This window comes from Phyllostomus discolor, chromosome 4 (genome assembly GCF_004126475.2).
Source record: "Phyllostomus discolor isolate MPI-MPIP mPhyDis1 chromosome 4, mPhyDis1.pri.v3, whole genome shotgun sequence".
NCBI lineage: Eukaryota > Metazoa > Chordata > Mammalia > Chiroptera > Phyllostomidae > Phyllostomus > Phyllostomus discolor.
In genome coordinates, this window is record NC_040906.2 from 71,499,325 (window position 1) to 71,571,413 (window position 72,089).

Consider the following 72,089-nt stretch of genomic DNA (forward strand, 5'->3'; position numbering starts at 1 on the left):
GGAAAAGTTGCATCTTATAATCCAAAAATATGATAAATGAAAGTTAAAATTCCATATACTTTCCCCATTTCAGATTTATGTAAAAACAAAAATGGTTAATATCAAATAACAAAGCTACAGAGAAAGTGGCACTCTTATAAACTACTGGTAAAAATGAAACTTGATAGAGATTTTTAGTAATTACTTTTTGATCCACCAATTCCATTTTTAAGAATACATCATAAACTAGTATTTTCCAAGATGTTAAATGGATGTTGTCAGATGTTATTTTGTATATGTGTGTGCAAGCCTAAATTCAATTTTAAATGTAAATGTATACAGAGGCACTTAAATTTTTTTCTCCTTAAAAATTTTTTCCTTTGCTTTTATTAAAATAGACTATTTTTTTCAGAGAAGTTTTGGACTCAGAAAAATTGAGCAGAAAGTACAAAAAATTTTCTTATACCCCCTCCCCATGCACATGTACAATTTCTCTCATGTTTAACATCCCACAGACAGATGTTATTTTAAGAAAGGATTCTATAATCAAGTTTGATTTCTAAGACCTTAGTACACTACACATTGTATTCTCTAAGATGGAGGACAACAGTGTTTCCTTACATTCTACATCATGGAACCCTTCCATCAGAGAGCATGCCTAGGAACCAAGGTTCTGCAATGCATACTTTTGGAAGTTGTCCTAAAGAAATCATGAGGCATGAATTCAATGAAGTATCTACAAGTACGTTCACTGAAGGCATGTTAACCACAGGAGAGAAGTTGCAAAAGATCCCAAATGCTCAGTAATTGGAAAGTGGTTACATGACTTATGTTATATCCTTAAATCAGAATACTATACTATACTTGCTAAGTGAAAGAAGCAGTCTAGCCAAAGAGCATATTTATCCTATTGTGTCTGTTCATAATCATAATAGTTATATAGACACATATGTTACACATAAACATGTATATCAATAAATTCAGAGAGACATACAATAAAATATAAAGAATAGTTGTCTCAAGGTGGTAGGATCACTGTACTTTTCTGTACCATCATATAGATAGTTTTTTAAATGAACATTTTAATTTTATAATAGAAATACGTTTTTAGAGGCAATGTATGTCTTACCTCTTTGGCATTTTACTCTATAGATGTCAGAAGATGTTTTCCATATTTAATAAAAGTTAAATTCACTGTCAAGAAAACCATAATTATATAAAATAATTTCAAGAGAGGAAAAAAAACCACAGTTCCTACCTTCTGGAGAGAAACTGATAAAAACATAACAAGTGCTGCGAGACCCAGCAGCGTAACGGAGGCAGTAAGTCTCTAGATGCTCTATGCCTTTATGAGTCCCTGTACGGGAGCACCTCTTCTCTCTGAAACAGAAGTGACAGAGACACACACATTCATTTTTAAGAGAGGCTGAATGGAAATAATTTTTAACCACAGACTGGAGCTATACAGGCAGCCTGTTTTCAAGTAGGGTCTCGGGTAAACAGTTGGAAATATTATCTCTTACTTATTGTGTAACTTTGGAAACATTATTTATCTTCTCTGTACCTCAGTTTTCCTCACCTGCAAGTGGGGATAATAATAGTACCCGACTAGAAGGGTTGCTACAAAGATTGATATTCATAGAATAGTCACAACATTGCCAGATACAGTAGTATATGTTATATATGTGGTTTTTAGAAATAAATACCTAGGAAGGGTTGGTTATTAATAGAGACCCTTCAAAGAGTATATTACTGTGACATTTTACTTCCATTCACATCTCAAGTAATTCTCACCTCAATGCTGTGAGATAGGTATTATTACCACCTGGCCCTTGGCTTTGTAATTAGAAACTTGATTTTATCAGCTCCCAAAACTGTTATGAACTCACAAGAAACTGATCAATTTAAAAGGAGAGTATTTTTGTTGTTCTAAATGATGTTCAATAGTTTGAATAAAATACTATTTACTGATCTATTTGAGTACCAAACCACTTACAAATGACCCATCAGTATAAAATTAAAGCAATGAGTACCAAAAACTCAAACTGGACCTTCTATCAAGTCAGAGTATTATGTGTGTCTTTTGTTTTACCATTTTTTTTCTTAATGCTTATATGGCATAGCATCTCCAATGGCACATTTTTGCCAAGAATATCAATCTAAATCTAATAATAAACTTTTTTCAGAAAAATCTAAAGGGATATCTTAAAAACAATTGGCCCAGATTTTTTTTTTAAAGAGGGGAAGAGGGGGAAACATCAGTGTGAGAGAGAAACATCAATTGGTTGCCTCTTGCATGCAGTTTGAACCTGAAACCCAGGCATGTGCCCTGATCGCGAGACAAACGGTGACCTTTCGCTTTGTGGGATGATGCCCAACCAATTGAGCCACGCTGGTCAGGGCAGGCCCAGACTTTTAAAAAAAAATGTCAATGTCATGACCTGAAAGGCTGGGAAATATTTTTTTTAGATTAAAGGAAATTAAATGGATAGGACTACTGAATACAATATATGATCCTTAATTGGCTTTTGGATCAGGGGAGAAAAGATAGCTATATTTAATCAACAGCTGGAAAATTTAAAATAGAGACTTTTAAAACTGCTATTAATACATTTAAAATTAACTTAGGTAGTTTATTCTTACAGATGAAATTATTCATGTATTACATTCATCATAATTTACTAAATACCTATTCAGTGTGGCAAGCCTGCAGATAACAAAAACTCTTACAAAAGACAGACTCTAAAATACAGCCTTGGCTTGCCCAAAGGGGTTAAGTGAAGGGCAATAAAGACCCCTCTGTCTCAGTCTGGCAAGTTAGCAAAGCAGCTAAACTATTGTCTGTTATACGTGGGACTCAGACCATCTTCCTATTAAAGTATTTTCCTTTATACTAGAAGGAAAAAATTCAGAATATGAGAATAGGTTGCTACTTCAGGTGGCCTTCAGTAAAGTTCTACAAGTAGTAGTGGAACGTCAGGAAGCAGAGAAGGAGGAAAAGACAGCTTCACCAAAAGGGCTACTTTGGTTAAGAATCAGATGAGCTGGAGCCTGGTAGGATTGAAGAAGACAAATTACAGATGTTTTATAATGATCTTTTATTTGTTTCTTGAATAAATTATTTCCATAATATAGAACTGAAAGATATTAAAAGGCAATGAAAACTTTCTTGTCCAGGTGTCTTGTTCCCCAGGCACCTGTTTTCCCTCCCTAAAGGCAACCACTGATACCAGATTCTTGTATCTTTTCAGAAACGTTTAATGCTTTGCCATATCTGCACTGGCATTTACAGAAATGGAGCTAGTTATACGCATTGTTCTATGCTTTCTTCACATAATGTTTTATCAATTGATCATATCAGTATATATAGAGCTGCTTTATACATTCTTATTATAAAGCTTATGGCATAAAACCTACAGAGTAGAGAAGAAAGCAAGAGGATATAATAGATGTTTTCCCATGCAGAGGAAATAAGAACTGGCCACCAGGTGGGGAAGAGCATCAGGTGTCTGAGCACAGAGTATGGAAGGCAATGACTGAGGAAGGTACCAGGGAGGGTTGTCTGAAGACATCTTGGGATTTAAGATGCCAAAGTGTTGTGTGTATTGTGGCAGAGTACCTGAAAAGTTACTGAAGCCTCTGCTAGGAGAGGGTTGCAAAAATGGCCAAGACTGATCTGGCAGACATAGAGGAGACTGAGGTTTAAAGAAATGCAGCAAAGGGAGCATGGTCTCCCCAGCTGGAGACCATGGCAAAAACTGTGGTAGTATGTCCAGTGCATGAAGTCCAGGGGCACAGCCAGGGGAACTACGTCACAGTAGATGCTGGCACGTGGTGCCAACATGCCAAGGGCCAAGCAGCATCTCAGCAGAGACCAGCAAGCAGACAGAAGAGTATGGAATTTCATACTTACCCACCGATGCCAGAATGATATGGGTCTCCCTAGGAACTTGAAGAAGAGTAGAAGGGAAGGAGAAAATAAGGGGTAGGGAAGAGTCTTAGTTGAAAGCCTAAAGTGACTCAATTTTATTTCAGAAATGACCAAGCAACTACCAATTGGTAAGATGGAGTTTTCCTTTTTCTGTGAAAATGGTGGTGGTGGTGACAGGGAGCTGAGGGTGGGAGGGGCAACTGGAAAAGGGATTTGTGAGATAAGTCAATTTTAGATATAGGCCAACAATTTTCTATACTTGAGATAAACAACTATAAAATTTAAATTTACACTGTCAGCTCATAGGGCTGTTAGAAGGATACAATGAAATTTTGTGTGAAAATGTACAACAATAAATGATTCTGATTTCTATTTCTGACATTAACCTTTCTTTGACTTTTTACCAAAGTTCTTGGGATATAACAGTCTCATAATTCCAGATTTTATTATGTGCACTCACTTCCAAAGAGTATTAGCTTTGAAGTAAGTGAAACCTCAATCCATATTCTACCTCTGTCACCCACTAGGTGTATGAGTTTGGGGAAGTAACTTCTCTGAGTTTCTTTATGGTCTTTATTTATAAAGCATGGTATGATAATAAAAAATTATTTCAGGCAATGCCTGGGTAGCTCAGTTGGCTAGAGTGTCATCCCAATATGCCAAGGTTTCAGGTTCAATTCTCAGCCAGAACACATACAAGAATCAACCAATGAATGCATAAATAAGTGAAATAAGAGAACAACAAATTGATGTCCCTCTCCCCCCACCCCATTCTTCTCTGTCTCTCTAAATCAGGGGTATCAGGCTCATTTTCACTGGGGACCACATTAGCCTCGAGGTTGCCTTCAAAGGGCCGAGTGTAATTTCAACTCCTTAACAGTTAAAGAGTAGCTACATTTATATAGTCCTAAAATTATTTTGGCCCTTTGAAGGCAACCACGAGGCTGATGTGGCCCCTGGTGAAAATGAGTTTGATACCCCTGCTCTAAATTAATAAATTGTGGGTTTCTGGTCAAGATGGCAGTGTAGGCAGACATGGCTCACCTCTTTGCACAACCACATCAAAATTACTTCGGAAATATAGAACAACTATCACTCAGAACTGTAAGAAACTGAGTTGAATGGAAGTCTGACAACTACAGAATTAAAGAAACCACATCCATCTAGACTGGTAGGAGGGGCGCAGATGTGAAAACAGGCTGGTCTCTCAAACACATGTGGCAGATAAAAATTTGGGAGGGATATCTTAGAAGTGAGCAGACCCACACCAGGGCCTTCAGCCTAGGATTCCAGTGCCAGGAAGATAAGTCCCCACAACTTCTGGCTGCAAAAACCAGTGGGGATTGAGTCAGTGGAAGAAAATTCTGGAGCCCCAAGCAGTTCCTTTTAAAGAACACACACATAGACTCACCTACTCAGACTTACTCCCTCTGAGCTCCAATGCTGGGGTGGCAGCTTGAAGGGAACCAGTGGCATACTGGGAGAGGCTGAAGTGTCTGGCATTGGGGTGAGCAGAGGCCACTGTCCCTTTTTTGAGCCTTCCCCCCAAGCGCCATGGAGCTGCCACGGTGCCATATCTGAGATTCCATCAACCTGGTTGACACTGTTTGCCTCACTTAGGAGATCCCCAGAGACTCTGCCCCACCCAACATATAGGCCCACCCAAGCTGTTTTTCCATATAAATGGCTGGTCTTGGCTCCTGCTTCACAGCTTCCTAAATCCTATCAAACAAGCAACAGCTGTTCTCAGTGCACTACCGGCCCCCGCCACCAGCAGCAGCTAGATTAGTTTCATAGCTTGCCTTTGTCTGGGAATCTCCAAACCCTGGACAAGTTGGAGCCTTTTAGATTGCTTTATATCTCAGGCAGAGCAGCCCTGGACAAAACCAGGTGGGGGCTGACCTTGCCTGCACCACCCAGGAACCAAGGCCAGTGCACCCAGTGGACAGCCACAGGCCACTTTGGAGCACCACCACCCTGCCTCTGCATAGCTGATCATCCACAGAGGGTGGAGGTTGGGGGTCAGTGGTCACAGACAATCCTTGTAGCTGACTGGCCTGAGTAAATCCCTCTCATTGACCTGCCAACAGTAATCAAGGATCAAGTACAAGAGGAAAACCTACTCAGCCCACACAAAGGGCACTCCTTGAGTACCCAGCTTGGGTGATAGAGGAGGCTGTGCAACTGGACCCTATAGGCCACCTACCATATCAGGCCACTCTACCAAGCCATGGAGTCAAAGCAGCTCTACTTAATACATAGAAACAAACACAGGCTGACAAAATGAGGAGACAAAGAAGCATGGTCCAAATGAAAGAACAGATCAGAACTCCAGAAAAGTGCTAAATGAAATGGAGATAAGCAATCTATCAGATACAGAGTTCAAAACACTGGTTATAAGGATGCTCAAGGAACTTAGTGAGGATCTCAGCAGCATAGAAAAGATCTAGTCAGAAACAAAGGATACACTAATTAAAATAAAGAACAATTTACAAAGAAATTAGAGTGAATGAAGTCAAGAATGAAATCAATAGTTTGGAACATAAGGGAGCAAAAACAACTAATCAGAAAAACGAGAGGAAAAAAGAATCCACAAAAATGAGTGTAGTATAAGCAGTCTCTGAGACAACTTCGAGAGGTCCAACATTCACATCATAGGGGTGCCAGAAGGAGAAGAGAAAGAGCAAGACATTGAAATGCATTTCACAAAATAATCAAAGAAAACTTCCCCATTTTGGCAAAGGAAATAGACATGCAAGTCCAGAAAGCACAGAGAGTGCCAATCAAGTTGGCTCTCAAGAAGACCAAACCAAGACACATAATTTAAATGCCAAGGGTTAAAGATAAAGAGGGAATCTTATAAGCAGCAAGAGAAAAGCAGAGAGTTACCTACAAAGGAGCTCCCATGAGACTGTCAGTTGATTTCTCAAAAGAAACTTTGCAGTCAAGAAATATTCAAAGTGATGAAAAGAAGGACCTGCACTGAAGATTACTCTATTCAGCAAAGATATCATTTAGAACTGAAGGGCAGATAAAGTGCTTCCCAGACAAGGTAAAGCTAAAGGAATTCATCATCAACAAGCCATTATCATATGAAATATTAAAAGGACTTACTTAAGAAAATGAACATTAAAATGACAACAAACTCATAACTACAAATAACTAAATCTAAAAAATAAAAACAGAAACAAAAACTAAGCAAACAACCAGAAGAGGAACAGAATCATAGGTATGTGAATCATTTGGAGGGTAATCAGCTGTGCAGGGGTGGGAGAGGAAGAGGGAAATGGTGCAGGGATGAAGAAGCATAATTGGTAGGAACAAAATAGACAAGGGTGGGTTAAGATAGTATAGGAAAGGGAGAAGCCAAAGAACTTGTATGTACAACCTGTGGACATGAACTAAGGAGGAGGCTTCTAGAGGGAGTGAGGAGTACTGGGTGGAGGGGGGCAAAGGGAAAAAATTGGGACATATTTTTGTCTCAATAATCAGCATAATCAATAAAATATTGTAACAGCATAATCAATAAAATATACTTAAAAATAAAATCAATCAAAAAACCTAAAAACTATGTTTCAAACATGTATTAGATAAGATAATGAAATATATATAGCATACTGGTCCAAGGTTAATGGATCTACTTACTTTCTTTAAAGTTTTTTAAACATATTTTATTGATTATGCTATTACAGTTGTCCCATTTCCCCCCCTTCATTCCCCTCCACCCTGTACACCCCCTCCCACCCACATTTCCCATCTTTAGTTCATGTCCATGGGTCATACATATAAGTTCTTTGGCTTCCACATTTCCCATACTATTCTTACCCTCCCCCTGTCTATTTTCTACCTACCATCTATGCTACTTATTCTCTGTACCATTTCCCCCCTCTTTCCTCCCACTTCCTTGTTGATAACCCTCCATGTGATCTCCATTTCTGTGGTGCTGTTCCTGTTCTAGTTGTTTGCTTAGTTTCTTTAGGTTTTGCTTTAGGTATGGTTGTTAATAATTGTGAGTTTGCTGTCCTTTTACTATACATGTTTTTTTTTAATCTTCTTTTCTTAGATAAGTCCCTTTAACATTTCATAAAATAAGGGCTTGGTGATGATGAACTCCTTTAACTTGACCTTATCTGAGAAGCACTTTATCTGCCCTTCCATTCTAAATGAAAGCTTTGCTGGATAGAGTAATCTGGGATATATATAGGTCCTTGTCTTTCATGACTTGGAATACTTCTTTCCAGCCGCTTCTTGCCTGTAAGGTCTCTTTTGAGAAATCAGCTGACACTCTGATGGGAACTCCTTTGTAGGTAACTCTCTTTTTCTCTTTCTGCTTCTAGGATTCTGTCCTTCATTTTAATGGATAATGTAATTATGATGTGCCTTGGTGTGTTTCTTCTTGGGCCCAACTTCTTTGGGGCTCTCTGAGCTTCCTGGATTTCCTGGAAGTCTATTTCCTTTGCCAGACTGGGGAAGTTCTCCTTCATCATTTGTTCAAATAAGTTTTCAATTTGTTGCTCTTCCTCTTCTCCTTCTGGTACCCCTGTAATTTGGATGTTGGAATGTTTAAAGATGTCCTGGAGGTTCCTAAGCCTCTCCTCATTTTTTGAGTTCTTGTTTCTTCATTCTTTTCTGGTTGGATGTTTCTTTCTTCCTTCTGGTCCACATTGTTGATTTGAGTCCCAGTTTCCTTCCCATCACTATAGGTTTCCTGTACATTTTCTTTTATTTCACTTAGCATAGCCTTCATTTTTCCATCTAATTTGCAACCAAATTCAACCAATTCTGTGAGCATCTTGATTATCTGTGTTTTGAACTGTGCATCTGATAGGCTGGCTATCTCTTTGCCACTTAGTTGTATTTTTTCTGGAGCTTTGATCTCTTCTTTCATTTTGTCCATTTTTTTTGTCTTGGTGTGCCTGTTTCATATTGAGGGGCAGAGCCTTAGGTGTTCTCCTGGGTGGGGCAATCCAGTTTCTGGGTTGTGACACTGTATGTGGGGCATGGGTCTGAGAGGGAAAAATGGCACTTGCTCCACTCCCTGTCAGATTTCAGTCACTTCCCCTGCTACCCACAAGCAAAATGGGCCCTTCTGGTGCTGATTCCCGTGTGGGTGGGCTTGTGTATGTTCTAACATCCTGTGGGTCTCTCCAACAAACTCTGCTGTTTGGCTGGGAGTCTCTCCCTGCTGCTGAACCCCCACAGGTGTTTTTAATCAGTGGTTTTGAGACTTTGTTTCCCTGTGCTGCGGCCCAGGGTTGCACAGTCTGTCCCGTTCCCCAGTGTTTCCTCCTGGTTTATCTGCATGCAAATGTGGGACTGCCTGCTCCACCAGCTGCCACCTCACTGGGTCTGCCAGCTGCCACCTTGCCTCGAGTCCTCTCTGCCCAACTGCCCGTCTCTGCTCCTCCTACGAGTCTGGATATTTCTTCTTTAACTCTTTGATTGTTGGACTTCCATACAGTTTGATTTTCTGTCAGTTCTGGTTATTTTTGGTTTTTAAATTGTTGTGTCCTTCTTTTGGTTGTGCAAGGAGGCACAGTGTATCCACCCAGGCATCCATCTTGGCCAGAAGTCCCTTTCTTTAAAGTTTAAACTATGTTGTCCAGTTTTTGATTTGGAAAATTTAATCATGTTGTCCTATGTCCTGATTATAGGAGACTGGGCTATACAATGTATGGTTCCTAGTTACTGCTCTCAGGCCAATGGAGTAATATACATCGCACATGCTGTGAAGGAAGCAGGTCTGTGTAATAATAAAACCATTTAAATGTAAAATATACAATATGCAAACAGCAATTTCCTCAAATCTTATTGTAAGACTCAGTATAGGAACTGAATATGGTAATTTCCCATAATCTCCAGATAGAAAATGTTTTGTTTTTAAAGAAACATATTTATCTAAAATCTAACAAATGTTAGATTAACTGTTAAGAAGAAGAAACTGGTGGTACTTCCAGCAAGATGGAGGCATAGGTGGATGCACCGTACCTCCACGCACAACCAAGATTGGAACAACAACAATTTAGAGGCAGAATAACACCCAGAACTGACAGGAAATTTATCTGAATGGAAGTTGGGACAACCAAGAAGTTGAAATAGACCCGTTCATCCAGACCGGTAGGAGGGGCGGAGAGGAGCAGCTGGGCGCAGGGTCATGGTGTGGAGAACAGTGAGGATTGGGCGCAAAAGGCAACCAGGAGCACATAAGGCATCTGGGGCGTGTAAGATCGCAGCGGATAGACCCTGAGTACGCAAGCGGCAGCTGGCAGACCCAGTGAGGTGGTGATTGTGGAGCAGGGCAGAGCTTGCAACCCAGGATCCCAGGGAAGGGACTGAGGTCCCACGGAGAATGGAACTACGGCCATTGTTCCCCCTCAACCCCGCCCCCACATACAACGTCATAATCTAATGACTGGGGTGCCCAGCCCTGGTGAACACCTAAGGCTCTGCCCCTCACCATAACGGGAGCGACCAGACCAAAAAAAAAAGAGAGACAGAGAGACTGAGAGAGAGAGAGATGGCTCAAACGGAAACACAAATCAGTGCCCCAGAACTCATCCTTTTGAGCGACCAAGAGATAGCTAACCTATCAGATGCACAGTTCAAAACACTGGTGATCAGGAAGCTCACAGAATTGGTTGATTTTGGTTGCAAATTAGATGAAAAAAATGCAGGTTACCATAAAAGAAATGAAGGAAAATGCAGAGGGAACCAACAGTGATGGGAAGGAAACTGGGACTCAAAACAATAGGGTGGAACAGAAGGAAGAAAGAAACAACCAACCAGGAAAGAATGGAGAAATAATAATTCAAAAAAATGAGGAGAAGCTTAGGAACCTCCAGGTCATCTTTAAACATTCCAACATCCAAATTATAGGGGTACCAGAAGGGGAAGAGGTAGAGCAACAGATTGAAAACGTATTTGAACAAAGAATAAAGGAGAACTTCCCCATTCTGGCAAAGGAAATAGACTTCCAGGAAATCCAGGAAGCTCAGAGAGCCCCAAAGAAGTTGGGCCCAAGAAGAAACACACCAAGGCACATCATAATTACATTATCCATTAAAATGAAGGACAGAATCCTAGAAGCAGAAGGAGAAAAGTAGAGTTACCTACAAAGGAGTTCCCATCAGAGTGTCAGCTGATTTCTCAAAAGAGACCTTACAGGCAAGAAGCGGCTGGAAAGAAGTATTCCAAGTCATGAAAGACAAGGACCTATATATATCCCAGATTACTCTATCCAGCAAAGCTTTCATTTAGAATGGAAGGGCAGATAAAGTGCTTCTCAGATAAGGTCAAGTTAAAGGAGTTCATCATCACCAAGCCCTTATTTTATGAAATGTTAAAGGGACTTATCTAAGAAAAGAAGATTAAAAAAAACATGTATAGTAAAAGGACAGCAAACTCACAATTATTAACAACCACACCTAAAGCAAAACCTAAAGAAACTAAGCAAACAACTAGAACAGGAACAGCACCACAGAAATGGAGATCACATGGAGGGTTAGCAACTGGGGAGTGGGAGGAGGAGAAAGGGGGAAAAGGTACAGAGAATAAGTCGCATACATTGTAGGTAGGAAATAGAGAGGGGGAGGATAAGAACAGTATGAGAAATGTAGAAGCTGAAGAATTTATAAGTATGACACATGGACATGAACTAAAGGGGGAAAGGTGGGTGGCAGAGGGTGTACAGGGTGGAGGGGAGTTAAGGGGGGAAATGGGACAACTGTAATAGCATAATCAATAAAATATATTAAAAAAAGAAGAAACTATAAAGTAGGTAATGAAATCAACAATATTGATTGATGGTTAAAAATGGCAGATTGAACATACACATATAACTTCATCCCCTTTCAAAACCACACTAAAATACAATATAATATCAAATATTTTATTAAAAATAAAAAATCTAGAAAGAAAAGTAGAATAGAGATTAATGATAATAACCAAAACTTGGAAGGTAGAAGGCATAAAAACTACAGCTAAGTGACCTAGCATACCCAAGCCAGTCGAATCCTAAAGCAGCATTAGGTAAAGCCCAGAAACAATTTTATTTGTACTACAGTTTCAAAAAAACATAGGAATTGGTGGCACTCAGACTTATGAAAGTTGGTTAAAGGTGGAAGTAAGAGGAAGGCTATTTGGAATTCAACCTGAAAATAGTCTTTTACATTCCCTTTCTAAACCTTCACAAGTAGACAAGAACCTCCTCCTCTCTCACCCAGCAGAAGAGTAAATGTTTATTCTTTGAAGTGGGTAAAACAAAAGGTTTCTTAACTGGGAAATTTTGCAGAATTCTGGAGGGCAGAATACTCTGTTGCAGGGGTCCCCAAACTCCGGGCCTGTCAGGAACTGGGTCACACAGCAGGAGGTGAGTTGAATGTAATGTGCTTGAATCATACAGAAACTATCCCCCCGCCCCCAACATGGTCCATGGAAAACCCGTCTTCTATAAAACTGGTTGCTGGTGACAAAAAGGTTGGGGATTGCTGCTCTACTGAAAACAGACTGAATGACATTTTACATGCTGAATATGGAGACTCCCAACACCTCTTCTACTTAGTTTGTAGAATGCCAGTAACCCATTATCTAACCTCTAGGCAAGAGGGTAAAAAATTCTTCTTTGGTGAAGCTAACTGGACTGGAATGGAAGGTATTAACTAAAGTGATATTGGGGTTTCCTGAACAAACAGCATAGTCAGATTTAGGGGATACACAGTTATTAAGCCCCAATTATCTAGGCATTCCCTTTTCTTACTACCATAAATGTGAGCTGACCACAGACAACAACCACTAGATATTTCAGATATCTAAAATGTGAGAGAAAAAGCCTAAAACAAATAAACAGGAAATAGAACTATTTAGAGAAATAAAATTCCCCCAAAATTTACCCTGAAAGACATAAAAGAACTGCATCCATGAAACAAGAACAAGTTAACATTTTTTAAAAAGAGAAACAAAGTATTATGGAAAAATAAAATTATATTAGAAATGAAAACCTCAATGAAATGGTTAGATTATATCCCAGTAAGTAAAGGAACTAAGAAAAAGAATGTAGGAGAGAAAGGGTGAAAAAATTAGAAAACCAATCTAGAGTTTTAACATCCAGATAACAGAAAGAAAAGAGAAAATGAAAAGAAAGAAATCAACAAAGAAGTAATTCATGAAAATTTTCTTGAATTAAAGAATATTAGCTCTGGCTGGTATAGCTCAGTGGATTGAGTGTGGGCTGTAAAACAAAAGGTCACCGGTTCAATTCCCAGTAAGGACACATGCCTGGGTTGCGGGCCAGGTCCCCAGTGGGAGCCACGTGAGAGGCAACCACACATTGATGTTTCTTTCCCTTTCTTTCTTCCTCCCTTCCCCTCTCTCTAAAAATAAATAAATAAAACATTTAAAAAAGAATATTAATTTCTAGATTAAAATAGCTCATTGAGTGTCAGGCCAAATGAATGAAAATCAAACTCCCACAAGGCACAATATAATAGTTTCAGAACTTTGGGACAAATAGAAAACAGTTAAAGTTCCCAGAAATAAAAAATACATAAAACAGAAATTTGATTGTCTTTCAACTTTTCAACACTGGAAGCTAAAGACAATAGAGACAGACCATAAAAACTGAGGTAATAAATTCCAAACCAGAATGTCTGTACTCAGCCACAATATCAATCAAATGTCAGTGAAGCATAAAGACATTTCAGACAGACAAGATCAAAGCTATTGTGAGAATGCTATATCAAAATGAGAGAGTAAAGGAAGAAGGAAAGACACTAAAAAGAGGAGATCCAGTTCAAAACAGGTACAGAAAGGAACCGCAAGGTGATAGTAGACAGAGATCTGTTTCATCTGGGACAGAGGCTACAGCTGAATCAGAAACAAGTGTATAGGAAACCAAGCAAATGAAAAATAAGGCGATTATTAATTTTAGGGAAAGCAGAGAATTAGATACATAATATGGTTAAGCTTAAGCCACAAAATGAATTTATGTAGTTATAAAAGAGAGTTATATAGTTATGTTGTAACTGAATGTTAAACATCAAAATCACGACAGAGCCATCTTGGGAAGATGGTGTGTGTGTGGTGACAGTGCAGGGGACTAAAAAGAGGACTAAGCCTGCGTCTCCCACAGTGCCACGTTCATAGAGTGTATGTGAAGCTGAAAACAGTCAATAGGTACAACCATGTTATTTACAGACATTCTTTTTCATAAACACCAAAGGAAAGAGCAAAAAGAAAAAAAGAAAAAGCGATTGTTTCTGGGAATTGGAAAAATGATGAAAGGAATTCAAAGCAGGGAACTGCTGTTCTTTTCTAAAAACAAGTTTTGTAGGACTACTTGACTTTTTAAAACTATGTACATGTGTAACTTTGATAAACATAAAACAAAACAAAAAAAGCAAAAAATCTATTATTAATGATCTGTGGAAACTTAGTAGGTGTTTATAAATTCTTAAATGTGGCTGTATGAATTACATTATATAACCTTACACGGAAAGTTTCCAGAAAACAGTTGTTGCAACAAACATCTGCTATGGCAGCCAGAATGTGGCAGGTGTCCAAATGTTGCTATTAATTGGTAACAATGAAAATAAAAAAAACCAACAGGCACTGCAGTGGGTTCTGGACTTTCTGGGTTTAAATCTTTAAGTCTAGTTACAAAATCTCGGGCAAGATAATTAAACCTCTTTTTGCTTAAGCTTCCTTATCTGTAAAAAATTTTATTTCATAAGGATTTGTATTAATTGATACATTACTGGAACAATGCTTAGCACAGTGCCTGACATAATGAAGGGCTAATAAATGTTAGCTTATTTTAATTGTTGTCCCAAATTACTAACTCTGGATTATGGTCCATTGTACCTCCTCCCACCTTCTTGCATAGACCTTGGTACATTTTATTTCCCTCAAATTTCTTGTTCAACCATTCTACAGAGATCAAACGTAATTACCACCCTAAAATCAATCATGCATGTTCACTTCAAAACATACACTAGAAATAAATATCATACCTAAAACCACCTCTCTTTTCTTATTCATTGCCGCTTCCCTTTTCCCTTTAAGGAGACTTGAGCAGGATTTCAAACCAGAGACCTATGTTTGGGTAGGTCATTTAGCTTCTTTGAATACCCATTTTCTCACCTATAAGGTGGAGATGATAACATCTGCTAGAGTGGACCTTTGAAGTTGGCCACCCACCATACTTCCCTGCTACTCAATATACAGTTGTATATGGACCTTCCTTTGGACAATCACCTATTTTCTGGCTCTAGAGGTGGGTCTAACTGCCAAAGCTAGTTGAAGGATCTAGTGATTCCACTGTCCACAGTGATGTATCCAAGGTTGGGCACTAAACCAAATAGTAACAGTGATACTAAGAAATAGCAGGGTCACCAAAGTGTGAAGCTGACTTCAGAGCCAATCCAGAGGGAAAGAGTTGGAGGCCTAAAATTGGCGTTTTTAAAAATGACTCCATCCTATGAACCAAAATATCCCTTTTTAGCCCAGCCTCTGTGTGTGTGAGTGACATGAGAATAGGAAAAGGAAGAGGAGGGTGGAAGAATGTTCTTCAACTGCAATCAGATGAGTCTTTTTTTCCTGATTTATTTATTTTTGTTTTTTTCAAGTACAGTTTTCTGCCTTTTCCCCCAGCCCTCCCCACCATCCCAGCCCTCTCCACCTTCCTCCCCCATTTCACCCCCCCCCTTGTTATTATTGTCCACATGTCCATATGTCCTTTAATTGTTCCTGTAAACCCTTCACCCTTTCCCCCTTTATCCCCTCCCCTCTCCCTTCTGATCACTGTCAGCCTGTTCTCAATTTCAAATGAGTCTTAACTCCTATCTACCTTATAAGTATTATCTCCACTGTTTCTAGAATCAGTCAACTATTTTGAGATAATATAAAAATATTTGGTAAACATAAATCAGTATGCAAATGTTAATTGTTGTCACAATTTTTAGTAACACGAATCAAAATTATTCAGAAAGCAAACTGTGCCCTGAAACAATTACTTATTTTTGCAAAAATCAAAGTACCCTGTTAAGAGTTTGGACATGGTAGATATTATTTATGAACATCTATTTTGTATAAAAATGTAAAAATGTACAACTGTTGTTCATTTCAGGTCATGTTTGTGACAACTGCTCAGATGGCTACCCCATCCATCAGACTTAAAAGGTTAGGCCAGTATCCCCCCCACCTCTATTTCACCCTTTGAAATTTATGCTTCATAAACCTGTTTAAATCCTTTTATAATATGTATTCTGTACTAATTACTTATGAGAGAATTTTATCAGACTTAATTAGTAAAATCTGGGGTAGTTCATTTTATTATTTATAAATAAAACACTAATTAAAGGGAAATTGAAAAAGTACCTAGTCTCTATAAGAGCTGATTTTATAAACTTGTAAAACAAAATACTTTGAAGTCAGAATAAAAACTGGAAGTAAATGGATATTCCAGATGAGCTCAAAGGCTTTAAAAAGGCATTTGTTTTCTTGAATGGATCTATCTCTTCCTGTCTATAGGATTAATTTGACTAGAAATTCATTTTTTTTTCTAGCTAAATGAGAAGTAAACTTTAGCTCCACTACTGTTTCATTTCTCAGAAACTGAATAAGTGCAGGTGAAATAAATGCTGCTTACAGTATTTGCTCCATCTGACATGTCCATGCTCGTATCTCTAGATTAGGCTCCTTTGGGTAAAAGATCAGATAATCAGGCAACGAGGATGATTTTTGGTCTCACACTTTATTATCATTACCGGTCAGCAACAATGAATATAATAATGAAAAAATCATGAACATCATTGCATACCATTTCTCATTATGAAAAATAACCAATAAAAATGAAAAAGCTAAGCTTTAGTTGCACTTTTTTAAAGAAATAAAATGAAATAAGAATGATATTCTCTAATAAAAAACAAGTTACCACATAGGGGTCATTAGTAAAAATTTAATACTAATTCAAAAAGTATTAGACTAATTATTTGTCAGGAAACATCATAAAATGCTTAAATTCCAGCCCAATAAAACAAACTCTCTAATAAACCACAGTTACAAACTGCGACTATGAAGAGTCTGGCGTTGGATGAGTTTTGTCCTTCAAAATGGTTGCCGCGGGAGGCCATCACCCAAGCCTAAAAATGCTAAAATTGTTCAATATATTTGGGAATTTCTCTTTTGTACTGGCTTTACAATGAGCCTTTGCACCTCACAAGACCCCCTGTTATTTTTGACCCTAAAAGGCCTACATAATTTTTGACCCACTAAGCTTAGTTTGATATGCCACTTAGTAGGTTTTTTCATTCAGATAAAACTAGTGTGTGTATATGCAAAACAGTGTATCAAGGAACAAAAACAATTCTATAAATATTTTGTGCAAAGGCAGTATACATAGAATAAGTCTACAGTTTTCAAAGTGATACTAAGAAAAAGTCAAATAAAATAAATTTTAAATTTTCTGCTTGCCACTTTCCCTACAATAAAATTTCAAATTAGGAATAAAATAGTAGTCTGAATATGCAGATCTAATATATTAAATTGCAGACTGTGAGGTTAAATTTTTAAAAAAGAGCAGCTCCTAGAAATTAATTCAATTTAACAAACATTTATTGAGTGTATTCTATGTATCCAGAGTAGTACTAGGAAAGAGAAAAAAACAATACACGGTCCAGGCCCTCAAGGCATTTATAAACTAGTAGACAAGGAAGTTATATACAATAACCACTACAGCATTCTACTTCAATTCTAGACTTGAATAGCTAAATGAAATCTTAGTTATATAAGTTAATTTACATCCAAACACTTTAATTTATATTTCCTTATGCCTGTCCTGTTACCACTAGCATTTTGTACCTTTAGAAACACACATCACATTAAACTGTACAAATTTGTTTATATACCTGCATCCTAGCCAGGCTATGAACTCCACTGCAGCAAGAAGTGCAGGTCATCAGCACAATGTCTAGGGTAGCATACATGCACAACAACTCTGTGAATCATAAGGACTGAAGCATAAGGCAGGAAGTTAAATGTAATATTGTTGAAAGAAATGCAAAGAGGTATGAGAAAACAGAGGATTACAGATAGAGAGAACAAGCCAGTATCATTACATTTCCAAATGTTCTGACCGACTGCTAGATGTACGAGCAGTGTGGGGAAGACTAGGGAGAAAAATACCTAGACAAGTTAGTAGCGATCTGAGTGGGTCTGCTTATCCAGACCTGTATAACTGGGGGACCAATACAGGTGCCGTTAGAGATTGCCCTTGGGAATCTGTCTGCATGACTGAACAAATTTCAAATCTCTATACCATTTTAGAAAAATGTAAAACACTGTTTACTGAATGGTGTTTCATGGAATAATATACTCTTAGAGAAATGTAATACATGCTGTCAAATCCCAAATAATCTGACCATGAAACCTTTTATTGATGAAATTCCTATTCATATGTAATCTGACCATGAAACCCTTTATTGATGAAATTCCTATTCACATGTCAGTTTGGAAGATAATATAATTTTCCTATGTTTAATATGTAAGGTAACACTATATTTTAACTTAAAATCTGAGCCACCAAATGGTTCTATTTCAAGTATTAAAATATATTATTATTGGGAACAACTAAATACCCATTATTTGGTAGCAAACAGAGGATATGAAATAAAATCATAATAAATAAGAAATTACTAATATAAGTTTACTTTTTTCTTTTGTTTTGAATTTATTGAAGTGACATTAGCTCATAAAATTATATAGGTTTCAGGTATACTATTCTATAATACATCATCTATACATTGTATTGTGTGTTCACTACCAAAACTCCTTCCTTCACCATTTATCCCCCTTATACCTTCTTATATCTCCCTCCACCTCCTTTCCCTCTAATAATCACCATATTGTCATCTGTGTTTTTGAGTTGGGTTTTTTTGTTTAGGCTTAATCCCTTCACCTTTTTACCCAGGCCTGCAACCCCCTCCCCTTGGAGAGATGTCAGTGTGTTCTCTGTCAATGAGTCTGTTTCTGTTTTGTTAGTTTAATGTGTTTATTAGATTCCACATATGAGTGAAACCATATGGTATTTGTCTTTCTCCAACTGGCTTGTTTCACTTAACACAATGCTCTCTAGGTCTATCTCTGCTGTTGCAAAGAATAAGATTTCTTTCTTTTTTTAATCCTCATCTGAGGATATGTCTTTATTGATTTTTGAGAGAGACAGGGTGACAGGAAGAGAAAAATATTGATGTGAGAAATAAACATGGATCAGTTGCCTCCCATATGTGCCCTTACTGGGGCTCATACCTGCAACCTAGGCATGTACGCCAACCAGGAATTGAACTTGCAACCTTTAGGAGTATAGGATGATGTTCCAACCAACTGAGCCACCTGATCAGGGCAAGATTTCCTTGTTTTTTATGCCTGCCTAGTATGCCATTGTGTCAATCTACCACAGTCTTTTTATCCACTGATGTGTCCTTGGATGGTGTCCTTTTATTTTATATACCCACAACTACAAGAAATATTTTATTGTTCTAAGTTGAATGATTTAGACTGCAGTGGGACTTAGTGAAATAAACATAAAGTTTGACTTAGATATAATACCTTAAAAACATCAAGAAACAGGAAACAAAATAAATGTCCATAAATATGGGAACAGCCAAATAAATTCTGGTATGTCCATAACACACACTATATTGCAGTTATTAAAAAATAAATCAGAGCTATCTCTGCAAAGCGTAACAGAGTGAGAAATACAAGCTGTAAGTATATATGTTTGTGCTAACATTTTTTAGGGCAATTAACAAAATTTCTCTCTCTCTCTCTACACTGGTGTGAGCGTGCACACACACACACACATACATACACACACACGGTCTGTCCAGGAGGTATCTAGCCATATAATATGAAAAAGAGAGATATTTACTGAAGAAGATAGAAGGGACAAGAAATACTGTACATAGGACAATGACAAGTAGGACCCTTCAAAGTAGGACCTGGGGACCTCACATAGTTCTCCCAATGGCTATCAACTGCCCCATTGTATTTTCCTGAATCTCATCAATGGTCTGAAATCTTTTACCTTTCAAAGGTGATTTTATTTTTGGGAAAAGCCAGAAGTTGCGGGACACCAAACCTGGGCCATAGGGGGCTGCGTCACCTGGGTGATTTGCTGTTTCGCCAAAAAACTCTGCATAAAATGTGATGCATGAGCAGGTCTTGCTGAAGCTGCCAGTCACCAGCTGTCGATAGTTGTGGCCTTTTGAATCATCTGTCTTCCACAGAGGAATGTTCAAGCTTAACGCAAAATCTGATGCAGATTCATTACTCTACTTGCTCAATCATTTTGAATGTAGTGGCCACACAGCACACATGCTCACTCAACGACATCTACCACCCCCACTGAGTACTACAGTGAAGTCATCATTGTTCATGAATGTGCAATCCAGTCCACGCTCCTTGGCTGCCAGTTTATGTTGATGTCATGTAAACTGTTCTCATTATATTAACAATGGCTAGACTTTTTCTGGACAGACCTTGTATGTACAGGGGTGGTTGTAGGTACTTGTTTTTCATCACTTTGATATTTCTTGCCAATCTCTTCTGGTCTGCAACCTGCAAAGTTTCTTTTGAGAAATCAGCCAATAGTCATATAGGAGCTCTCTTACAGATAACTAAGCACTTTTCTCTTGCTGCTTAAGATTCTCTCTGTCTTAAACCTTTTACATTTTAATTGTGTCTTGGTGTGGGCCTCTTTGGGTTCATCTTATTTGGGACTCTCTGCACTTCCTGGACTTTTATGTCTATTTCCTTCACCAGGGTTAGGAAGTTTTCAGTAATTATTTTTTCAAATAGGTTTTCAATTTCTAGCCCTCTCTCTTTCTGACACCCCTATGGTATGAATGTTGGTATGCATGAAGGTGTCCCAGTAGCCTCATTTTTTCTGGATTCCTTGTTTTCTTTTTGGCTTCTGATTGGGTATTTTTTGCTTCCTTATATTCCAAATTGCTGATTTGATTCTCAGCTTCATCCACTCTACTGTTGATTCCCTGTAAATTATTCATTTCAGTCAGTGTAGCCTTCGTTTCTGACTAGTTCTTTTTTTATGGTTTCCATGTCCTTTTTTATGCTGCTGAAGTTCTCACTAAATTCATCTACTCTTCTCCTAAGTTCCCTGAGCATTCTTACAACCAATGTTTTTAACTCTGCATCTAGTAGATTTCTTATCTCCATTTTGTTCAGTTCTTTTCCTGGAGTTTTGTTCTATTCTTCTATTTGGCACATTTTGGCAGCCTCTTTGTATTTGTTTCTATATATTATGTAGAGCTGCTACATCACGTGGGCTTGACAGAGTAGCCTAATGTAGTAGGTATCCTGTAGGGTTCAGTGGCACAACCTCCCTGTTCACTTGAGCTGGGCACTCTGGGTACAACTCCCTCTTCCACCCACCCTGTGAACTGGGTACACCATCCTGTTGTATTTGAGCCATGATTGCTGTTCACATGTGAGTTCCAGTCTGATCAGGTGCAAGGATTGACTGCAACCACCATGGAGGATCAGCTGTGCAGAGGCCCACTGCACAGAGACTTACTTCAGTGGGGTTCTAGTGCCTACTGAGTCTACCCCTTGAGTGTGTTACTTATAAATGTGGCTGGTTGGTGCTTCAACATGGTCTGAATCTGTCCACTGGTTGTAATGACTCAGGTCTTCTGGGAGGCGCTAGCCAAGTTGAGCCACTGCCTGTATTCTGCCTGAAGACACAAGGCATGAGCTATAGTGATCTGTGGATGGCTGCTATTTGTGCTGGGCTTGGAGGTGCCTAGGAGAGGCCAAGATGTGAATCAAGGTGGGTTGCTACTAATGCCAGGCCTGAAGACACTTAGTGAATAGTATCAGGCACTCATAGGCCAGGTGATGCTTTTTTTTGAGATTTTAGGCAAGTCTGAAGCATGAGTCAAGACAGGCCATGCATATGGAAAAATCACTGGAAACAGTTTGGGAGGGCCCACAGGTTGAGTGGGGTGGAATCTCAGGGAATCACTGGGGCACAGGGATTGACAGGGAACAGAGTGAGCCAGGTCTATGGAGACTTATATGGCACCTGCCTGACTAATCTGTGTGTTGGGGGAGGGCTCAGAAAAAAAAAGAATGACTTCTACTGGCACTTCTGTCTGGGAAAAAGCTGCATCTCCAGCTCTCATCCTAATGCCAGACAATTCAGTTCCATCCAGTATGCCCCTGATGCCTTTTGAGCTGCTGCCCTAGTATTAGAACTCAGAGTGAATGAGTCTGAGTAAGTCTGTAGGCAGGGTATTTTGTTTTTTAAAATTATATTTTATTATGTTATTACAGTTGTGCTGATCTTCCCTCTTTGCCCTCCTCCACCCAGCACCCCCTACTCCCTCAGGCAATTCCCCCACCATTGTTCGTGTGCAGGGGACATACGTATAAGGTCTTTGGCTACTCTATTTCCTTTACTGTATTTTTACATCCCCATGGCTATTCTGTAACTACCTGTTTGTACTTCTTAATCCCCTTACCTCTTCACTTATTCTCCCCCTCCCCACTCCCATCTGGCAACCTTGCGGCAACTTCTTTTTTCCTTCTTTTAAGAATCTCTCTGTATCTTTAACCCTTGACATTTAATAATAATGTTTTTTTTTTTTGGAATGGATCTCTTTGCATTAATCACAATTGGGTCCCTCTGTGCTTCCTGGACTTGCATGGACTTTCCTTCACCAAATCAGGGAAATATTTTTTTCACTATTTTTTTCAGATAGATTTCCAATTCCTTGCTTTTTCTTTTCTCCTTCTGGCCCCACTATGAGGCGAATGTTGGACCTATTAAAGTTATCCCAAAGGCTGTTTATACTATGCTCATTTTTTTGCATTCTTTTTTATTCTTCTTGTTCTGATTTTTTTTTGCTTCCTTAAGTTCCAAATCATTGATTTGATTCTCAGCTTCTACTGTTGCTTTCCTGTAGATTGTTCTTTATTTCAATTAGTATATCCTTCATTTCTGAATGGATCTTTTTCATGCTGCTGAGTTCTTCACTAAGTTCCTTGAGCATCCTTATAACCAGTGTTTTGAACTCTGCATCTGATAGATTGCTTATCTCAATTTCCTTTAGCTCTTTTTTCTGGAGTTTTGATCTCTCTTTCATTGGGCCGTGTTTCTTTGTCTCCTCCTTTTGGCAGCCTCCCTGTGTTTGTTTCTATGTACTAAGTAGAGCTGTTTTGACTCTGTATCTTGGTGGTGAGGCCTAATGTAGTAGGGTCCAGTGGCACAGCCTCCCCTATCACCCAAGCTGGGTACTCAAGGTATGCCATCCATGTGGGCTGAATATACCCTCCTCTTGTAGTTGATCCTTGATTGCTGTTGGTAGGTCAATGGGAGGGATTTACTTAGGCCTGTCAGCTGCAAGGACTGTCTGTGACCAGTGACGTCCAACCTCTACCCTCAGTGGAGGATCAGCTGTGCAGGGGCAAGGTGGTGGTGCTCTGAAGTGGTCTGTAGCTGTCTACTGGGTGCACCAGCCCTGGGACTTCCTGGGTGGTGCAGGCCAAGGTCAGCCCCTACCTGTGTTTTGCCTGGGGCACCCTGCCTGAGCTGTAAAACAATCTGAAATGGCTACAACTTATTCTGGACTTGGAGAGTTCCAGGCAAAGCCAAGTTGTGACTCTAATCTGGCTGCTGCTAGGGCTCACTAAAGCCAAGGTGGGCAGGCTATTTTAGAGGAATTCCCTGGGACTCGAACAGCACTCGGTCTTACCCAGCCACAATCCCTGATGGTTTTTACAGCCATAAATTATGGGGACTTGTATTCCTGGGACTGGAATCCTGGGCTGGAAGGACTGGTGTGGGGCTGGGACTCCTTTCTTCTCAAGGAAGACCTCCATAGCTGAGATATCCCTCTCCATCTTTATCCCCCCACACATGGATATCCCTTTCCAGTCTCCACCCTTCCTATCAGTCTCAATGGGGCTTGTATTTTATATCTTCAGGTGTAGGATTTCTGTTCAGCTATATTCCAGGCAGTTCTAAATGATGGTTGTTCTGTAGTTTAGTTGTAATTTTGATGTGGTTGTGGGAGGCTCTCTTGACCAGAAGCCTCATCACAATATTAAAAAGTCTCTTTGGACCCTCCCTTACCCTCTCTCTGGAATCAGTGGGCATGTTCTTGGGTGAAGATTAAAATAAAATAAGATAAAATAAAATAAAATAAAGTCTTGTTTGAGTTTGTTAATTTCTTTTTCAAATGTCCACAGAGTGTTTATGGCACCTAATAAAACTATATTTATTTGATAAAAGTAAATTTTTTGTTATAATTAATTTTTTATAATAAAAATAGAGAGAAATATATCTAAATCTACTCAGAATGAGCCAACTCAATGATATACTGTACATTATGGTATGTTACAGTGCACTAATAAGTTTTAACAGGGTGAACCAGAAGAAATTACTGGTTTTAATCATTTTTCATTTTAAAAAGTGGTATTTCCACATATGATCTCACCTGTAAGTGGAACCTAATCAACAAAACAAGCAAGCAAAATATAACCAGAGAGACAATGAAATTAAGAACAAACTGACAGTAATCAGAGGGGAGGTGGGAGGGGGTAAAGGAGGGAAAAGGGGGAAGGGTTGTCAAGGAACATGTATAAAGGACAGATGGACAAAGCCAAAGGGGGTAGGATTGAGGGTGGGAGGTCGGGATGGTCGGGGTGGGGGGGAGTAGTGGGGGGATGGAAAATGGAGACAACCGTACTTGAACAACAACAACAACAACAAAAGTGGTATTTTCATATGTTCCACCTAATATTTCCTTAAAGTAGTTTAGATAAAGAATATGCATTTTTATTAATGAAATTATCTACTTTGTTAGTCAAAATAACCAAGAAATACTGTGGAAAAATAAAGTCAAACAAAGTCACTCATGAAATAACACTCTGGAACCTGGAAAACTGTCTCTGCCTATAACCTCTGGTTTCTGTCCTTGCCCTTGCTGTGCTGTTGTGATGAGCAGGCTGGCCTGATGGGTGACCTTACAGGCTTCTCCCTACCGACTTTACATATATTAGCCACCACAGGCCTTGCCCTTCTTTGGAATATTGCTTTTTAAAGTATGATTGGAAAGGTTTTGTGGAAGGGTAAACTTATTCTCCAGAAACTTAAAGGCCTTTGACTCTGTAAATGAATGAAAAACCAAACTGTTATATTTACCAATGAATGCTGTTTGCAGTGACTTGGGGATCTGCTGAAATTTAGAAAGTGTACAAAATCAGTAGCAGCCCCAATTATTTGGCTGACCACCTGCAATCTGGCTATCTACGATCATCATTTCAGTCTCTCAAACAAAATACAAATAGTAGATTCAAACTTAGTTTTGACTAGCTCTTGAAATAAATACATATAATATGTAGTCATGTATAAAAATAATAAAATAAAAAGACTATTAGCATGTTTTACTGTGGTATATTCCTTTTTAGTTTTCATTTTTAGTTTTTAATGAGTAATATAAAAGGTACCCCAACTTGTCAAAGAAAACCAGAACTGCTTTAATACCTGAATATCAAAAAATCTGATAAAAATTATATGAAATTAAATGGACTTGATAAATTTAAGTCTCTTTATTAATATTAGTTATTAATAATAGCAAGAAACATGGAGAAAATATTGCCCTGCCCTGTTCTGCATCTTATTTAACTTCCAGAGTTAAAGGGTCATGTGGTGGGAGAAGGGAGGTCCTCACTTTGGATTGCTCCAAAGGGAAAAGTTTAGGGGTAGTAGGAAGACATGTCCAGGAAGCAATGATCACATCGGAGCTGTGTGGAACCTCTTAATTCTATAAGCAAAGCTCTCAAATCTGAGTAAAATCACAAGTATCTCCTCACCTTCAATTTGTTCTTCAGACTACTATAATTTTTTAGAATATACTAATCCAATCATCACATAGGACAACTGGAAACCTTCATTATCTTCACATTGTTCTTAAACTTAAATTAAAAATGTCTTCACATGACCTTGCAGCTCTAATATGATCCAGTTACTTCATTCCCCTAACAACTGTCTATCCAGTGACACTTTTCACTAACTAGTTCACTTTATCTTTTAGCTGTATTGTCCCTTCAGTCCCTGATATTCTCTATGTTCCTTCCAGCCACATGGCTTCCTGCCTAGAATATTCTTTCCTTCCCTCTTGACAGACTTAACCCATATTCTACCGGCAATTAACTATAAGACAGTATGATTTATTGCTATATTAGCCTGTGAATGAAGTGCTATCAGGGGTACTGAGAGGTGATTATTCTATTAGGCATCCCTATATCTTAGTTATCAGTAACAGAAACTAACCCAGTGTAATTTCAGCAGAAAATAAATGTATTAAAAGATATGAAGCTAGAGAATCAGCTTTGGAGGCTATGAGCCAGGAAAAGAAGCTGCAGTGTGCAGTGCTCCTACTTGGAAGTTGCAAGTTGGATGTGGTCACTAGAATAACTTTTCTCTTATATTTGCAACTGGAAGTAGCTGCTGCTACTACTACCTTTTCCAGAAATGGAATCTGTAGGTCTCTTTTTCCAAGACTAGCTTTTGCTTCAAAGCCTGTGGTGTGCATGCTTGATTGTCAGTCTTGCTTACTCATGCTCAATGTGTGAGGAAGGCTAGGATAATAAGTGGTTGGCATTCTGAACCTCTAATGTAGGAACTATATCTAATTTATAAGGCTGGAGACATCATAAGCACAAAAAGAGGGCCCTATACTTATTAGCCAAGAACAACAACATATATCCACTGGATTAAGAATGGAGACGGAATTGAGTAAAACTTTTAAGATATGGTAATATTTTAGTTTTAAGATCTCTCTCTGTCTCTCTCTGTAATGTAAAGTGAAAGCAAGAGAGAGAGGGAAAAAAACTGTAGGGAGAGAAAAAAGCACAGCAACGGTTCTTAAACAGCTTTACAATCAATTGAAGAGTTTTTAAAAAATAATTGCACATGAAGATTCTGATTCAATAGGAGTAGATTTGGGCCCTGGATTCTTACATTATTATTAGGACACTATTCCAATCACTTGGTTAAGCACCTCTGATAAAAGCATGGGCATGTGAAATAGATTATATGCTTGGAGAATGCAGCAAGTAGCTGGCCTAGTATAAATGGAGCACAGGCAGAGATGAGGGAAGACAGGTAAACTGTGGCCAAATAGGAAAGATTATGAATGACTTCTTAAATAGTTTGAAGTTTATTCTACAATAAACTTATTCTACAAAATATCTTCTTATTGAAGATATTTTTTAAAAATGAGAATGGTACAACACAAGGAATTACTAACCCTGCATGTGGGTGAAATATTACTGGGTTGGCCACAAAGTCTGTTTAGTTTTTTCCATAAAATAAAACATTTTCCTTTTCACCAATAACTTTATTGGTTTGGATATTGTGAGTGTGTCAGCTGTCTCTCATGTGGTAGAATACTGATTACTCTCAATGTCTCAATCTGATCGCTATCAACTTCAACTGGTTTACCTGATGGTGGAGCATCAGCAGCAAAAAATCTCCAGCAAAAAACTTTGCAAACCACTTTTGACATGTTCAATTGGTCACAGCACTTTCTCCATACACTGAACAATCTTTTTTTTTTTTTGCATTTCACTTACATTTTTACTTTTCTTGAAATAGTAAAGCATAATACACCAAAAATGTTGCATATTTTATTCCATCTTCAATATTAAAATGGCTACACAAAAATTCACCAACTTTGTAAGTTGTTTTAAAAATGCATGTTGATATGATAGTTATCACAATACAATCTAACAAAATTGTTTTGAGTGAAGTTAAAGATAACTGAGCACCTCTAGAGACATCTTACAGATAAAACAAAACAAAACAAACTTTTTGGCCAACCCAATATATAACACTTTAGTGGACAATATAAAATAACTTGATATCAATTATGAAATAAAACAGAAAAAAGATATCCCCAGGAAAATGGAATAAAACGGAGTCTTTTATCCTTTTATGTATCTTGTATGTAGGTGCCTAAAGGCTTAGACAAATGGTAGGTCCAAAGATCTTTTCCTTCCATTTTCTTGGGCAAATTGGAGTGGAGGATAGTAGTCAATGGAGATTGGGTGAAGTGAAGAGAAAATTCTTAAAATTCTTTAACTTCAGAATTAAGCTGAAAATTTAACTTTATAACTTTTAAAATTATAAATAACTTTAGAGAAAGCAACTTCAAACAAAGGACAGAGCAAAGGTCTTTTGCCAGTGGAGCTCTGGGAAGGGAATGGCTGTTGGGGAAGGAAGGAGGGCCTGGTCTGGCCTGGGTTAACTAGGGGATCATCTTTTCTCAGAAGAAGGGAAAAGTTTCCCAATCCCTCTTTTGTTACACTGGATGTAAAGAGAGGCAATGACATCACAAAAGAATGAGATAGGCTGTGATCCTGCATTGCTTATTCCTTTTCATTACTTATGACCTACAAAATGTCATCTATATAAACAGGTGACCGTAAGTGAGGTTGCATCTATTCATACATATTGGCTTTAATTCTATACATATATTATTGATATTTGGGGATGCTGTAATTCATAGCTTTGTAGTGTAGAAAGTGGTCTTTGGCAGGATGATGGTGACTTCTAGAACTATAACCAATATGTTAATAAATTATAAATCACAGAGTAATAAAGATTCTTCTGAGAACAAGTGAGAGTTTGATAGGATACCATCTGAAAGTTAACAGACCACATCACTTCCAGAATGGATGAGGAGCTCACCAGTGAAACAACTGTTAACTGGCAACATTATAAAAAAATGATCACTTAAAACTTCTGAAAATTGTCTTAAGGGCACAAAGCAAATGAAGAAACATTCATGCAAGACAATTTACTCAGTCATGGTAAGAACAGTGGTGGACAGTGGCACTTGAATCTTGACCCAGTCCCTCCATCACCCCTACCCTCCAGCTCAGCATGACATAGATTTCACTCCAGATAGATGTGTTAAGGGTACCCAGGTCCCAGTCAATGGCTCTGGTATGTCCCAGAGAAAAGCAAGCCATCAACATTTCTCATGACCCTAGCTATGTGTTACAGAGACTAAATTCCAGCAAGTACAGCTGTACCCAGGGGCTCCCTTCCTGTACCCAGTCTTCACTGTAAGTTTTATTCAAGGTGAGGCAGGCTGACAACAGTGGGTTCCGACATCCTTGCTCCAGCTGAGTCTAGGAACGCAAGTTCTACTCCAGCAGGGCAAGCCAAGATCAGAGACTACTGTCCTGCTGATTTCCCTGCACATAAAACACAGATGTTATTTCAAGAAAAGTGGGCCCTGTCTCTTCTCTAGATTTACAGTAAAGGCTTAACGATTGTGCTCATGGGGAAGAACAGGCCATAAAAGCAGAGCTCCCAAGCTTTCCCCCAAAGAACTGACTTTCTATAAAACTTGTGTGGGAAAGTTCAAGCACAAGGAGGGTCTTGAATCAATGGAAACTTCGCTGGTAAGCAAGTAAGAAGAAACAAGAAACTCTATGAGACAAATAAGCAAAATGGTAGGCCACATTGTGAACAACAGGCAATGACTAGATTTATCCGTTAGTAAACAAAATAAGAAATGCCCCAATAAAATGGAGGTACAAACAAGAAAAGGCACAACTAAGAAGAGTTCTCCTGGGGTCAGGACAAACTTCAAAGAGTGGCCTTGAACACTGTTCTAGCAAAGGTGCCATAACTTAATTTGATCAGCCTCTGGAGTAATTTTAGTCCTTGGGCTTATAAAAAAAATAGAGCATTCCACTTGAAATCACTGAAGCTTAACAGACATGTGAGATACCAACAGAAGCAGATAGCACATCCAAGTTCAGGGAAAAAGACAGTCAAAGGTAGCTCTGTTCTAACTACTGTCATTCAGGGATGACCGTGTGCATGGGCACATCTGAACACTGAGGAGTATTATCAGAAGCTTGATATCATGGAGGCAATAAACTGCATTAAAATACTTTAAAGACAAATAAAATAGTCACTAGACAAACAAAGAACAAAAAGTCCTAGGATCAGTATCTAGAATTATTATAATATGCTATACAAAATGTACAATTTTACAAAAATTTATGAGACATGCAAAAAATAATAATGACAAAAAAGGGGGGGAAAATGAACAAAAATTGCCTGTGAGAGTCCGGATGTCAGAAAACAAAGACTTCAAAGGGGCCATTATAAACATGTTCAAAGAACTAAAGCAAAATGTGATGACAATGTTTTAATACATATAGATTACTAAAGAGGTAAACATTGTATTAAAAAATGAAAATTCTGGACCTCAAAAGTCTAGTCTAATGATTTATATAAAAAAATCATTAGAGGGATTCAATAGTACATTTAAATTGGCAGAAGAATGAATCAATGAACTGGAAGATAGATCAACAGGGATAATGCATTCTGAAGAACAGAGAAAAAAAGTTAAAAAAATGGAATAGTCTTTAGAGAAATGTGGGACACTACTAAACACACCAACATATCCATAGCTGGGAGTACTAGAAGGACAGGAGAAAAAGGACTAGAGATATTATTCAAAGAAATTATTCATAGAAGCTAGAAACTTCTTAAATTTGATAAAAAGTAGAACTGATACATCTAAAAAGTTTAATGAACTCCAAATGGGACACACAGAAATCCACACTGAGACGCATCATAGTAAAATGTTTAAGACAGAGACAAAGACAAAGTTTGAAAGCAGTAAGAAAAAAAAACTCATCACATATCAGAAAAGCCCAATATCATCAGGTGATTCTTAAGAAATAATGAAGGCCAGAATGCAGCAGGATTATATAATCAAAGTGCTAACAGAAAAAAAGAAAAAATCCAAACGCCTGCCAACCAAAAACTTGTATCTGGCAAAACTAATTTTTGACAATGAAGATGGAATAAATATGTTCCAAAAATAAACAAAAACTGAGAGAAATCATTGTTAGCACACCTACATCACAAGAACTACTAAAGAAAGTTCTTCAAGCTGAAAGCAAGTGACTGCAGGTGGTGATATGACTCCAAACAAAAAGTTGAGCACTAGTAAATGAAATTATGGAATTATAAGAAAGCATAAATGTGATTTTTTTCTCCTACTTGATTTAAAAAGGAATTGTAGAAAAACAATACTGTAGGGTTACATATTGTTGGGTTCTAACATATACAAATGCAATATATTTGACAATAATAGCACCAAGGAGGTGTGGGTGGGAGCAAATCTGTATTGGAGAAAGAAATGACAACAGATTTTAACTCAAACCCACAGGAACAAATACAGAGCATTAGAAATGGTAAACAGGAAGGCTAAAACAACAAACTCTATACCTCTGTACTTGCTCTTCTTTCTTCTCTTATTTAAAATACATAAAGTTATTTAAACTAATAATCACATCAATGTTTTGTTAGGTTTGTAAATATACAGATGTTAGTGCAAAGCAATAATGGCACAAAAAAGAGAGAAAAGAAAATAGAGCTATATAAAAACACTATTTTTAGTTTCACTGGGAATAAGTTAGTATAAATGTGAAATAGAATGATAAGATAAGATGGTAATTCCTAGAGCAATCACTAATAACTAAAAAAATCATTACTTATTTCAAAACAAGAAGTAAATAGGAATAAAGAAACGAAAAAAGATGAGACATTAAAAACAAATAATGAAATGTCAGGTACAAATCTAAATATCTCAGTAACATTAAATATGAATGAATTAAATCTATCAAAAGGCGGAGATGGTCAAACTGGATTTAAAAATATTCAATATATGCTAAAATGAGACAATTTGCATTTTATTTATTTTCAATGTTTAAATATGCTGACATTCAATATTATTTTATATTAGTTTCAGGTATACAGCATACTGATTGGGCACCTATGTAACTTAGGAATTCATCACCCTGATAAGCCTAGTACCCACCTGGCACCATACATAGTTATTATATTATTACTGAGTATATTCCCTATGCTGTATTTTACATCCCTGAGACTATTTTACCATGCCAATCTGAACTTTTTAAACAAAAATTATTTATTTTTAGATGAAGGGGAAGGGAGGGAGAAAGAAAGGGAGAGAAACATCAATGTTTGGTTGCCTTTCTCAAGCCCCATACCAGGGGACCTGGCCTAAAACCCAGGCATGTGCACCAACTGGGAATTGAACTGGTGACCCTTTAGTTTGCAGCCTAGCGCTCAAACCACTGAGCCACACCAGCCGGGCCCCAATCTGAACTTCTTAATGCCGTCACCTATTTCACCTAAATCCTGTGCTGCCTTTCGATTTGTCAACCATCGATGTGTTCTTTGAATCTATGAGTCTGTTTCTGTTTTGTTTGTTCATGTACTTTGTTTTTTAGTTTTGACATGTAAATTAAATCATAAGGTATTGTCTTTCTTCATATAACTCATTTCACTTAGCATAATACCCTTTAGGTTTATCCACAGCATCACAAATAGTAAGATTTCATTCTTTTTTAAAGCCAAGTATTCCACTATATATATGTACCACTTATTCTTTACTCAACTGTCTATTGATGGACACATAGGTTGTTTCCATATCTTGACTAATGTAAATAATGCTGCAGTGAATAGAGGGACACATATGGGTTTTTGCTGTTGGGTTTTTTTTTTTTGAGTTAGTATGTTGGACTTTTTGGTAAATACTCAGAAGTGGAATTGCTGGGTCAAAAAGCTTTTTATTTCTCATTTTTTGAGGAGTTTTGATACTGTTTTATAGTGGCTGCATCCACCAACAGTCACCATGGTTCCCTTCTCTTCACATCTTCGCCAAGACTTGCTGTTTGTTAATTCATTGATGACAGTCATTCTTATATGTGTCAGGTGATGCCTAATTGTGTTTTTAATTTGCATTTCTTCAATGTTTAGTGGTGGTGAGCAACTGTTCATGTCTAGTGGCTATCTGCATGTTCTCTTTGGTGAAATGTCTATTCAGATCCTCTGTCCATTTTTTAATTGGGTGGTTTGTCTTTTTGGTGTTAAGTTGTATGTGTTCCTTACATATTTTGGATATTAATCCCTTATCAAATGTATCATTGGCAAAAATCTTCTCCCATTTGACAAGCTGTCTTTTCATTTTGTTGATAGTTTCTTTTGCTGTGCAAAACTTTTTAGTCTGATGTAGTACCATGTGCTTTTTTTTTTTTTTTTGTTTCCTTTCCTAAGGAGATATATTAAAAAATTATGAAGAGCAATAACAAAGAGTTTACTGCCTATGCAATCTTCTAGGAATTTTATAGTTTTGAGCCTTCAGTCAAGTCTTTAATCCATTTGAGTTTTTCCTTGTACATGCATAAGAAAGGGGTGTAGTTTCATATTGGGGGCACATATCTTTCCTGTTTTCCCAGCAGCATTTATTGAAGGTGCTGTCTCTACTCCACTGTAAATTCTTGCCTCTTTTGTTATAGATTAACTGGCTATATAGGTGTGGCTTTATCTCAGAGTTCTCTATTCTGTTCCATTGATCTATGTGTATGTTTTTATGCCAGAACCATGCTGTTTTGATTACCATAGTCTTGTTGTACAGTTTGATATTAGGTAGTGTGTGATATCTCCTACTTTGTTCTTCTATATCAAGATTGCTATAGCTATTTAAGGTCATTTGTGGTTTTATTTGAACTTTAGGATTATTTGTTCTAGTTATATGAAAAATGTCATTGGTATTTTGATAAGGATTGTACTGAATCTATAGATTGCTTTGGGGAGTATGGACATTTTAACAATATAATTTCTTCCTATCCATGAACATGATATATGCTTCCATTTATTTATATTTTCTTTCAATACTATGTTAAATAGAAGTAGAAGTGGGCATCCTTGTCTTGTTCCTGAACTTATGAAAACACTTTTAGCTTTTCACTGATGAATATGATATAAGCTGTGGTTTGTCCTTTATGCCTTGTTGAAGTATGGTTTCTTTTTTCTGAGTTAGCATTTTGGATTTATTTACACTTTGCTGAGTTTTTATAATAAATGGATGCTGGATTTTTTTCTGTATTTATTGAAATAATCATATGATTTTTCCCTTAAATTAATTTACATGGTGTATCACATTAACTGATTTGCAGATATTGATTTGTAATGAAACAACCTTGCATCCCAAGAATAAATCCCAATTGATCATGGTGTATGATATTTTTAATGTATTGTTGAATTCGACTTGCTACTATTTATTATGGATTTTTGCATCTATGTTCAACAGGAACATTGCCCTATAATTTTCTTTTATTGTAATGTTTTTGTCTGCGTTTGAAATCAGAGGAATGATGGTCTTTAAAATAAGCTTGGGAGTTTTCCATTGTCCTGAATTTTTTGTAATAATTTTAGAATGATAGGTGCTAATTCTTTAAGTGTTTGCTAAAAGTCAACTATGAAGCAATTTGGTGCAGGGCTTTTGTCTGTGGGGAACTTGTTTTCTTTTGATTACAGATCTATTTCCTTAGTCATTATTGGTTTGTTTAGATTTTCTGTTTCTTCTTGACTCAGTCTTAAAAGACTGAATGATCTAGTAAAATATCCATTATTTAGACTATCTAATTTGTTGGCATGTAATTGTTTAAATATTTTCTATAGTCCTTTGTATTTCTGTGGTGTCAGTTTCCCTTCTCTTTCATTTGTGATTTTACATATTTGGGTCCTTTCCCTTTTTCTCTTGAGATCTGGTTAAAGGTTTATCAATTTTATCTTTTCAAAGAACTACCTCTTGGTTTGACTGATCTTTTGTATTTTTTTAGACTTTTACTTATTTCCACTCTAATCTTTATTTCATTCCTCATACTCATTTTGGGCTTTTTTATTCCTTCTTTATCTAGTTCCTTGGATGTAAGATTACATTGTTTATTTAAGATTTCCCTGGCTTCTTGAGGTGGGCTTTTATTGCTATGAATTTTCCTCTTAAAACTGCTCTGGCTGCATCCAACAGATTTGGGGTTATTGTGTTCTCATTTTCACTTGTCTCAAGGTGTCCTTTGATTTATTCCCCAATCTTGCTGTTACCCCAAATTTTATATGGTAGTATGTTATTTAGCCTTCTTGTATTTGTATGTTTTTCAGTTTTCTTTTTGTAGTTGATTTCTATTTTAATGCCATTGTGGTTGATGAAGATGCTTGGTATGACTTTGATATTCTTAATTTTATTGAGACTGGTGGTCTAACATTGGGTCTACCCTGTAAATTATTCCATGTGGGCTTGAAGATAATGTATATTGAGCTGCTTTGGGATGAAATGTTAAAAAAATGTCAATTAAATCCATCTGGTCTAATGTATCATTTAAGGCCACTGTTTCCTTTGTGATTTTCTGTATGCATGGCACAGTTTACCATTGGTTTCAATGGGGTGTTAAAGTTCCCTGCAATTACCATATTACTGTTGATCTCACCCTTCGTGTCTGTCAATATTTGTTTTATATATTTAGGTGCTCTTACATTGGGCATGTAGATATTTACAAAGGTTATATCCTCTTGTTGGATTGATTCCTTTATCATTATGGAATGTACTTCTTTGTCTCTTGTAATAGCCTTCATTCTGAAACCTATCTTGTCTAATATTAAGTATTGCTAAACAGAATTTTTTTCATTTCCATTTACCTGAAATGTCTTTCTCCATCTTTTCATTTTCAGTCTGTGTCTTGCAATCTGAAGTGTCTCTTGTAACCAGCATTAGGTATGGTTCTTGTTTTCTTATCCATTCAGCCACCCTATGTGTTTTGATTGGAGTATTTCTTGTATTTGCATTTAAAGTGATTACTAATAGGTATGTAGCTATTGCCATTTTATTATCCAAATTTTTAATCCTTTTTTCCTTCTTCTTAAATAAGTCCCTTCAACATTTCTTGTAATACCGGTTTGGTGGTGTAAAATCCCTTCAGTTTTTTCTTATCTGGATAGGTCTTTATCTCTCCTTTGACTTTAAATGATAGCCTTGCTGGGCAGAGTAATCTTGGTTATAGGACCTTTTCATCACTTTGAATATTTTGTGCCTTCTTGCCTGCAAAGTTTCTGTTGAGAAATCAGCTGATAGTCTTATGGAAGCTCCTTTGTAGGTAACTAACTGGTTTTCTCCTGCTGCTTTTAAGATTCTCTTTGTATTTAACCCTAGGCATTTTAATTATAATGTGTCTTGGTGTGGGCCTCTTTGGGTTTATCTTATTTGGGACTCTTCATTTTTTGGACTTGTATGTTTACTTTCTTCACCATGTTATGAATGTTTTCAGTCATTTCTTCAAATAGTTTTTCAATCCTTGCCCTTTCTTCTCCTTCTGGTATCCCTGTGATGCAAATACTGGCATGCTTGATATTTTACCAGAGGTCCCTTAAACTGCCCTCATTTTTTGGTTTCTTTTTATCTTTGTTGTTATGACTGGATGTTTTCTGCTACCTTTTATTCCAAATCACTGTTTGAGTCCTGTTTTACCTACTCAGCTTTTAATTCCTTCCAATGTAGTCTTCATTGTAGAAATTGTACAGTCATCCCTCGCTATATCACAGTTCACTTATTGTGGCTTCACTGTACTGCGAGGGCCCACGATACAGTGAAGCCACAATAAGTGAACCACGATATAACGAGGGACAACTGTTACTTCACTGGTGGTACCCATACAAAATTTTGTATGTTGTTAAAATTACGTAGGTTTAAGAGTGTAGAAAGTGTTGAAGAGCATATGAAGTGTTTATAAGAGTGTGGGAAAGGTTAATAAGAGAGTGGGAAAGTTTATAGGAGTGTGGGAAGGGTTTATAAAGCCTTAAAATATATAAAAATAAAATATAACACCGCTACTTCGCAGATTTTCACCTATCATGGGGGTCTCTGGAATGTAACTCCTGCGATAGGTGAGGGATCACTGTATTCTTCATTTCTGACAGGTTCTTTTTTTTTTTTGGTTTTCTATCTCCTTTTGTATTTTCTATCACTTTGTTGAAGTTACCACTGAGATCTTCTATACTTCCCCCAGATCAATTAGCATCCCCATAAGAATGTTTTGAACTTTGTAGCTGGTAGATTCATTCTGTTTAGTCCCTTTTCTGTCATTTTGTCCTATTCTTTCATTTTGGTCACCTCCCTGTGTTTATTTCTATGGATTAAGGAGATCTGTTATGTCTCCCAGTCATGGAAGAGTATCCTAACATAGTAAGTGTTGTGTGGGGCCCAGTGTTGCAGTCTCCCTGTTTTCCTAAGCAGGGTGCTCCAAGTCTGTAGCCTGTGTGGTTGTGTGTGCTCACCTATTGTGGTTGAGTGTTGATTGCTGTTGGTACATCAGTGGTTGGGTTGACTCTTAGGCTGACTGGCTGTGAGGACTGGCCATGACTACAACAAACAAACTGCTGCAAAAGGGCTGACCCAATGAAGTAGGTCAGCTTCAGCAGGGCTTTGGTGCCTACTGAATCCACACTTTGGGTATGTTATTTGTGGAGCTAATTGGGTGGTGTTGGGCTGGTGTGGTCTCCAGGCAGTCTTTATGTGTGTTGCTTCTGGGGCATTTTGGGAGGAGCTCTGGTGCAGACAACGGTTAGCCGCTGCCTGTTTCTGGCCTAGGACCTTCTGGTAGGAGCTACAAAGTGATCTACAGTTGGTAGCTGACTATACTGGGCTTGGAGGTGCCTGTGTGTGGTTACAATGTGAAGAGAGGACGGCTTCCTCTAGTGTCAGGCTGAGGGCTGATTAGCAAGATGTACAGGGATCAATCAGGTCAGCTGTTATTTGTTTGGGATTTGTGGACCTTTGAGAGATTTTGGGAAAGTCTGCAGCATGGGCCCAGATCAACAGCTTCTGTGTATTAGCCTTTGAAATAGGTTTAGGCTGGGTAGGGAGTTCTTAGGGAATTACCAAGTTAGAGCGAGAGCTATATTAGCCTGCTTAATGGAGACTCAGACCTGTTGTCCACTTGCATTTACAGGCTGGGTGAGGGGAACAGTCAACAAAGGAACAATGGCACCTGCAGGTACTTAAGTATGGAGAGAGCTGCCGCTCCAGCCTTCAGTCTGAAGCCAGAACACTTCAGTCCCTCACACCACTCGAGTATATCCCAGGTACTTTTTGAGCTGCTACTCCTTTGCTGGAGCTTAGGGCAAGTGTTCCAGACTGAGTCTGTGCTCAGGCCCTTTTAGAGAGCACCTTGGTCTCCAGATGCCCTCCATTCCACCCAAACTGAGTCCCTACTGATTTTCTCAGCTACCTGTTGTGCAAACTCATCTTTTCAGCATTGGTGCTCTGGGCTTGGTGTGGAGCTGGGAACCCTTGATCCTCAAGGGGAACTACTGCAGCTGAGATGTCTCTTTCAATTCTTAACGGCCACATGTTGGAGTAGGACCAGTCCAACCTGCATCTCAACCTCCTGCAAGTCTCAATGTGGCTTCTTTCTTATATCCCTAGATATAGGACTACTGTTCAGTTAATCTTAAGGTGGTTCCCAAGGGTGGTTGTTTTACAATTTAGTTGTAATTTTGATGTGGTCATGGGAGGCAGTGAGCACAGCATTTACCTACTCCACCATCTTGACTAGCACTTTACAATATGTAAAGCCATATATGCACTTGATTTGTACTGATGACTTGATTATTTTTTAAAATCATAATCTTTATATTTTTTCTATTACCTTTCAGTAATACAAACCCCCTTCCCCCAGCAATCACCACAATATTGTCCATGACGTTGAGTCCTCTTTCCTCAATTCCTCCTCCCCCTAGTATACCACGCACCCCACCCCCGCCCAAGCTTTCATCTGTTTTCCATCTATGAATCTGAATCTATTTTTGCTTGTTAGTTCGGTTTGTTCTTTAGATTCCATATATGAGTGAAATCCTATGGTATTTGTCTTTAACTTTAGTTATTTCACTTAGCATCATGTTCTCCAGGTCCATCCATATCATTGCAAAGGGTAAATTTTTCTTCTTTTTTATGGCTGACTAGAATTCCATTGTATAAATGTTCCATAGTTGTTTTATCCATTCATCTGTTGATCAACACTGGGTCTACTTCCATATCTTGGTGATTGTAACACTTCTGTAATGCTGCAATGAACATAGAAGTGCTTATGTTATTTCGAATTAGTGTTTTGGGTTCCTTCAGATATATTCCCAGAAGTGGGTGTGCTGGATCAAAAGGCAGATCCATTTTTAATTTTCTGAGGTATCTCCATAGTGCTTCCCACAGTGGCTACACCAAAAGTGCTAAGAGCTGATCCTCGCCAGGACTTGTTGCTTTTTGACTTATTGAAGATAGCCATTCTGACAGGTGTGACATGATATCTCATTGTGGTTTATTTGCATTTTTCTGATGATTAGTGCTGTTGAGCATATTTCATGTCTATTGGCCATCTGTATGTGACCCTTGGAGAAGTGTCAAATCAGGTCCTTTGCTCATTTTTAATTGGGTTTTTTTTTTTTTTTTTTTTTGGTGCTAAGTTTTGTAAGAACGTTATAAATTTTGGATGTTAACCCCTATCAGACATATTAGTGAATATGTTCTCCCATCTGTGGGGTTGTCTTTTTATTGTTGATGGTTTCCTTCTCTGTTGAAAAACTTTTTAGTTTGATTAAGTACCATTTGTTTATTTCTTCTTTTGTTTCTGTTGCCTGGGGAGATATATCCAATAAAATATTGCTACAAGCAATTTCGAAGCTTTTGCCGCCTATGTTTTCTTCTATGACTTTTATGGTTTCAGGTCTAACATTTAAGTGTTGGATCCATTTTGAATTTATTCTTGTGTGTGGTGTAAGAAGATGGTCTAGTTTCATTCCTCTGCACATATCTGTTCAATTTTCCCATCACCATTTATTGAAAAAACTGTCTTTAGCTTATTGTATGTGCTTGCTTCCTCTGTCAAATATTAACTGACTATAAAGGTGTAGGTTTATTTCTAGGCTCTCTACTCTGTTCCATTGATCTATGTGTCTGTTTTTATATCAGTACCAGGCTGTTTTGATTACTATGGCCTTGTAGTATAGTTTGATTATTAGGTAGTATGATTCCTCCAACTTTGGTCTTTTTCAGGATTGCTGGTGCTAGGTGGGGCCCTTTTGTGGTTCCATATAGTTGCTTTGAATGATTGGTTCTAGTTCTGTGAAATGTATCACTAGAATCTTGTTAGGAATTGCACTGAATTTATAGAATGCTTTGGGTAGTATGGACATTTTAATGATGTTAATTTGTCCTAACCACGAACATGGTATGTGCCTCCACTTATTTGTATCTTGTTCAATTTCTTTCTTCAGTGTTTTGTAATTTTCTGAGGATAGGTCTTTTACATCTTTGGTTAGGTATATTGCTAGGTATTTTTACTCTTTTATTGAAGTAATTGTGAATGAGATTGTTTTCTTAATTTCCTTTTCCCTTAGTTCATTATTAGCATATAAAAATGCAACTGATTTCTGAATATTAACTTTGTATCCTGCTACTTTGATGAATTCATTTATCAGTTCTATTAGTTTCTTGGTGGAATCTTTGGGGTTCTCTATGTACACTATCATGTCATCTGCAAATAAGGTCAGTTTTATATCTTCCTTTCCAAGTTGGATGCCTTTTATTCTTCTTCTTGTCTGACTGCTATGGCTAGGACTTCCAGTACTATGTTGAATAAGAGAGATGAAAGCAGACATCCCTGTCTTGTGTTTGATCCTAAGGGTAAAACTTGTAGCTTTTGTTCATTGAGTATGATGCTGGAAGTGAGTGTGTCACATATGGTGTTTATTATGTTTAGGAATATTCCTTCTACTCCTGCTGTGCTGAGAGTTTTTATCATAAATGGTGCTGGATTTTATTAAAAGCTTTTCCTGTATCTATTGATATAATTGTGTGGTTTTTATCCTTCATTTTGTTTATGTGGTCAATCACATATATTGATTTGAGAATGTTGTACCATCCTTGCATTCCTGGAATAAATCCCACAGGATCATGGTGTATCATCTTTTTGATGAATTGCTGTATTCAATTTGCTAATACTTTGTTGAGGATTTTAGCATCTATGTTCATCAGAGATATTGGCCTACAATTTTCTTTTTTTGTAGTGTCTTTATCTGGTTTTGGAATTAGGATAATGCTGGCCTCATAAAATGAGTTTCGGAGCCTTCCCTCCTCTTAAATTTTATGAAATAGTTTGAGAAGGAGAGGTGTTAGTTTTTCTCAGAATGTTTGGTAAAGTTCACCTGTGAAGCTATCCAGGCTTTTGTTTGTTGGGAACTTTTTGATTACTGCTTCAGTTTCCTTAGGTGTAATCTATCTATCCAGATTCTCTGATACTTCCTGATGTAGTCTGGGAAGATTGTACATTTCTAAAAATTTATCCATCTCATCCAGGTTGTCCAGTTTGCTGACATATAATTGTTCATAATATTTTCTTACAATCCTTTGTATTTCTTTGGTGTCAGTTATTATTACTCTTCTTGCATTTCTGATTTTATTTATTTGGGTCCTTTCTCTTTTTTTCTTGATGAATGTGGTTAAAGGTTTGTCAATCTTGTTTATCTTTTCAAAGAACCAGACCTTGGATTCACTGATATGCTGGATCTCTTTTTTAGACTTTATTTCATTTATTTCTGTTCTGATCTTATTTCCTACCTTCTACTCACACTGGGCTTTGTTTGTTGTTCCTTTTCAAGTTCCTTTAAATGTGAAGTTAGATTGTTTATTTGAGCTTTTTCTTTTTCTTTCTCTCTCTCTTTCTTTCTTTCTTTTCTTTTTTTTTTAAGATAGGCCAGTAATGCTATGAATATCCCTTTTAGAATTGCTTTCTCTGTGTCCCACAGATTTTGGATTGCTGTGTACGAATTTTCATTTGTTTCAAGGTATTTTCTGATTTCTTTCTTGATCTCATATTGACCCATTCATTATTTAATAACATGTTATTTAGATTCCATATCTTTGTGTGTTTTTCAGTGTTCTTGTGATTGATTTCTAGTTCATAGCATTGTGGTCTGAGAAGATTCTTGATAAGATTTCAGTCTTAAATTTATTGAGATTTGTTTTGTGTCCTAGCATGTGGTCTCTCCTAGGAAGTGTTCCATGTGCACTTGAAAAGTGTGTATATTCTGCTGTTTTGGTGTGAAATGCTCTCAAGACATCAATTAAATCCATTTGATCTAGCATGCAGTTGTCTCTGTTGATTTTCTACCTGTAAGATCAATCCATTGGAGTCAGTGGGGTGTTAAAATCCCCAACTAAGCCTGTATTTTTGTCGATCTCTCCTTTTATGTCTATCGAGATTTGCTTCACATATTTAGGTGCTCCTATGTTGGGTGCATAAATGTTTATTAGGGTTATATCCTCTTGTTGGGCTGTTCTCTTTATCATTATGTAATGTCCTTCTTTGTTTCTTACTATAGCCTTTGTTTTAAAGTCTATTTTGTCAGATGTAAGTACTGCTACACCAGCTGTTTTTTCTTTTTCATTTGCATGAAATATCTTTTTCCAACCCTTTACTTTTAGTCTGTGTGTATCTTTTGATTTGAGATGGGTCTCTTGGAGGTGACATATATATGAGTCTTGTTTTGTTATCCATTCAGTGGCCCTCCATCTTTTGGATGGAACATTTAAGCCATTTACATTTAAGGCGATTTTTGATAGATATGTATGTAGTGCCATTTTATGATTAGACTGTTTTCCTATATCTTTTTTCCTTTCTTCTTGTTCTTCTTAAAGCAAGTCCTTTAACATTTGTTGCAGTATTTGTTGGGTGTTAACAAACTTCATTAGCTTTTACTTGTCTGGGAAGTTCCTTATTCCTCCTTTGATTTTAAATGATAGCTTTACCGGCAAAGCAGCCTTGGTTATAGGTCCTTGCTTTCTGCCACCTTGAATATTTCACACCACTCTCTTCTGGCCTGAAATGCTTCTAATGAGTATTTAGATGAGAGTCTAACTGGTGCTACCTTGTAGGTAACTATTTGTTTTTTCTCTTGCGGCTGTTAGGATTCTCTTCTTGTCTTTAAACCTTGTTATTTTAATGATGATGTGTCTTGGTATATGACTCTTTGGGACTCTGTGAGCTTCCTGGACTTGTGCATATTTTTCCTTCTCTAGATTAGCGAAGTTTTTGGTCATTATTTCTTCACATAGGTCCTCAATTTCTCATTCACTCTCTTCTCTTTTTGGTATTTCATTTTTTTAAATTCATTTTTTTTCTGCTCTGCCTGAACGTGTATTTCTACCTTGTCTTCCAAATACTGATTTAATCCTCTGCTTCATCTAACCTACTGTTTATTCCTTACAGTATATTATTTTAAGATAATAAAGATAAAATAAAGATATTACATTCTTTACATCCGACTGATCCATTTTTAATAGTTTGTATGTCTTTTTTGATGCTGTTGAGTATCTTTAAAGTTATTACTCTAAACCCTCTATTTGATAAATTGCTTACTTCATTTCATCTAGTTCTTCCATAAAATTCTCTTGTTCTTTCATTTGGAGTCTCTTTCTTTATTTTATTTTATTTTTTTAATATATTTTATTGATTATGCTATTACAGTTGTCCCATTTTCCCCCTTCATTCCCCTCCACCCTGTACACCCTCTGCCACCCATATCCCCCCATTAGTCATGTCCATGTGTCATACTTATAAGTTCTTTAGCTTCTAGATTTCCCATACTATTCTTACCCTCCCCCTATCTATTTTCAACCTACATTCTATGCTACTTATTCTCTGTACCTTTTCCCCCTCTCTCCTCCTCCCACTCCCCTGTTGCTAACCCTTCATGTGACCTCCATTTCTGTGATTCTGTTCCTGTTCTAAATGTTTGTTTAGTTTCTTTTGGTTTTGCTTTAGGTGTGGTTGTTAATAATTGTGAGTTTGCTGTCCTTTTACTATACATGTTTTTTTTTAATCTTCTTTTCTTAGATAAGTCCCTTTAACATTTCATAAAATAAGGGCTTGGTGATGATGAACTCCTTTAACTTGACCTTATCTGAGAAGCACTTTATCTGCCCTTCCATTCTAAATGACAGCTTTGCTGGATAGAGTAGTCTGGGATATAGGTCCTTGTCTTTCATGACTTGGACTACTTCTTTCCAGCCCCTTCTGGCCTGTGAGGTCTCTTTTGAGAAATCAGCTGACAGTCTGATGGGAACTCCTTTGTAGGTGACTGTCCCCTTATCTCTTGCTGCTTCTAGGATTCTCTCCTTCATTTTTACCTTGGCTAATGTAATTATGATGTGCCTTGGTGTGTTCCTTCCTGGGTCCAACTTCTTTGGGACTCTCTGAGCTTCCTGGACTTCCTGGAAGTCTATTTCCTTTGCCAGAATGGGGAAGTTCTCCTTTATTCTTTGTTCAAATACGTGTTCAATCTGTTGCTTTTCCTCTTCTCCTTCTGGTACCCCTATAATTTGGATGTTGGAATGTTTAAAGATGTCCTGGAGGTTACTAAGCTTCTCCTCGTTTTTTTTTTGAATTCTTATTTCTCCATTCTTTCCTGTTTGGTTGTTTCTTTCTTCCTTCTGCTCCACTCTATTGTTTTGAGTCCCAGTTTCCTTCCCATCATTGTTGGTTCTCCGTGAATCTTCCTTCATCTCTTTTATGGTAACCTGCATTTGTTCATCTAATTTGCACCTAAAATCAACCAATTCTGTGAGCTTCCTGATCACTAGTGTTTTGAACTGTGCATCTGATAGATTGGCTATCTCTTGGTCGCTCAAAAGGATGAGTCCTGGGGCATTGATCTGTTCTTCTGTTTGAGACATGTCTCTTTCTCTTCTCTTTTTTGGACTGGTTGCTCCTGTTACAGTGAGGGGCGGGAGCCTTAGGTGTTCACCGGGCCTGGGCACCCCCGTTGCTAGATTGTGATGTTGTATGTGGGGGTGGGGGTGGGGGGAACAATGGCAGTATTTCTGTTCTCCTGGGATGTCAGTCCCTTCTCTGGGATTCTGGGTTTGCATTCTGCCTTGGTCCACAATCGCTGCCTCACTGGGTCTGCCAGCTGCCACTTGCGTACTCAGGGTCCACCTGCTGCGATCTTGTGTGCCACAGATGCCTATGCGCGCAGTTCTCCCTGTTCTCCGAGCGCTGCGCCCCGCGCCCACCCGACTGCTCCTCTCTGCCCCTCCTACCGGTCTGGATGAATGGGTCTACTTCAACTTCTTGGCTGTCCGACTTCTATTCAGATAAATTCTGTCAGTTCTGGGTGTTATTCTGACTCTAAATTGTTGTTCTAATCTTCGTTGTGCGTGGAGGTACGGTGCGTCCACCTATGCCTCCATCTTGCCAGAAGTCTCTGGAGTCTATTTTTTTATCTTCCCATTTTGGGTGCTTCTGTATATTTTCTGCCTTAGATGTTAATCCAATCAGCCACTAACCCAATCAGTTGCTAATCTAATCGACATATGATCAGCAGGCAGACTTAAACACCACAGGGAAGGGCAGAGTGATTCCTGTGGGTGGGGCTATTGCTTCCTCTCAGGCTGATTCCTTTCAGAAAGGAGTGCTCTGCCTGATAGAGATGGTTCCTACCTTGTGGGGAATGACTCAGCACATGACTCCTGGCAGCCCTCCCTTTTCCTGCACCCAAGGTTAAATAACTGCAAACAAAAATTTCTGTTTTGGCCTTTTAAAAGGCCCTTCATCTTCTGCTGTCTCTCCCTGGCTGACTGGACCCCTGCTGCCTTTCACAGCTGTATATTATCTGAGTTCCTTTCTGGCTTTGGTGCTGAAGGCTGGGGGGCCCAGCTTGAGGTCTGAACCCACACTTCTCAGGGGGATCCTCTGGCCACTGAAATATCCCTCTGGCACTTCAGCTTCCACCTATGGGAGCCCAGCCAGCCCTGTCACATGTCCTCCACACTCCCTACCAGTCACATTGTGCTAAAATGTTTTCTTCTGTCTGTCCATGGTTGTAAGGCTTATCTCTAGCTGGTGTTCAGTAGGTTATTCAAGATGATTTCGCTACAATTTTGTTGTAATTCCATACTGGCTCTGAGAGGAGGTTACTCTAGCTTTCACTTACTCCTCTGCCATCTAGAGTCTTTAAAGCTATATAGTTATAACAAAAAGTTTATGTTTTAACAGTTTGTTTGCAAACATTATATATAATATCTTCATATTATTGAACTAAAGTTTCCTTATTACTGTTATTATTTATCATTTGGTTTTGTCCAAATTTAATTATTATAAATAATGTCACAAAATTTCCTTGGGATAATGCTTTTTCTACACTTCTTTAGAATAGATTTTTAGAAACCAGGTGAAAGAATAACCGATATATTTAGGTTACAATATACATATGTATCTTAATTACTTTCCAAAAATGTATCAGTTCATATCCACTAGCAATGTAAGAAAATACCTGTTTCAGCATATTTCATCAATATGTCATCATGTTTCCCTCATAAGGGAATAAGAACTCATTGTAAGTTTAGTAATGGTAGTAATGGTTAATGTTTGCTATAAAGGCTTTGCCCAGTTTTGTGACAGCAATGTACCAACCATTAAATAGGAGTCAAGTTAAATTTTCTTATTCTGGAAGACAGTGTGTTTATCAATCAAATGAAATAAATTTTTGGCCATGTCTACTATTAGTAAGGCACTATAGTAAAAAGTGAAGAATATGATGGATTACAAGAGGCTTATGGTTTGGTTGGAAAAGTTTAAGCATGAAAGGAGTTCAATAACAATATAAGATTTAAATAAGTTTCTGAAAACAGGAGACCAAGAGCTGTCCTCACCACCACCAACATGGAGACTTTGTACTGAGTCTTATTTTTAGTGTTGGGATGCTCCAACCTGAGGCTGAAGAAGCTGCCCTGAGTGCATGTGCCCTTCGCCATGATAGCATACCCTCTGATGGTGGTGTCTTAATTTCTTATCATCACAGAAATAATTTATGATGTTATTGCTGAGCCTCCAAGTGTTGGCTCTATAACTGATGAATATGGGTATCAGAGACCAGTAAGCTTTCTTGGCCTACAGAGTAAATGGACAGTATGTTATAGATATACTTGCATCCAGCTTCCTGTTTATAATGGGAGTTTTAGGTTTCATAATCCTAGACTGATCTGATGCTCCAAACATTCCAAAACTCAATAGATTTCTTCTTCTGTTCATTGGATTGATCTGTGTCCTACTGAGTTTTATTATGGCTAGAGTATTTATGAGAATGAAACTGCCAGGCTATCCTATGGGTTAGAGTCCCTTTTGAGAAGAAATCTGTGGATACTGGATTTGTTCTTCTCACTGAAGCTTTAAAGGATGAACCAATCCTCTGCTATGATATATGGAAAAGGATGAAGAGCAATAGAAAAATAAACATCTAGTAGAAAACATGAGAACCATATTAAAGCTTGGACTAGAATATCTTCTTAGTATTAAAGACACAAGTTTATGACACTTTTTCCTGCTTACCTAAACTGACAAATGATGTTACGTGGCATTTTTTTCTGTTTTTCATTTCTTAAAGGAAATATACTCCATTTATAAAACTATAATATTGAATAGAGTGATTAGTTTTTACAACCCTCTTAACAATTTTTGGGGTTGACATTTCTGACTTTCAGAAATTAATATAAAATTAGGAAGCAAGTTCTCAATTTAAAATCCCATAAGCTGGGAACTCTGGACAGCTTCACCTATGGTGCTTTGCCTTTAAACAGAGTGTATGGCAGAACATTATTTCAGATATGTATATAAGACTGTTTCCTGAGCAATAAGGTATATGAAAGGAGCAGAAATAAAGAACTTTTCTAATAAGAAAGTTTCTGAAAATAGCTGAGAAGTTTATCAAAGTTGGTACAAAATTATTTGTCAAGGAAGCAATATGGAAAATGAGGCTTCTACAAGTTCACAAGGGAGAACAATCACTTCTGGTTAGAATGAAATTTATTTCCTAATTACAGAACTTACTAGATACATATACGGGAAACCCAGAAGAGTCTTTTCTTTTTTTTTTTTTAAGATTTTATTTATTTATTTTTAGAGAGGGAAGGGAGGAAGATAGAGAGAGAGAGAGAGAAACATCAATGTGCGGTTGCTGGGGGTTATGGCCTGCAACCCAGGAATGTACCCTGGCTGGGAATCGAACCTGCGACACTTTGGTTCCCAGCCCACGCTCAATCCACTGAGCTATGCCAGCCAGGGCTGAGTCTTTTCTTAGCATTACTCAAAAGTCTTTGAACAATAAATGTCAGAATTTTAAAAATTCTGACATTTAACCAGTGTTTATATCATTTGACCATTAATATGATCATTAAACTGTTTTTTCTTTTTATTATTTTTACTTCAAAACTCACTTCTAAAAAATTAACTTGTGACTGATTGCACTAAATACATCCTGCAGTGAGTGGTTAACGACACCTATGGTTTATCTCGTCCTGTCACTGGGGCTTTGTCTTCCCAGCTACAGATCTGTGGTTGGGGCATCTACTGTAATGCAATAAAGGGTCAATGGGTACTCCATTCTTTTGTCTAATATCTATCACATAGAAAAATATATATTTTTGGGTAGTAGAATAGTATTCATGGTAAATAAATACCACTATCAACACTGGCCACCCAGTTCAGTCAATGCTATGAATGAATTTCCATCTTATTAAAGCAATCAATTCAGCTTTTTTCAAAGTCTGAAGTTTATACACATACAAATTTATGACTTGTAATAAAATATTATAGTTGATGAGTTTATGAGAGATGGGGGAGCTATCATGTTAAACTCAAAAAACCTCAGAATCTGCCACCCAGAAAGCCACAGTTCCATATCCAGAAGGCTAAAGATAAAACAGGAAGTTGCCATTATCTAAATATTTGTCATCTACGCAAAACTTCTCACAGCATAAAACACTGATGTATGCATCACTCACTAATTGTTCCCTACTCATATAAGTGTATCCTTCTTGGTTCAATACCAAACCCTATATTGACCCATTGTGACCAAAGTTTTGTTGGTTGGTCTCTTCTTAATCACTGGATTCTGTAAATGTATCTGTTCCTTTGGGAAGCTATTTATGGCATAAATAGTACAATTCAAATTGCCTCAAAGTCCATATTCAAAAAATGCAGAATTTCATAAGGTTACTGAAAGTAGTATTTAAATACTTCTCAAATCACACAAAAAGCCGGTTAGACAAATTGAAAGTGAAATAGGGAAAAATCTGTGAAGATACTGTTTCAATGGGTGCACCAAAGGACAGTAATTTAAATATCAAATAATTATAGAAACCACTGAAAAAATTTTCTGAATATTTAAAAAAAATTATTTATTTTTTGGGTGCACCAAGGAAAGTGATTTAAATATCAAATAATTAGAGAGGACACTGGAAAAATTGAAAAAAATTCTTGGATATTTTAAAAAAGATTTTATTTATTTATTTTTAGAGAGAGGGGAAGGGAAGAAGAAAGGGAGGGAGAGAAACATCGATGTGAGAGAGAAACATTAATCAGTTGTCTCTTGAGTGTGACCTGACCAGAGACTGAACCTGCAACCCAGGCACGTAACCCTGACTAGGATTCAAACAGGTGGCCTTTTGATTTGCCGAATGACGCCCAGCCAACTGAACCACACCAGTCAGGGTTCTCCCCCCCGAAAACGGCACCTCTTTAAAATCATGCTAGAAAATGAAACATTAAGGGTAACATTCATACTGTGTTGTCAACTGTGTTAGAAATTACAAAAAAGAAAACAGAAATGTCATTCATTCTTTGTTGATTGTCATTATTCCCACGGTTAAAATTGTAACATTTAAATAGCTTTCAGTTTAATACTTCCAATGATAAAGTCCTATTAAAACTTCCCTTTCCACTCCCATGTCCCACTATCTCCCATAAGTCTTCAGTTAGACTCCTTGCCCTGGTGCCAATTATTCTCACATAACAACAATAACAATATAGAAAAATGATAAAAGTCTTTTTATGCTAAAAATGAGTAGAACCATATTCACTGAATGCTTTTTCAACACAGATGGAAGCCTTAATTAAACATGCTCATAACAAAGCATTCCATAGTTCTGCATCAGTGTTAACAGGCAAAGCAGTGTCCATCATCTTCAATATTGAAGAGAGATTTTACACCATGAGAGATTTTAATGCAGAGAATGTACAGTGCTGGATGAATAAGCGATTAACACTTATCTAAATAAACAGTGGTCTACAAAGTTTGGAAGATGAAAATCAATGGGAAGTTTATGTGGTCAGTCAGCTTAGGGACTGAAGTGCAGAGGAAATATGATCATGACTCTGATTAACCTTGGTGTAACATTTCTCAGCAACTGAAGGTGTTTTTTCCCCTTATAGCATTTTTAGGGACCTTAATGACCTCCAGGTCTTTAAAGATAACGTGGCTTTACTATAGCCAACATTCTCTGAATTTCTGCAGGTACACATTCAGGTAAGCAGACTCATTAGCTGGCTTTGCAACTGAAAATTTTTAAAGATATATATTAGAAATCAAATGACATAAATATGGAATCAATTTATTACATGAAGAAATCAGGAATCATTTGGAAAGTGATAAAAGTCAATGATAGTTTTCCAAGACAGTAAGAAAATATGTTCATTATTAAAAGGAAAAAAAAAATCTCTATGTTAACTAGTTCAAGCATTAAATTAAATGTCAGATTCCATTTTCTGCCCCCACCCCTCAATGGGAGATGCAGTTTATTTACACCAGCAGCCATGGGGGCAGGGGAAATACACAGTGTTTACAAAGTTAGCTACTTGTACAAGATGGATTACATATGCAAAAATAAAAATCTCAAGACCACAGGACAGCGTGAGCCCCACCCCCCTCCCCCAATGACCCCAGAAGGCGGTAATGCCAGGCGGTGGTCCCTGGGCATGTGGGGGCCAGGTGAGGGAAGTGATACATGGAAGGAAAAGCCACCTGCCAAGATTCCATGTTTTTTAAGAACACTTTTATCATGATAATTGTACATTTTTTACTGAAATATTATTGCTAAATACTATGTGTAAATCTGAAAACACTGGTAATAAAAACAAGTGTTTGTACCCTGGCTGGGTGGCTTGGCTGGTTGGAGCATTGTCCTGTACACCAAAAGGCTGCATGTTCTGTCCCTGGTCTGGGTGTGTCGGGGAGGCACAGATCAGTGTGCCTCTGCCTCTCTCTCTCTCTCTCTCTCTCTCTCTCTCTCTCATCAATACATGTATCCCTGAGTGAGGATTAAAACAAAAGTTTAAAAAACAAGTGTTCACTGATGTTAAGGCTTATTAAAACTTTAATCAAATTATATAGTATTCTGAAGCATAAGTAAAAACAAAACGAGTGGAGAGGCCAGGTATAAGAATGTAGTAAATTAGAGTGATACCCCATCAATAGGATACTATGGACATTTGTGGACAGATACTCTGTTATTCAAGTGAAGCCAAAATTTGGATTTTAATGTAAAATCTCCTAATTTGGAAAGATTATGTGAGACACATGATACAAGCCTGCTGATTGAATCAGGCTGGCAGGCCAGTGGTTGCCAAACCTTGTAAAAGGCAATGCTATTTAGGTTATGTATGGGTAATGTATATTTACAGTAAAGAAAGAAAATGTTCAAACACTTTAGTTCAATTTTCTTATGTCAATACTATATTAACACCATTCTTTCTTTTATTAAGTTTACAAACGAAAATACAAAATTGTAAGATCTTCTTAATCATGCTTTCATTTCTAAATGCTTTTACATGGGTAAGAGGCAGAAAAGAGAAGTTATATGTGTATCTGAACTTGTGAACATTTAGTGAAGAACAGTTAATATCTCAAAGGTATACAACCGCAATATAGACTACTCTCTGCTTTCCTTCCATTATTCCTTAGTTATTCAAAATGACAGAATGCTATACACTGAGCTATTTGTTTCAGGAGCAGATGGGAAAAGTAGCTGCTTTAAATTGTGATTAAAATACGAAGCCTTTGTTTAATATTATTTTTCTTTTTAAGCTTCAGATTTTAGGCTTAAGCAACTTTAATCAAGAGAAGGAGGACCAGACAGCTGGGACAGCACTAGCCCACTGCCTAAGTCCCTGCACGGGGAATACTACAACAAACAAACAACCACGGCACACAAACCACCAACTCTATCTTTTGCCAAGGCTGTGAGAGAAAAATCACTCACACAGTGCTGCGGAGAGTTCAGTGAGGCTGTACAAAAAATTAAAAGTGCATTTACTATTTGGCATCCAGATTATGGTGATAGTTACACAAATCTATGCATGTGTTAAAATTTATAGAAAGCTACATTAAAGGAAAGAAAAAGCCAGTTTTACTGAATGGTAATTTAAAAAAATAAAAGCAAGTGAGACTAGCATGTGAGAATCAGGATTGTGGTCATTATCAGGTTAATAATCACAGCACCTTAACGGTCAGCGGTGCTGATAATTCCCATCCATTTCTCATGTAACCTGATCATTACCCAACTGAGACAGAGACTGTTCTCCTATTTTTTAATATGTATTTTTATTTTTTAAAGATTTTATTTATTTACTTTTAGAGAGGGGAAGGGAGAGAGGGCTAGAGGGAGAGAAACATCAATGTGTGGTTGCCTATCCTGAGCCCACTGCTAGGGACGAGGCTGCAACCCAGGCACGTGCTCTAGACTTAGAATTGAACTGGTGACCCTTTGGTTTGCAGGCCGGCACTCAATCCACAGAGCCACACCAGCCAGGTGTTCTCCCATTTTTGCGGAGGAGGACACCAGTACAGTCCTCAAGAGGGGAACTGACCCACCCAAAGACACAAGACACGGGACTGAGGAAGCCGGGACCAAATGCAGAACTGTGCACAGTTCCACCAACAGGCTCCACCCCTGTGCCCCAACTCTGTTGTTCTGAGGTGGTTAAAATAATAAAGACATGTTTTTAAAAACGCATTTTCTCTTTTACTCAGCAATCCTACACTTAAAAATATATCCTATAGATACCCTCACATGTCCTAAATGACAACATGCAAAGTTTTTCACTGTAGCAGTGTTTGTATCAGGGAAAGAGTGAAAACAACTCAAGTGTTTCTCCTTCAGACACTGATTAAATAAACAACTGTGCATACTTTCTATGGAATACCACACAACTCTAAACAGAAATAAAGATGTTCTCTATGTATTGACATTCAAGCAAAAACAAAGGGAAACTCCAAGAGAAACTATTCAATAAAATAAGAAGAGTGGAAACAATATATATATAGTATGCTATATATATAGTGTGTATATATGTACTATTCTATATACTATATATCTTATACTAATATATACTATATACTATATAGTATGCCATATATATACTGTGCTATATATAAATTAATATAGCATTATATAGTATGCTATTATTTGGGTAAGAAAGGTGAGAATATATCTCTATATCCATCTACATTTTTTTAAGATTTTATTTCTTTATTAAAGAAATAAAGAGGGAAGGGAGGAAGAAAGAGAGAGAAACATCAATTTGCGGTTGCTGGGGGCTGTGGTCTGCAACCCAGGCATGTACCCTGACTGGGAATCAAACCTGAGACACTTTGGTTCGTAGCCCGCGTTCAATCCACTGAGCTACGCCAGCCAGGTCCATCTACATTTTTAAATTTGTGTGTATGAAGAAACACCAGAAGGATACACGAGAAACTAGTAATAGCTTTGACTAGAGGGGAATAGTGGTGGGTGGAGACGGGGACATGGGCAGAATCAAGATATTCAGTGAATACTTTTTAAATATTGTTTGAGTTTTAAACCCTATGTGGAAAATTAAGAAGATAGTTAAGAAGGAAAGATGTTAAAAAGCAGCTGAGTAAAACTGTAAGCTTACATCATAACCTTTTACTTGGCTTCCAGAAGCAGCAATTTTACTTTATTTTTTAATAGTTTGTTTTTTATTGTATTTTTTCCATTAACATTTATCGCTCTTATTTCCACCTGCACCCACTCCCTTCTTCCCTACCTGACCTCGGTCCCCAGCAATACCCACACTGTTATCTTACCCATGAGTCCTTTTTCTCTTTTGCTTGATCCCTCCACCCTCCAACAACCCCTCGCCCCCAGAGCTGTCAGCCTGCTCTCTGTCTAAGAGTCTGTCTCTATTTTGCTTGTTAGTTCACTTTGTTCATTAGATTCCACATATGAGTGAAATCATATGGTATTTGTCTTTCTTGGTCTGGCTTATTTCACTTAGCATAATATTCTCCAGGTCCATCCATGCTGTTGCAAAGGGTAAAATTTTCTTATTTTTAAGGCAGAATAGTATTGCAGTGTGTAAATGTAACATAGTTGTTTTGTCCACTCATCTACTGATGGAAACTTGGGCTACTTCCAAATCTTGGCTATTGTAAATAACACTGCAATAAACACAGGGGTGCTTATATTCTTTCTAATTTGTGTTTTGGCTTTCTTTGGATAAATTCCCAGCAGTGGAATCCCTGGGTTATAAGGCAGTTCCACTTTTAATTTTTTAAGGAAACTCCATACTGCTTTCAACAGTGGCTGCACCAATCTGAATTCCCACCAACAGTGCAAAAGGGTTCCCCCTTCTCTGCATCCTTGCCAGAACTTGTTTATTTATTGATGGTAGCTGTTCTCACAAGTGTGAGATGAATCTCACTGTGGTTTTAATTTGTATTTCTCTGATGATTAGTGACACTGAGCAATTTTCATATGTCTATTGGCCATTTGTGTGTCCATTTTGGAGAAGTGTCTATTCAGGTTCTCTGCCCACATTTTTAATTAGATTGTAAGTTTTTTTTGTATTGAGTTTTATAAGTTCTTTATAAATTTTGGATATTAACCCTTTATCAGATATATTGGCAAATATGTTCTCTCATTTAGTGGGTTGTCTTTTTATTTTGTTGATGGTTTCCTTTGCTGTGCAAAAACTTTACTTTGATGCAAGGTTGGTACAACATTCATAAATCATTAAATATGGTACTCCATATAAACAAAATGAAGGATAGAAACCACATGATCACATCATTCAATAGATGCAGAAAAAGCATGTGATAAAATCCAGCACCCATTTATGATAAAAACTCTCAGCAAAGTGGGAATTAGAGGGAACATACCTAAACATAAGAAAGACCATATGTGACAGACTTACTTCCAGCATCATACTCAATGGACCAAAGCTACAAGTTTTCCCCCTTAAGATCAGGCACAAGACAGGGATGTCTGCTTTCACCTCTTTTATTCAACATAGTACTGGAAGTCCTAGCCACAGCAGTCAGACAAGAAGAAGAAACAGAAAGCATTCAAATTGGAATGGAAGAAGTAAAACTGTCATTATTTGCAGATCATGTGATACCATACATAGAGAACCCCAAAGATTCCACCAAGAAACTACTAGCACTGATAAATGAATTCAGTAAAATAGGAGGATACAAAAGCAATTTTACTTTAAATGTATTCTGTTCTAGCAAGAATGAAGTAAAACTTATGTTCCACTCATAGGAATTTCTGCTGCATTTGAGTCTGCAGGAGGAAGGGAAAAACTGTATTGCAGATTTAGGTGAGGAACACCTTTCTTGTGACTCAAAATAGGGGAATCGACTAAGGAGACACAGCTTGGCTCTTAGGTTTGTTCAGCAGAGTCCATTAATGGTATGTAATATCTATCTGATCAGGAAGAAAATGCCAGCTCAACTGCCTTCAGAACTAAAATTAGGATTCTTTACTTATACATTAAATTGCTAAGACCTAAATGTTGTATGCTGTGTTTGAGAAAGCAAAGGAGTCCAAAACTTTGGTCTCAACAGTTAAACTGTCATACACAAACACTAGATAATGTGTATTTACTTCACTGCCATCACCTAAGAATCACATAATGATTCTACATAGAATCCTCACTGGGAGTTTTTCGTTATTACAAAACGTGCAGGAGGACTGCAACTGAAAAAATCTTTACAGGCACAGGACTACCTGTTTCCATATAATCTCCCTACAACCTCTAATGAAGACAAGCAATCACAGTTTATTTTGTAGAACTGTTTACAGTTTACAGATTATATTTTCACACTTTATTTCATTTAATCTTGATAAACATCCAGTGTGTGGACATTATTATCTCTGTTTTACAAATTAAGAGACTGAGGTTCAGAGGTGAGGCAACTGGATAAAAATCCCAACCTCCAGAGACTGGCAGAGGTCAGACCTGAATCCAGATCTTCTGATTCTCAGATGAAATGATTTTCTATTATTGCAATGTTATATATAATTATCAATGCCTGTCATAAATGCACACATGAATAGAGATAACTAATGATCATTATATCTGATGAGAAGATTAAGTCTTAAAGTTGGTCTGTAAGGAAAAATATATAGTAGTCAAAATTGACTGTAAAGATAATTACATCACCCATCAAATGGTAATAAATACACAGTACAGAGGATTTAACAACCTTGGTAATAACTTCAAAGTACAATGAATGCATCACATATAATAGGTATATACCTAAAATATTTTATCCTACATGTATTTCATAAAAGAAAATGACTATGGGTGAATTTATATAATTGAATGGGCATATCATGCAACTCCACTATATAAATAACAACTAACATTCACTGAGGGCTTATTTTAAGTCACATATTATGCTAGTGTTTTATATATTTCCATATTTAATCCTTTACAGATGTCTATGAGGTAGATACAAACTCATAAATACAGATGAAGAAATAAAAGCCTTAGAAAAGTTCAGTCCCACGGGAAGCAAATACCAACGTCATAAGTTGAACCCATTCAAGTGGAGTCCAGAAGTCACATCCCTGAAATATGAGTTGGCGTTCATATTCTTGTTTTGATAGCAGATCTGTGCATTACCAAGCAGAAGAATGAATCTACATACATATACCAAATATGATGGATTTGACAAGGATTCATATCCTAATTTCCAAATACTTATGGGAAAACTATATTGCTAGGACTTCTAGGTCAGAGAACATGGGGAGTATACATTTTAGTCTTCTCTATTTCAGATATTTAGTAATTATAGATAAGACATAGAGGGAAAAATGGAAAGATATACTGGTTCTAAAAATAAAAATCCCCATGTAACTGAACACAAAGTAGTAAGCAAGCTGATAGTTAGACTTGTTTGGTTCCAGGTTTGGTAACACTCAGAGGCACCAGGGTTAGTTTAAATTAAACTGGCAAAAGCCTTCAGCTAGTCTTAGTGGGTAAAATCTGCACCGAGGAGTGATTCCTTAAACTATCAAAAGAGACTGAAAATGCTCTTAGAGCTAAAGGTTACAGCATATAAGCCCAAGTCAGAGGATGCAGACAGAGTCTGCCTCCTAAACCACAGGCTGAGCAATCCACTGCCTCCGTGATTAGCATACCCAGAGGACAGTAATGGAGATAAAAAGTTTCATGTCATTAAAACCACAATGAGATACCACTTCACACCAGTCAGAATGGCCATCATAAACAAAGCAACAAACAACAAGTGTTGGAAAGGTTGTGGTGAAAAGGGGTCCCTAGTGCACTGTTGGTGGGACTGCAGACTGGTACAACCACTATGGAAAGCAGTATGGAACTTCCTCACAAAACTAAAAATGGATCTGCCTTTTGACCCTGCAATTCCACTGCTGGGACTCTATCCTAAGAACACTACAACACCAATACAAAAGAATCTTTGCACCCTGATGTTCATAGCAGCACAATTTACAATAGCTAGGTGCTGGAAGCAACCTAGATGCCCATCAGTAAATGAATGGATCAAAAAACTATGGTACATTTACACAACGGAATTCTATGCAACAGAAAGAAAGAAGGAGCTCCTACCCTTTGCAACAGCATGGATGGAGCTGGAAAGCATGCTAAGCAAAAGAAGCCAGGCAGTGAAAGACAAATACCATATGATCTCACCTTTAACAGGAACCTAAACAACAAAACAAAGAAACAAGCAAAATATAACCAAAGACACTGAAATAGAGGACAGACTGACAGTGACCAGAGGGGAGAGAAGAGGGAATTTCAGGGGAGAATGGGAAGGGTTTACAGGAACAAATTTAAAGGGCACATGGACAAAAACTAGGGGGAGGGTGGTAATAGGAGGGAAGTGGGGAGGGTTGGGTGGGTGGGCTGGAATGGGAGTAAACGGGAGAAAACTGTACTTGAACAATATTTAAAATAAAATAAAATTAAAAAATTTAAAAAAAAGTTTCCCTTCAAGATGAGCCTACAAAATAATTTACAAAGCACATGAGGAAAATTAAAGCGAAGAAAGGAAGTAAAAGAATCTCAACAATTAGAAGGGTATGTAAAATTAAAAAAGAAAAAATAAATATCAGGAACAAATACATACACAGGGCAGTCAGACAACGCCTTAAAAATAAGTTTATGATTGACAAAATAATCAAAGGAATAAATACCATCCATAACAAAGAACTAGAAAGTATGAAACAATTTCAAAAGGAAAGAACATAATAGATGTATATAAAAAATACACCAAAAATTCTTGGAATTGAAAATATACTAATTGAACAAGAAAACCTGAAATATATTTAAATATATTAATAGAGAAAACCCAAAGGATTCAGTGGTATGGAAGTAAAGAAGAATGAAAAGGCAAGTACTAGCCAAAAGAAAATAAGATTATAGATGATTTGAACAACACAATTAATAAGCTTTACTAACAACTATACAACCCTGCACCAAAAAAATCGAGAATTCTTTTCAAGCACACATTAGACCATTCATGAAAAATGATGACATACTAAACCTCAAAAACTGTCAGAGATTCAGTATCATATAGACTAGACCTCTGATTTATAATGGACTCACTGATTCATGTAACAATACAGATGAATCTCAAATGCAATGGGTTAAGTGAAAGAAAACAAAATCAAAAGGCTACACCTGATGTGATTATACCTGTATGACATTCTGGAAAAGCATGGAAAACAAACCATTGGTTGCCAGGACTGGAGATGAGGAAAGAGTTAACTACAAAGAGGTACAAGGAGTTTTTTTTGTGAGTAATGGAGGTTCTACACCTTGACCATGATGGTGGTTAAATAACGTGTACATTTGCCAAAGCTGTACACTAAACAGGTGATTTTAGTTTATGCAAATTCTACAACCAACCTGAATTCAAACACCTTACTCAATTACTTAAAACTGTAATAAAGGCATTGCCCAAAATTCTTTCACTGAATTATGCAACAGATTAAAAATCAATTACTTCAATAAAAAATAGTAAATATAATAAAGAAGAGAAATACTGAAAATAATGTATGCTAATTTCTAGCAAGACTGATGAAGAAAACAAAGAAAAGACATTCTGAAGGTAAAGGGGGCATAATTACAGATATAGTAGCTATAAAAATAACAATATTAAAAACAACTTTAGGACAGAATTAATAGCCTGAATAACCTGAACAGTTTACACATATATATGCCTTTTTGGGGGTAGAATTCAAGTAAAGAAATGAGTTTTATGAAATTATTCATAGTGTCATACTATAGTCAAATTTTAATAATGTGTTAGCCCTCAATCTCAGTAACACTATTTTTCCTATTTTTGAAATTTATCCATCTTTTCAGTCTCAAGGCTTTGAACTTGCTCTAAGTTCTTACCATGTCTCATAACTGCTCTCTAATTTCCTTACTTACATAGTTATTGTCCATTCAATCTGACCTTATACTTACTTTGTATTCTTTTTTTCATTCATATAGTTTAATTTTCCAACTTTTTCTTATAAAAACTTCCAAACATATAGAATATAGTACAGATTTCACTCTAATTCAACCTAATACCCAGACTCAACAATTTAGTAATTAACGTCTTGCCATATGTGCTTTACCTGCATATAAGTGTTTGTAAAAACATTATTTTTAAATTATTTTTATCTTTTTATTTTAATCATTGTTCAAGTACAGTTTTCTCCCTTTTACTCCCAATCCAGCCCACCCACCCAACCGTCCCCACTTCCCTCCCATTACCACCCTTCCCCTAATTTTTGTCCATGTGTCCTTTAAATTTGTTCCTGTAAACCCTCCCCATTCTCCCCTGAAATTCCTCAACTGGGCTTAACATAATGCTCTACAAATACTGGGAATGACAACTGAAAATCATTCCTAAGAGTGGTGTTGAAGAAAGGAAGACACAATTGTTTTCTGAACTACAAAGCCCACAGTACCTCAACTGAGTATATTCAAAATAGACAAAAGACAAACTTTCCCTTTCCTTTCACTGGGTTTAATTTTTTTGAAAGGAATAACGCAATCTTTATCAAAAATTTTGAACTCCTGATAATGGATATATATGGAATTGCTCTTTATGATGAGAACACAAAGAACATTCATCACATATGAAAAGAAGAGGCTTAGATTCAGGAGTCATATAAAATATTTCCATATAAAACAGATTCACATCAAGAAAGAGCAAAAAACACTTCAACAAACTTCTTACATGGTAACTAAAAGTCATGTATAATTCTTGACTGAATTATGGACTGAAGAAAAAATTATAAAATGGAAATAATTGGTAAAATTTGAATATAGACTGCATATTAGATGACAACATTATGCCAATATTGCATTTTTTGAATTCAATACCTCTTTAAAGTGCTGTCAAAGAACGTCCTGCTCTTAGAAAATACCTGCTGAAGTATTTAGATAACAATCATAAGGTCTGCAGCTTACTCTCAAATAGTTTAGCCAAATAATAACAAGTAATGCATATATATGTGAGAAATAAACCAAATATGGCAAATGGTAAAAATTGATCAGCCTAGGTGAAAGGTATAATAATATTAAACTGTTCTTCAATCTTGCAACCATGAAAATATGAAATCAAAAGTATTGCTTTTAAATGAAAAATATGATTACCAAATTTATAAAAAACAATAAATGCTTCAAGCAGCAAACAGGTGTTTTTAGGATGGCTATTTTGAGAAACCATCCTAGAACTAAACTAAAAGGAAGGAGAAATAAATGACAAAGAGAAAGTGATTCAGGGAATGTGATTCAATTTAGCTAGACTGCAGTACACAGCTGTTTGGTCAAACACCAGTCTAGATGTTCCCATGGAGGTAATTTTAGCTCAACAGACTTTGTGTAAAGCAAAAAACTGGTAGTGTGAACAGATCCTCATACAATCACTTGAAGGCCTTTGGAGGAAAGACTAAGGTCCCAAGGAGAAAAAAAAATTCTGTCTCTAGATTGCCTTGGAATGCAAGACTACAATATCAACTCCTGCAGGAATTTTCAGCCTGCTGGCCTGGCTTACAATTGCCAGCTGCTACAACAGCATGAGCCTGTTCTCCAAATATACATACATGTATCCATCCCATTGGTCCTCTGGAAAACCCTGACTAATACAGAGGACATGCCCAGGAGGTGCAACCTAGTAAGAATGTGAGTAGGTAAGAAGATGGTAAATGGAAGGGGAACAATAATCAAGGAAATAATACTGTAAATTTTCCTGATATAAAAGAAAATATGAATTTTCAGGCTGATAGGATTTACTGAAGCTTAGGCAAAAAAAGACACACAATATCCTTGTGACACTAATAACTTAAAGAAATTAAAATAAAAGGAAAAACAGAACCCTATATAGGTCTCAGCAGAAAAAAGTATCATGCAAAATGAAAAAAAATCAGGTTGACATCAGACTTCTTTCACACACCATATGTAATAGAAGACAATGGAACATACTCAATTAATTTTTAAAAGTAAAAGATTTTTACCAAGAATTGTTAAACTAGCCTAGTTCTAAAATTCATTTCCAAAGACATTAAAGAATTTCATAATCATGAAAGGACCTAGAAACTTTACCATCCATCATGAAAAAAATGACTTTGTGAAATGCAAAATATTTTAACTACAAGGAAGCATGAGCAATAAAACCACTAAAACTTCAGGTTATATGCCTAAATTAACATGGTTTGAGGCAATGCACATATTAAATAATCATTGAACAAAATTAAGCAATGTAACAATGAGAGAAAGTAAAACCATGTTACATCTTTCATTCTACATGGGGAAACTACTACATAAGTTTATTCATAATGCTGAAAGAACTTAAAGAGTAAAAACAATGTAAAACTCCCAAATGGGAACTAAAATAAAGGAAGATCAGGGAAAACTGGGCAGGCATTGCATATCTAAATATAGGAAGAAAAAAAGAAAAGGAAAGAGCACAGAAAGTATTGAAAAAAGAGTTCATCTTTGATCAGAACAGATGATGAAAGTGAACCTCCCATCTCTATAAGGAATACGGGCAAATTTAAGTCTTCTCACTTCCCAGAGCACATGTGAGATGAGACAAAGACAAAAAGAGAAATGTTTTCTAAAAAGAAGTGTGAAACATAGAGAGCATAAAATAAGAACAGAATTCTTTTCACAATAACAGTGAGATCGTTCAGTTTTTTCTCTAGAAAAATAAGACCTGTGGGCTTTTCAAACAACAAAACAAAACAAAACAAAACAAAACAAAATCCAATTCTTTGTTGCTTCCTATGCTATAAGAAAGCAATTCTGTGCTTTAAGACTCTCATTTTAAACATTTCTGAGCAAAGGTTAAAATTAAAGGAATAGGTAAAGACATATTAGGCCAACACAAACAAAAAAAGGCCAAAGTGGCAACATTCAAGTATCCTTGTACAAATCAAAGCAAAATGTATTATACAGGCAAAGGGAATTATTTCAAACTGATTTACAAGTACAGATTCACAATAGGGATATATATTTTGTAAACTTTTGTGCTAAAAATAGCACATGAAACATCCTTTTCATGTTCAAGGAGAACATGAAAAGATGGACATAATTGTTGGTTTGGGGAAAGTAACTTCTCTCATACAGTCATTTACAAATCAAGAATCCAGAAGTAAATTAAAGAATTAACCTTATAGTAGCCCTGGCTGGCGTAGCTCAGTGGATTGAGTGCGGGCTGGGAACTAAAGTGTCCCAGGTTCGATTCCCAGCCAGGGTACATTCCTGGGTTGCTGGCCATAACCCCCAGCAACCGCACATTGCACATTGATGTTTCTCTCTCTCTCTCTCTCCCCCCCCCTCCCCCTCTCTCTCCCCCCCCCCCTCTCTCTCCCCCTCTCTCTCTCCCCCTCTCTCTCTCTCCCTCTCTCTCTCTCTTGCCCCCACTCCCTTCCCTCCCTAAAAATGGATGAATAAAATCTTAAAAAAAAAAGAATTAACCTTATAGTGAATGTTTATATATTCTATATAACAGAGAACATAATTTTCTTTGAATGTCCATTTAATGTTCATCAAATTGATTACATTCCATACTACTCAGAAGACTTCACTGAACTTCTAAAATTAAAAAATTTATAGGCAAGCCACTAATCACAGGGTAATACAACTAGAAGCTATAGACTAAAGATAAAGAGAATAAATTATACTATACAGGAATGAAAACTCATTCTCCAAAGAGGAAATAAAAATATAAATTACAGGTTGCACATTTAAAAAATAACAATAAAGGCAGTCGAAAGATCCTAAGATGGGTTTCTGTTATAAGAAGCTGAACTCATAATCCTGTCTCCTCTCCTGTGAGATCTCATTAAAATATGATTAAGACATATTTTTTTAAAAGTGAAAAACATAAAATGAGGAAAAGAGGGGTCAGCTATCAGTGAAAAAAGGAAGTTTTACAGCTTCGCAAAGAAGGTATGTAGGAGTGGTAAATGACAAAGCAGGATAGAAGAGGGGGAAGCCAGGAAAAGCAGGAAATACACAATACAACAGACTTTAGTAGAAAGATGTAGGGTGGAATACACAAAATAATTGAAAGTCAGAAAACAAAGCTGTGAATTTCCTAAGTACTTGTCACCCCAGAATGCTCAGGACATACACAACCTTCATTATTAGCCCAAATAAAAAATTGAGGTTTCTTCTTCAAAGAAATTGAACACACATCTGGTATGAACGAGGGTGGCTAGAATGAGAGGCAATGCCCTCCATCTGATACACCAGTACTTTATACTTACTAGAAAACTTAGACCTAAATTTCATTTATCAAAAACAAATAGTTTGAAATACATAAACTAAGTGCATTAAATTCAAGGAGCTAGAAAAAGAACAATAATATAAACCTAAGTAGGAGAGAACAAAAAATAAAACAGGAAAAAAAAAAGAAATAAAACCCCAAAAAGGTAGACTTGGAATAACAATAGCTAAAGCTAGCTCTTTTTAAAGATCAGTAAAACACTTCTGGTGGTATTTCAATATTTTGAATGATCTTAGAGAAAAAAAGAAAGCCTTTAAATTCATTTTATAAAACTAGCACTTTGCTATAAAATATGATAATGACAACTCAAAAATAAACATTGAAAACTAATCTCACTTATTCCTTCATCAGGTAAATATTTACTGTCTGTTCTATGCCAGACATTGTAACAGGTACTAAAGATAAAGCAGTAAATAAAAAGACAAATTCCTACCCTACCTCCATGAAAATAGGATTTAAACAATAAGTAAATCAAATACATAATTAAGTAGAGTTTATATGAGGAACATGAGATAACTGTGTTGGGAAAGCTAATAAAATATATGATTAATTTTTTTATTTTAGACAAAGAAAAGGATAAAGGCAGGGAGGAGATGGAGGGGGGGGGGAGAGAGAGAGAGAGAGAGAGACTGATTTGTTGTTCTACTTATTTACACATTCACTGGTTGATTTATATATATGTGCTCTGACTGATCAAACCCGAAATCTTTGTGTATCAGGAAGGCACTCTAACCAACAGAGCTCTCTGGTCAGGGCTAAAATATATTATTTTAATAGGTCAAAAATAAAAACCATGGGGGAGCGGAAGATGGTGGGAGCTGAACCCACTTGCTTGTGTACCCAACTGGGACACCTAGCTGATAATCCGAAGAACAGAGGGAAAAGCTAACAGAATTCCAGTTGATATGAAGTTTGGAAGCCAAAGGTTGCAGAGGATATCTAAAATGGACATGTAAGACAATAAGACTGGGAGCAGTGAGAAGACCAGAGACAGATCCAGGAAGAAGTCAGAAGGCTAAGACCAACAGCTGAGACAAATTTCACTTTGCTAGCCTTCAGAAATTGCATTTTTTTTTACTTTGTTATTTTTCTTTTTTTTTTTAAAAATTTCTCTTCTTCCCATTTAGTTTTTTCATTTTGTATGTTTGACTCCATTGTTTGATTGGTTTTCTTTATTCTTCCTTTCATATTCCATTTTAATTTTTCTTCTTTCACTTCACTTCTCTCGGTCTTTTACTTTTTATTCTTTTTACTCAGGTTATATATTCCTTATCATATTGTTGTTAGTCCAAATCCCCATAGCACCCCTCCCTGGTCTTAATCCATTTTGCTATCTTCCTGAGCTTTATTACTGTTGTGGTTAACTTTATTCTCTCACAAACTATGTCAACTTTCTATTCCTTGCTCTCACTATATCTCACCATCAAACCTCTCATAAGTGCTCTGCTTTTCTAAAGTCAGCTCACATTCTTTTTCCCATGTAATAAGAGTCTTATCTCTTTTTCACCTTTTATAAAAGTGGCTAGTTGAGTGAAATATCACAGTTATTGCTGTACTTCTCCACAGGATCTCCTATCTATTCTCTACTTGTTAGTACTTTAAATTCCATAGAATACTTTCCTGCTGTCTTACTCCATTTTGCCTTTGCCCTGACCCTGATCACATACAAGACAAGGTGGGAGCTGTGAACACCAGTAAACCCACTGGAGGAGAGAACCGACCAACAAAGTAGCCACCAACAGGTAAAGCCAAAGTACAAGAGAGCCCACACAAACAGAAGAAAGGGAAACCCTAGAACATCCAGACAAGGAGAACAAAGAGACCACACCACTGCATCCCACAGAACTCCTACCATAGAAACTCACCATACAAAGACAGGTGGGAAAGCACAGCATTGGGAATCGTAGAAACAAACAAAAAGAGTCACCTAAAATGGCAAAACAAAGAAAAAACCCACAATCAAAAGGAATAGAAGACTCCCCAGCAAAAGAGCTAAATGAAATGGAGTCAGCCAAACTATCAGATATAGAATTCAAAAGAATGGTTAAAGGATGCTCAAGGAATCCACAGACAACCACAAGGAACTGAGTGGAAACTACAACAGTATGAAAAAGGAAACAGAACTATAAGCAAGAACCAGGAAGAAATGAGGAATATAATTTCTGAAATAAAAAAATACCCTAGAAGGAATTACAAGCAGGCTGAATGAAGCAGAGGACCGAATTAGTGAGCTAAAAGACAAGGTAGAAATAAATATCCAGGTAGAGCAGCTACATGAAAAGAGACTAAAACAGTATGAAGATAATTTAAGGGAACTGCAAGACAACATGAAACACAATAAGATTCAAATCATATGAATACCAGAAGGAGAAGAAAAGAAGCAAGGGATAGAAACCCTGTTTGAAAAAATAATGACAGAAAACTTTCTGACCTGGTGAGAGGAAAAGCCACATAAGTTCAGGAAGCACATGGGGTCCCAATCAAAATTAACCCAGAGGCCTACTCCAAGACCCATCATAATCAAAATGCCAAGTTTTAAAGACAAAGAGAGAATCTTAAAAGCAGAAAGAGAGAAAGAAGAAGTAACATACAAGAGAACTCCAATAAGGCTAGAAGCTGATTTCTCAACAGAAACACTACAAGCCAGAGTGGCAAGAAATATTCCAAGTAATGAAAAGCAAAGGCCTGCAACCAGACTACACTACCCAGCCAGGCTCTCAATTAAAATGGAAGGTGAAATAACAAGTTTCCTAGACAAAAGAAGGCTAAAAGAATATACCTCCACCAAACCAGCATTGCAAGATATGTTAAAGGGACTGCTTTAAGAAGAGGGAGAAAAAGAGCAAGAGAGAGAAGAACACAGGTACAAAGGGTGGAAAATGAATAAGTACTGATCAATAATAACCTTAAATGTTAATGGATTAAATGCTCCAATGAAAAGACATAGGGTAGCTGAATGAATAAGAAAACATGACCTGCACATACGCTGCCTACAAGAGACCCACCTCAGAACAAAAGACCTATGCAGACTGAAAGTAAAGGGTTGGAAAAAAAAATTTCAAGCAAATGGGAAGGAAAAAAAGCTGCTGTAGCAATACTTATATCAATACAAAATATACTTTAAAACAAAGGCCATAAAAAGAAACACAGAAGGACACTTCATAAAATACTCAAGGGAAAAATTTATCAAGAAGACATAAACATTATAAACATATATGCACCCAATATAGGAGCACCCAAATATATAATGAAAATCTTGGAGGACTTCAAAAAGATATAGGCAGAAACACACTTATACTAGGGGATTTTAACACCCCACTGTCAAAAATGGATAGATCTTCCAAATAAAATATCAATAAGGATACTGGGTCATTTAACAATGCCCTAGATCAAGTGGACTGAACTGATTTTTAATATATATATGTGTACATATATAACAATAAAATCATATATGTATATATAACCATATACATAATCATATATGTATATATAATCATATATATAATCTCTCTTGACACACACATATGGAGGACGGTCTATTCTACTATACAGGGATGAAAAACCTCTCTCTCTATATATAGAATCTTTCATCCCAAAGAAACAAAATACATGTTTTTTTCAAATGCACATGGAACATTTTCAAAGATACACCACATGATAGGAAACAAAATAAGCCTCAACAAATTCAAGAACACTGAAATCATATCCAGTATTTTCTCGGAACACAAGGGCCTGAAACTAGAAACCAATCTCAAGGAAAAAACTCAAAATCATTCAAATTTGTGGAGATTGAATAGCATGCTATTCAACAATGAATGGGTGAATAATGAGATCAAGGAAAAACTCAAAAAGTTTCTGGAAACAAATCAAAATGAACTCACAACAGTCCAAAACTTATGGGCCACAGCAAAGGCAGTTCTGAGAGGGAAGTTGATAGCAATACAGGCTTGCCTAAAGAAGATATAAACGTTTCAAATAAAAAACCTAACACTACATCTACAAGAACTGGAGGAACAATAACAAAGCGCAGAATGAGTAGAAGGAAGGAAATAATTAAGATCAGAGCAGAATTAAATGACATTGAGACTAAAAGAACAATTTAAAGAATCACTAAATTCAGAAGCTGGTTCTTTAAAAACATAAACAAAATCAACAAGCCTTTAAGCATTCTCATGAAGAAAAAAAGAGAAAGGACCTAAATGAATAAAATAAGAAATGAAAGATGAGAGATTACAGCCAATACCACACAAATACAAAGGATTATAAGAAATTACTACAAAAAACTATATGCCAAGAAATTTAAAAAACTGAGTGAAATGGACAAATTTCTACAAACAATCTTCCAAAACTGAATCAAGTAGAAGCAGAAAACCTGAACAGACTGGTAACAGCTGGTGAAACTGAAGCAATAATCAAAAATCTCCCGGGACACAAAAGCCCTGGACCAGATAGTTTCACAGGAGAATTTTATAAAATATTTAAGGAATAGCAAACCTCTATCCTTCACAGACTATCCCAAATAATCCAGGAAGAGAGAAGACTCCCAAACTCTTCTTATGAAGCCAGCATCATCCTAACCCTAAAAGGAGACAAAGACACAACAAAAAAAGAAAACTACAGGCCAATATCGCTGATGAACATACATGCTAAAATTCTCAACAAAATATTGGCACACTGGTACAGACACTAAAATTCTCAGCAATACATTTAAAAGATCATAAACTATGATCAAGTGGGATTCATCCCATGGATGTACAATCACAAGGATGGTACAATATTCACAAATCAATAAACATAACACATCACATTAAAAACAGGAAAGAAAAAAATCATGATAATATCAACAGAACACAAAAAAGCATTTGATAAGGTACAGCATCCATTTATGATAAAAACACTCAGTAAAATGGGAACAGAGGGAGCATTCCTCAACATAATAAAGGTCATATATGAGAGACCTACAGCTAACATCATACTCAATAGGCAAAAACTAAAAACATTCCCACTAAGATCAGAAACAAGACAAGGATGTCTGCATTCACTACGTCCACTTAACATAATATTGGAAGTCCTGGCCACAGCAGTCAGACAAGAAAAAGAAATAAAAGGCATTCAAATTGGAAAGGAGGAAGTAAAACTGTCACTGTTTACAGGTGACATGATAGTGTACACAGAAAATCCTATGAACTCCACCAAAAAACTACTTGATGTAATAAGTGAATATGGCAAAACAGTGGGATACAAAGTTTTGAAGATGTTTTTGTACACCAACAATGAAATATCAGAAACAGAAATCAGGAAAAAGTCCTATTTGATAGAGCGACAAGAAAAATAAAGTACCTAGGAATAAACCAAACCAAGGAGGTAAAAGACCTTTACTCAGAAAACTACACAACACTGAAGAAAGAAATTAAGGAAGATACAAATAAATGGAAGCACATACTGTGTTCGTGGATTGGAAGAATTAACATCATCAATATGTCCACACTTCCCAAAGCAATTTTTAGAGTCAATGCAACACCTATTAAAATATCAATGACACATTTCACAGATATAGAAAAGATATTAAAAAAATTTATATGGAACAATAAATGATCCCAAATAGCCACAGCAATTTTGAGAAAGAAAAACAAAGTAGGAGGGATCACAATACCTGATATCAAACTATATTATAAAGCTACAGTAATCAAAACAGTCTGGTGCTGGCATAAGAACAGACACATAGATGAATGCCACAGAACAGAGAGTCCAGAAATAAACCCAAGTTTCTATGGTCAATTAATATTTGGCAAAGTGGAGAGAAGCATAAAATGGAGGAAAAACAGCCTCTTCAACAAATGGTGTTGAGAGATCTGGATAGCTACATGCAAAAAAATGAAATTCAATCACCAACTTACACCATACACAAACATAAATCCAAGGTGGAAAAAAGACTTAAACATAAGTCGTGACACTGTGAAAGTCCTTCAGGAGAACATAGGCAGGAAAATCTCAGATATTCCATATAGAATACTTTCAACAATGTCCCCTAGGGCGAGGGACATAAAAGAAAGAATAAACAAATGGGATCTCATCAAAATAAAAAGCTTCTGCATGACTAAAGAAAACATGAACAAAATGAAAAGTGAACCAACTGTATGGGAAAACACTTGCAAATGATACCACAGACAAGGGTTTGATCTTAAAAATATATAAAGAACTCAACTCCACTGCAGGAAGACAAACAACCCAATGAAAAAATGGGCAAAGGACTGAACAGATACTTTTCAAAGGAGGACATACAGAGGACTCAGAAACATATGAAAGAATGCTCGGCATCACTAGCCATCAGAGAGATGCAAATTAAAACCACAATGAGATACCACTTCACACTGGTCAGAATGACCATCATAACCAAATCAACAAACAACAAGTAGTGGTGAGGTTGTGGAGAAACAGAAACTTTAGTACACTGTTCGTGGGAATGCAGACTGGCTTAGCCACTGTGGGAAACAGTATGGAATCTGCTCAGAAAACTAAAAATGGAACTGCCTTTTGACCCAGTGATTCCACCACTGGGATTAAAGCCTAAGAGTCCTGAAACACCAATTCAAAAGAACCTATGCACCCCAATGTTCACAGCAGCACAATTTACAATAGCCAAGTGCTGGAACTAACATAAGAAGAGCCCATCAGTAAATGAGTGGATCACAAAACTTGGTACATTTACACAATGGAATACTAGGCAGCAGAGAGAAAGAGGGAGCTCCTACCCTTTGTGACAGCATGGATGGGACTGGAGAGTATTATGCTAAGTGAGGTAAGCCAGGAGGTGAAAGGCAAATACCATATTATCTCACCTATAAGTGGAACCTAATCAACAAAATAGACAAGCAAGCAAAATATAACCAGAGATGCTGAAATAAAGAACAAACTGACAGTAACCAGAAGAAGAGGGGAGAGAGATAATGGGGGAAAATAGGGGAAATGTCCTCAAGAAATATACATAAAGGACACACGGACAAAGCCAAAGAGGGTAGGGATGACGGTAGGAGGGGATGAGTGGGGTGGGGAGAAGATGAGGGGAGAAAATGGAGACAACCATACTTGAACAACAATACAAATAAAGAAAGAAAGAAAAAAGAAAAACCTATGATTATCACTTTAAATGACTAAAGTTATTTGATAAAGTTCAAATAAAGTTCAACTACATCTATTTCAAGTAAATAAATGATAAACTTTTCAGGGTACACTTGTTTAATATTATTCTGTAAATATTAACTAATGCAACAAGATAAGAAAATTAAATGAGACACAAATATTGGAAAGGATTTAGAATTCTCATTATTTGCTAATGATTAAATTATCTACTGAAAAAACCCTAGTGTACCCACTAAACTAGTAAGATAGCTCATGAAGATGGCCTGTTAAAACAAATGTACAATAAAAATAAGAAAAAGTTTAATTTAAATACTGTATAAGCAAAATAGAAAATGGAATAGAGAATGAGTTCACAACAGCACAAAAAGCATATATACTTGCTAATGGTAATAATTTCACAGAAGCTATACTACTAAAATCAGTTAAAATAGGATGGGCTCTTCTAGCCAATAGGTTATTTCCTGGGAAAAATAAAATTGCATCTCTACCTCAAGATATATGTAAGACAAATTCCACATGTATTAAAGACCTACACATGGACAGCACACTTAACTATAAAGTTTTTAAAAATTAACATTATATATTGTTTATACATAAAACATATAATTAGTTAAATATAAATACATTCATTTTTATGGACACATTAATTTCAGGACAGTGGTTACCTTTGGAGAGGAAGGGCTGGAGAAGAGATGAAACTGGGCTTTGGCTTTGTTAGTAACTGACATAACAGGAATTCCTGAATAAGTATCTGTTCAGTAAATTCATTCATTTTACCACTAAAAAACCCCACATCCAAACATAAAAGTCTCTGAAAAGCTAGGAATATATTATATTTTTAGACTAATATAAACAAGAATTTGCATTTTTATTGAATTTAGTCAAACCAACACGTATCTATTCGTTAATGTATTTTTAAATGTCAGTAAAGTTTTATAATTTTCTTCAAATCAATTGAATGTGAAATCTTTTAGTTCACCCTTGGTATAATTTTTATTATTGATATCTTTATTCCTTCCTCTTAAAATCAGTTATTATTAGTAAGTAGAGGATGTATTAAGTTTTCCAGTTTATTTTTATCCAGCAAACTTGTACCTATTTTTAATTCTACATATAGTAACATCTGCAAATAATGACATTCTGTTTCTTGCT

General features: G+C 36.8%; 1 non-coding gene and 1 pseudogene across 1 annotated transcript; one reads left to right on the top strand and one right to left on the bottom strand.

Moving 5' to 3' along the window:
* Positions 1–46,597: 46,597 nt before the first annotated feature.
* On the top strand, positions 46,598–47,608 carry LOC114495286 (annotated as a pseudogene).
* Positions 47,609–50,135: 2,527 nt separating this feature from the next.
* LOC114495869 lies at positions 50,136–50,261 on the bottom strand. Its single transcript, XR_003684532.1, has one exon. It is a non-coding gene; the product is annotated as a small nucleolar RNA SNORA33 (small nucleolar RNA).
* Between the last annotated feature and the right edge of the window lie 21,828 nt (positions 50,262–72,089).